This window comes from Motacilla alba, chromosome 8, assembly GCF_015832195.1.
Source record: "Motacilla alba alba isolate MOTALB_02 chromosome 8, Motacilla_alba_V1.0_pri, whole genome shotgun sequence".
Lineage (NCBI taxonomy): Eukaryota > Metazoa > Chordata > Aves > Passeriformes > Motacillidae > Motacilla > Motacilla alba.
In genome coordinates this window covers 160,805-221,752 of record NC_052023.1, presented here as the reverse complement: position 1 = coordinate 221,752, position 60,948 = coordinate 160,805, and the positions used below count along the sequence as shown (strand labels likewise).

At 47.9% G+C, this 60,948-nt stretch overlaps 3 protein-coding genes across 13 annotated transcripts; 1 reads left to right on the top strand and 2 right to left on the bottom strand.

Moving 5' to 3' along the window:
- Positions 1-487: 487 nt before the first annotated feature.
- Positions 488-23,274, bottom strand: ERICH3 (glutamate rich 3). Of its 7 annotated transcripts, none has more exons than XM_038144977.1 (16): positions 22,556-23,274; positions 19,261-19,354; positions 18,534-18,659; positions 17,849-17,920; positions 15,963-16,082; positions 15,263-15,340; positions 14,649-14,798; positions 13,987-14,205; positions 13,208-13,382; positions 12,253-12,448; positions 9,981-10,315; positions 7,997-8,221; positions 6,186-6,650; positions 5,769-5,909; positions 3,057-5,014; positions 488-2,653 (listed from the first exon to the last, which is right to left on the bottom strand). In XM_038144977.1, the coding sequence occupies exons 1-16, from the start codon at positions 22,681-22,683 to the stop codon at positions 2,588-2,590; spliced, it is 4,548 nt and encodes a 1,515-aa protein (XP_038000905.1). In that variant the 5' UTR covers positions 22,684-23,274; the 3' UTR covers positions 488-2,587. The 7 variants fall into 7 exon arrangements, with proteins under 7 accessions (XP_038000905.1, XP_038000906.1, XP_038000907.1 ...); XM_038144978.1 differs by having other exon boundaries at positions 18,549-18,659; XM_038144979.1 differs by having other exon boundaries at positions 22,756-23,274.
- An 894-nt stretch (positions 23,275-24,168) lies between these two features.
- On the bottom strand, positions 24,169-32,136 carry CRYZ (crystallin zeta). 4 transcript variants are annotated; one of them, XM_038144737.1, is made up of 9 exons: positions 31,827-32,136; positions 30,472-30,599; positions 29,983-30,135; positions 29,636-29,799; positions 28,963-29,014; positions 27,613-27,762; positions 27,118-27,219; positions 26,906-27,001; positions 24,169-26,648 (listed from the first exon to the last, which is right to left on the bottom strand). In XM_038144737.1, exons 2-9 carry the CDS (start codon positions 30,580-30,582, stop codon positions 26,487-26,489), a joined length of 990 nt encoding a protein of 329 aa, XP_038000665.1. In that variant the 5' UTR covers positions 30,583-30,599; positions 31,827-32,136; the 3' UTR covers positions 24,169-26,486. The 4 variants fall into 4 exon arrangements, with proteins under 4 accessions (XP_038000665.1, XP_038000663.1, XP_038000666.1 ...); XM_038144735.1 differs by having other exon boundaries at positions 30,472-30,596; positions 31,827-31,922; XM_038144738.1 differs by lacking the exon at positions 31,827-32,136 and adding an exon at positions 31,568-31,787.
- TYW3 (tRNA-yW synthesizing protein 3 homolog) lies at positions 31,908-35,735 on the top strand. Of its 2 annotated transcripts, none has more exons than XM_038144740.1 (6): positions 31,908-32,100; positions 32,925-32,978; positions 33,730-33,828; positions 34,611-34,682; positions 34,947-35,080; positions 35,268-35,735. In XM_038144740.1, exons 1-6 carry the CDS (start codon positions 31,942-31,944, stop codon positions 35,470-35,472), a joined length of 723 nt encoding a protein of 240 aa, XP_038000668.1. In that variant the 5' UTR covers positions 31,908-31,941; the 3' UTR covers positions 35,473-35,735. The 2 variants fall into 2 exon arrangements, with proteins under 2 accessions (XP_038000668.1, XP_038000667.1); XM_038144739.1 differs by having other exon boundaries at positions 32,925-33,011.
- The last annotated feature ends 25,213 nt before the right edge of the window (positions 35,736-60,948 follow it).

The window sequence follows — 60,948 nt, the reverse complement described above, 5'->3', positions numbered from 1 at the left end:
CCCAGGACAGCCAGGACAGCACAGGACAGCCCAGGACAGCCAGCACAGCCCAGCACAGCCAGGACAGCCCAGCACAGCACAGGACAGCCAGGATAGCACAGGACAGCCAGCACAGCCAGGACAGCCCAGGACAGCACAGGACAGACAGGATAGCACAGGACAGACAGGATAGCACAGCACAGACAGGACAGCACAGCCAGGACAGCCAGCACAGCCAGCACAGCACAGGACAGCACAGCCAGGACAGCCAGGATAGCACAGGACAGCCAGCACAGCACAGGACAGCCAGGACAGCCCAGGACAGACAGGACAGCCCAGCACAGCCAGCACAGCCAGGACTGCAGGGCTGGCACAGCACAGAAGGGCTGCCTGAGAGGCTCAGCCCCAATGGGCAAGCAGAGGGGTCAGTCCTGTCCAGTTTGTACAGCTGAGCCCCAAAGCCACTCAGGCAATTCCCAGGCAGGAAACCCACCTTGCAGCCCTCGTTTCAGACAGATGGATGAGCTGCCCATGCTGTCCACACCCAGCATCCTCGGTGGCGTCTGTGAGTCACTGTTCCACATATCTGCCAGCAATGCCAGGGCTTGGTGCCCAGTTCCAGGAGCTAGGCTTTAGACTTTTCCCATCCTGTGTCAGCAGTGCACAGCTGGCACGGTTTTGAACTGATTAAATGCATCTCTTCAGCTGTGGAATGTCACCAGGTTCCAGCTGTTTGAGGCACACCTCAGGCACAACCATCAGAAGCCAATGACAGGCAACTGAAAATACCTGACACTTCAGGGAGTTAAAAAAGCCTTCCTGATGAGCCAAGAATGAGTTTTGCCAGTGGCAACACTGTTGGATAGTTTGCTTTGCTCACATATGCTCACTTTAATAATTAGTCTTTTTTTTTCTTTTTGCTGCACATCTTGCTTTTCCCTAAGTGCAACCTACTTTTCACTTTGAAGTTAATTACTAATTAGCACTATATAGGAAAGCAGAAAGGACCATGGGAAGCTTTTCCAAACCTATGCAATTATCCATTTCCATGGTTTTTGCTTATTACCAAACTTCTGCCTGCTCAAATGACAGGGACACTAATGTTTTGGAAGTCCACATATGTGTTCCTAACCACAGGATTCTTTCCCCCAGCTGTTACAACCACACACATAAGTGTCACTAATAAATGTTTCAAGACTGTTAAATAATGATCCTTCAGCATTCCGGTTCCTTACAGTCACGCTGCTCTGTTCATCAAAACCTTCTCTGATGCTCTGGGTCTCCTGCATCCCTCCCTGTCCCCCTGGAATTGCCACCCAGGTGTGGCCACGCCCGCAGCCCCGGGTGTGAGCTTTAGAGGGGCACCTGCACAGGGCAGCTTTGGTGGCACAAACACTCACCCCAACATCAGTCAGCCCACTGGCAAGCAGAGGCAGACACTGAAGCTTGGGCCCTGCTGCACTGGCAGGGATAATTCCTACAGTTAAACCCCTGGCACAAATTGAAGGAGCTACACAGACTGGTACAGGTATTTAATAGGCCTGAGAGAACATGTAGGCATGGGTATGGACAGAGAAAACACAACCCTCTGAGACATGTGCAGACTGAACACACAAAGGCAACCATCTCTAGTACAGGAACATCTCTAGGAGCAAACACACAGCAAGCACTTGATCAGGTTTGAGTTTCCAGTTCCATGTATATTGATCTGAAGTGACTCACAGCACCAATCCACTCAAAATCCGCTCATTTCGGTGTCTTTTCCCTACTTGAAAATGCAGTTACAGTCCGCACTCTGTGGGGCCGAGTCTGCTGCACCCACCAAGCTCAGAGTGCCTAGAGGCTGCTGCACACCCAGCCCCAGGTGCCTGGCCCAGAAGGGTCCTGGGGGCCCCAGGGCTGCCAGAGGCGCAGCAGAGCTGAGAAGAGCCTTGGGCAGCAGAGAAGGGCAGCCAGCACCAGGCTGAGACAACTCTAAACTGACCACCCTGCTGGCATCCTCACCTGAGGTTCCATGGGCCACTCCTGAGTGACTCCAGCAAAAGCAGAAGGCCAAGCTTTATGCATTTACAAATACTTGTTAGAATTGTTCTGATTTAACACCTTTCAACAACATTTCCACGTGCTGAGAATGCCCTGAAGTGTGGCCAGCAGCAAGCCTGGATGCCCAAGGGGAGGGAGGCCCCCACACGCTCCTGGCACAGGGGACACTGTGGGTGCAGGAGGGCTCCCCTCCCCTAGCATGGGCTCGGGAAGATGCCAGCATGAAAGCCCTCCCTGCCTGCAGGAGCAAGCGGTGCCTAGGGGAGGAGGGGAAGCTCAGTCAGTCCAGTATTTCTCTGGTTTTCAAGAAAAACAAGGCAGACAGCTGTGGAACAATCCTTGTGATTACTGTCTTCATCCTTCCAGAGGAGTGCTGATTCCCGGTCTGGCAAACACAAGCTTGTTGCAGTTGTCTGCCACACGCTGAGGAGCTGCTCCAGTGAAACGTGACAGGTGGCTGTGGTGCTCACAGAGTGAAGAGAGGAGTGACATCCCAGCCGGCACAAACCCATGGCCAGCTGAGTGCAAGTGGCAGGACACAACACTGGGGAGCTGCAGAAAAAGCTCAGAGCAGAGTTTCTTCCCCATCCTCTTCTGAGGACATGATGAGGGGGTCTGGGTTTGTGATATCCTACAAAACAATAACCAAACATCACAGAAAATGTGCTGAACTCGGAGCTACTGAGGTACTGCTGTGACATCTCCTCCAAGGAGAGGCCAGGGAAACAGGGAAGCCGAGTGCTCCCGGGGCTCACCCGATGCCACCAGAACTGCGACATGTTCCCGAAGGGGAGGGGGGACGGAGGGGCTGTGAGCACTGGTGCCGCCGCAAAGGGATTTATTTGCACGGGATTTTGGGAATAGGAAACAATGCAGAAGCCGCCACCCAAAAGGAGTTATCATCCCTTGACCCAGCTACCATCAGCAGAAATTTAAGGAATGGATAAGGAATGGGACGAGGCGGTGCATCCTGTCTCTGACAGGAATCAGCCTGGGGACCGCTGGGGACAGTGGCTGCCCCACGCAGGACTCACCTGACGGGACCTGCGGCTCCCCTGGCCCTCGTCAGCGCCCGCCGGCACACCTGGGCTGCCTCCGACGGCTCCGTCCTTCCGCGGCTCCCCGGCTGCAGCAGCGGCCCCGGCCCGCGCCGCGACATCCGCCAGCTCGCCCTCGGCCGAGCTTCCACAGGGCCGGGGCTGCTCGCCCTGGGCTCTGGCTGCTGCCCGCTCCATGCCCTGCTCCTGCCGCCCGTCCCTGCCCCGCGCCGCGCCCGCGGCTGGCGCTGCCGGCGGCGGGGCGCCCGGGCACAGCCCCTCGCCTCCCGGGGGCCCTCCCGTCCCGCCCGGGGCCACTCCCCCGTGCCCGGGGACAGGGCTGCTCGGGTTGGGCTCTGCCGTGGGCCGTTCCCGCAGCCCCCTCGCTCCGAGCCCCGCTGGCTGCCCCGGGGGCCCCGCTCCCGGCTCCCGGCCCTCGGCTGGCGCCGCTGCCCGTGCCTCGCAGCCCGCCGCTGCCTCCCGCTTCACCGCCCTTCCCGCGGCTGAGCGCTCCTCTGCCCCTGCCCCGCTCTGCGCCCCCAGCTCCGCTCCTGTCACCCCCTCCTGTGCCATCGCCCCGCCGCCCACCCCGCCAGCCCCGGCCCCCGCCGGGCCCCCGGGCAGGGCTCCTGGGCCGGGCTGGCCGCCCAGCACTGCGATGGCCACCAGCCCCTCCCCGGGAGACCTGCCCTTCCCTTTCACTTGCCCGCGCCTCAGCCACCCCTCTGTCCCAGCTGCCGGCTCCTCTGAAGCTGCTGCTCCATCTGTGGCCTGCTCTTCATCCCCCGAGCCCGCTCCGGCCGCCCCTGCAGACCCTGCCACCGCCTCTCCTTCGGGTTTTGCTTCCACTGCCCTGTCTGTCTCTGCTTTGCTGCCCTCAGATCGGTTTCCACTCCGAAGTGCCTCTGCTGCACCCTCCTCCACCTGTGATGACCCTTCAGTGACAGGATCCCCCCGAGCACCCCCCAGTGCCCCTAACCCAGGTGCCACTTCCAGTACAGGACCCTTGTCAGGCTCCACAGGCTCTTCCATTGTGTCCTCCACTCTCTGGAGAGCCTGAGCACTCTCAAGTGTTGCTGCAGCTCCTGGGACAGCTTTCCCCATCTCCATCTGCTCTACCTCTGACACTTTCAGCTGGGAAAACTGACTTGGCTTTACAAACCCTTCCCCTCCAGACACTGCTTCTCCTGTTTCCATATCCCCTAGTGCTTCCCAGAGAACCCTAGGCTTCCCCATAGCCTCCTCCCCTTCAGAAAAGTCTTCTTCAACAGCCTTTTCTCCTTCTGGGCCCACAGCTCTGGCACTCCCACCTGCTGCCACATCAGCATCCTCCCCAGGCTCCTCTCCCTCTGACACAGCACCCACCATCGTGTCCTTCCCTGCAGACCCTCCCTGCCCCAGGGACTCCCCCGCCTCGCACGCTGCCTCGCCCACCTCCTCCTCCTCTGCTGGCAGCCCTACTGCTCCTCTGAGGCCTTCCTCTGCAGCCTCCTCCTCACCGGTGCCCCCAGCCCCCTCCTGCCCCCGGGGCACGGCTCTGTGTGCCTCCCACCCTGGCAGTGCCCCAGCCGGCCCCTCTCCCCCAGCTGCTGGCTTTCCCAGCGCCACCTCTCTCTCCGTGCCCTCCACCAGCACCTCCTGCTCCCCAGGTGACACCGCTGTGCCCAGCTTCACTGCCGCCCCTGTTCCCTTTCCTTTGGGATGCTCCTCTGCCACGGCGCCTTCCTCAGGCGCGGATTCCTCCAGCACAGCCCCCGTGCCTGCCGGGGGCAGTGAATCCCCCAGCCCTGCCGCTTTTCCTGCGGCCTCTCCGCTGCCAGCATCTCCCTCAGCAGCAGCGTCCTGCTCCAGGACTGGTCCCGGCCCCGTGGGCTCCCCTGCTCCCACCGCCTGTCCTGCTGCCTCCTGCACACCACGGCTTCTCCTCCCTTCTGCCAGGAAGGTTCCATCTGGTGCTGTTGGGAGATAATCAAACATTGGTTCACTCAGCACCCTGTCAGCGTTCCATGCTTCTCGGGGTTACTGCTAAAGGTGCCATTTGTGCCCAGCAGTGAGGGACAGCAGCCTGGGCACCCCAAGAGAACTTGCTGTGCTGCTTCTCATCACATCCCTGCGCTCTGGCCATGTCTTTAGTACTGCTGTTCTGGCATCTGGCATAAAGAACTTAACTAAAAATGTTGACGCAAGGCCAGTCATGCTTGTCCTGCCTGCTCTGCCTTCCTCCCTACCTGCAGGGAGCTCGTGTGTGTGTGCAGCACCTGTAAGCTCAACAGTGACACTCAAAGTCAGAAATAGCTGACCATGTGAAATATGCACAGAAAGGACAAAGAACATTCAGCTTCCTGTGGATTCTGTAATCACCAGGGAAATATACAGGGTTAATTCCTGCCCCTGGGAACCAAGGCATGTCCCAGGGAGGCTGCACACTACCAGGAAGCACACGGTACCTCACTACATTCCTGCTTTCCACAGCTATTTCCTGACTCAGTTTTTTTGTGGCCTGGATTCTTCTCCTAGAACCATTTTGCGGCCAAAAAAGCATTAATTATACATGACTACAGATGCCAGCTAGTCATCACCTGATTTTTTACAAGTTAGGAAAGAAAAAAAGCATAAGGAGACTTTGATAGCCAAAGGAAAGGGAAAGGGCAAACACTTCCATTAAAAGACTTCAGGTAATCCTTGACTCTGACTGACAGCCAATCTTACCTCCACTGGCACCACGCTCTGTATTTGCTGTGTTCTTTTCCTCCTCATTGGCACACAAATCACCAGGCTCAGGATTCACAGGATGATCATTTCCAGTTGCTTTTGCTATTTCCTCCTGGACTGGTTTGCAGTCTTCAAAGACTATCACAAAGAAAACAGAAAGCAAGAAAGAAACCATTAAAGAGCAAAAGGGGAGTAGAAGCCAATCAGCCATCTCAGCTTTAAAATGGTTTAAAATTCATTTTTGGACAACTCCTTGCACTTGAAACACTAGCAGAGAAACACTGAGGCAGTGTTAATGTTCTGAGTGGAAATGGAGCTCACAGCAGCTCCAGCAGCTCCCCGTGCTGAACCACGAATGAGTGCAAGGCAACAGCAGCAGCACAGGCACGCAGAGCTGTGCAGAGCTGTACTCACCTCCTTCCTCACACCAGGGAGACTCTTCGTTGCCATCCTCCATGCCCAATACCCTGCTTTCCCAAGGCACTGGAGGACATTTCTCCTCCTCATTCATGTTACTTTCTCCTGACCCAGTCTGTTTGAATTCCCCATTAACCTCAGGATTTTGATGCTGCATTCCCATTATGTTTTCATGAAAAATTCTAGTATCTTCCCTTGCTGTAAGGTCTTCTGGTTTTGTCTTTTCGGCTTCATCTATTCCTTTCTTTTCCAGTGCAGAATTCTCCTGATTTTCCTCCACTCTGAGCAGTTTCTTCTCCCCATTCTCCTTTCCATAGTGTTCGTGTGCTACACTATCAGGTGTACTTTTGATATTGCAGTCCTCTTTGCAGCTCACGGGGTCTGCCTTCATTTCAGCTTGAGAGCCAGTCTCAGTGCTGTGCTGAGTGCTCATGGATGAGAGAGAGTCTGCAGGCCTCCTCTCTGAAAACAGCAAGTTTTAATTTAGTATGTGTCCCTAAACCTGTGCATTCACTGGGCACTCACAAAGGGACACAATCCCACCCAATAGCATTCTCTGAATTATACCATCTGAGGATACTGTGACAAAATCCCAGTAAGTGTAAATAGAAGAACATTGCCCACATGTATGAAGTATTAAAATTAAAGCCATTTAACGTGGAGGTTTTTTATCTGATAATAGAAAAAATAGAAATTAATCAAAGATTTATAGAATAGTTCTATCAATCACACAGAAATACACCTCCAAATGCACCTCTAAATATGGCTCAGAAAGGGTTTAGCACAGACTCTTGGGCTTCATTTGATAAAAGACTTCAACCACAGCAACAATCCCTCAGTGCCCTTCTGTTAACTCATTGAATATTAGAAAGATCTCCAAAACCATGTGTAAACCCTTCAGGCTGAACTGGAGATGAAGTTCGCTGTCTCCTCTAAAAAAACATAGGGCATCATCATATTAAATTCATAAATGGGAAATTTGAGGGGAAAAAAAGGCCATAATCCTTCATTTAACAGTGAGCTGAACAGCAGAGCTGGCTGCTGCACAGCCTTGCTGCTGTCCACAATCTACATGGGCCCAAGAAGAGATTGGTCTAACTCAAGACCCAAAAATCTAGTCAGGCAAAGAAAATAAAAGCGTCAGAACTATAATCCATGCAGAAGTGCATGTTCTGAAAAACATGTTGCACCAAGAGGCCTTACAGCCCCAGTTTAGAGATCCCCACTCAGAGTACTGCTCCTCCATCACGGGAAAACCAAGCAGGTTCCTCTACAGAGATCCACAGAATCACAGAAGAAGCTGAGTTGAAGGGGCCCCACAAGAACCATGAAGTCCAAATCCCAGCCCTGCACAGCACCATCACCTTTCCCTTCAGACGATCTATTTCCAGATCTCTGGCACAGCCAAATAAATTAGAGCCATATTCAGGGCCATTAAAGACAGCAGTTTTATAACCCAGGGTGGCCTGTCAGGTGTCCTGGGGCCCCTCAGAAGGTGTCAGGGGTCACAGATTCCCACGTGTGAGTGCCTGCTGACATGGAGGGTTGTCCTGCCAAGGTTCTGGGAGCCTGCCTGCTCCAGCTCCATCTCAGCCCCTGAACACTCAGCCCAGGCCCAGCTCTCCCTGCCAGGGGGCTGCCTGCACGCCATGGCACTATTAATAGCAGATAAAACAGCTTTCTTTTAGCATTTCAGTAGGAAGGGCATAGGTTTTCCTATGCAGACTCAACATACCTACTGGACACATGCAAACTGTAAAACATGCATCAGGTCAGCTTCTCCAAGCCTCATTATGGACAAAACTAACCTGGCAGATCATCTTCAGAGTCCCTGCCATCAGGATATCCACCACTTTCATCTTTCTCACTGTCAGGGGCCTGCAGTGCCTTCTGAGATGAGGTTTCACTCTCCTGTCCATGGTCTAAATTGTGGTTTTTATCATCTGAGGATGACTCTGACATTCCATTCATTTGATCACCAGTCTGTCCCTCTTCATTAACTTCTTCATCAGCTTCAAAATCTTCATCATATTCTAAAATAGAAGAATTGTACTGTAAGACAGGAAACAGAATTCACAATTTAAAAAGTTCTTTTTAAGCAGATAGAAACACTGGGCCAATGTTAACGTTCTGAGTTGATATTAATTAACATCATTAATCTCCTTTTGCCCTTGAATTTGCACAGTCTTTTTAAAGGCATGAGAGAATCTAAGACCACAGATAGGAATTGTAAGAGTATATTATCATTAAAAAGCATTGTGTTCTTCATAGAGTAGCAAAAATGTAGCAAAACTCAGGTATGAGTAATACATTAAAACAAAAATAAACAAAATTACCAGCCATGGAAAGTACTAGAAAAATTCAGAGCTGGGAAAACTCAGAAATTAAATGCAAGAATCTATTATAACAGGAGAAAAACTGGTTGTGATGAAAAAAATTACAAGCAATTGAGCAAGCTGGAGAAAGGTAATATATTATAGAGCAAAGTACAATAAATGTATATTGACATGGCTAAATAGCAAAGAAGTGTCTTATAAGCTCAGTGAATTTAATGAACTCCAGCCAAAGGGCACTGCAGAGGCACTCTGCTATCACTCTGCTCTAACGTGCTCCTCCAGGGCCCAGGGAAAGCCCAGCACAAACAAAGCCTGCACAGAACTACCACTCTTACATCCACATTCTGGAATTCAGCCAGGCACTCGGCTGACAAGCTTGACATCTGACAGGTCACAGAGAAAGCTGAGCTGGAAGGGATCCACACGGATCCAGCTCCCAGCCCTTCGCAGCACTTTGCTTGGCTCTGGAGGTGAAACCCTCTTCATGCAGACGCATTAGAGAAGCTCCCCTCGCCCCCAAAGCTGTGCTGTGCCCATCCCAGGCACCAGCACAGGGATGTCGGGGATTCCCACCTAAAATCCAGACCCGCCCTGCTGCCGCGGGCTCCCTGCGCTCGGGAACACACCTGCACCGTGCAGGCCAGCTGCACTGCTGCCACCAGCTGTCCCTTGCAGCCACCATCCCTCACTTTGCAGATTGTATTGCTGCCCTCCTTTCCTTCCATCAGGGCTTTTAACACACTGAAGTGACAGAACACCAAGGACAGAAATGAAGAGTTCCTGATGCAGAACCAGTTAGGCAAACAAACAATTACCAAGACAATGAGGACTAAGGGAATAAGGAGATTTATTTTTCTGTATTAAAAATCAATTGAGGTTCCAATTGCAGTGTTGGCAGTGAGGTCTCTGTCAGAAGGGCAGTTCCTCCTGAAGGAAAAAGGCTTCATTAATCCCAAACACACATCTGGAGGGACTAACGAGTGTCAGATGACCAGCAACACTGCAGAACTGTGAAAGCAAAAATAGGAATAGGAAGTAGGAATTAAAATCTTTCTGTGAATGTGATTGCTTCCAAAGAAGATTATGATAAGGAGAAAGTAAAGGCAGAGACTGAGCTTGTCGCCTCTTCCATTGCTGAGTGCACCTTCCACTATCCCAGGCTGCTCCAAGCCCCTTCTAACTTGGACTTGAATGCTTCCATGGATGGGGCAGGCACAGCTGCTCTGAGGAACCTGTGTCATTGCCTCAGCACCCTTCCTTACTCGCTTCCTTGGCTCTTGCAAACCACCTCATCCTGTTGCATGGCTGAAAGGAGCCCCTCCAGTTCTGTGGCCCAGATACAGACATCACCACATTCTCATGCCCCAGTCAAAGCTGGCGGTCCACAATCCCAGGCCTTCTCCAGAACCATCCCCTCCCCCTTCTCATCCCCTGCTCATGTTTGGGAATACTATACCACTTTCACTGGTGTTTTCCTGAGTGGTGTCTTCGGTCTCCCCATAAGATTGGTCTTCCATTTCTGCTTCTTCTTCTTCTTCGTCTTCTTCTTCGTCTTCTTCGCTGGACTCCTCGTCAGAGTCCAGTGTTTCGTCAATGGTTTCCACAGTTTCTTCGTGGCTGGGAATGGTGAGGGACACTGAGCCCTCAATGGATTTCTGCAGCACGCTGTTCTCGCAGGGCTCGCTGTGCGCGCAGAACGGAGAGCAGGAGCACATGTGCGGCACCGTGTAGAACTTCAGCTTCCTCTTGGGGGGGAACAGCTTTTTGTCCAGACCCATGGCAAGAAAGCACCTAGAAAATAACACAGGTTGGGAAGTATCACATTTTTCTTCCTTTGAACAACGGAGGGCAGCACAGACAATGAGTTCAGCTTGTTATCAGCAGGGAAACCAGGCACCCATCTGCCTCTGCACCGCCACAGCGACGCACAAGGAGAAGCACCTGCAATCCCTGGGAGCTCCCTAACACAGATGCAGCTCTGCCTTGAAGGACAGTAATGCTGCCTACACTCACAGGCGACAATGACATTCAAACAGAACCAAAATTATTACAAGTGCCCATTAATTTGAAGCTGCACCAAGCATTGGCTGTGAAGACAGAACCACTGAGAAAGGCAGACAAGCTCTGACGTGTTCTGGATCCAGATCCTGCTGTAACTCCCAGTAGTGTGATAACTGAGGGTTTGTGGATAAGACTGGGGGTTTCTGAACTTATCTGCTGGGTCTAAGAACTGTGGGGGAAGAAGGCTGAAAGTTAGTAATTTTCTTTTTCTGTTCTGTTTACCTACTTAAAGGAAACCCAAACAAAGCAAATGGAAAACAAAGCATTTTGAATGAGTTGTTGAGACTGCCCCTCCTGTATAAAATGGAGTGATAGGCTCCCTATCTCTCTCTCACAGTCAGGAGCTGTACAGAAACGCTGGACCTTGGCCAGCAGACAGCGCTCAGACCAAGGCTTGCAGCATGGTGCAGAAATCACTGCAGCATCACCTCGTGGTGAGCCAAAGCCTTGAGCCACCAGGGAGAATCAACTGGGGCTTTTACTGGGAGTGGGCATTCAACATATGTCATGGAGCAGAAAACAAACCCAAGTGCACTTGGCCTGAAGGGGTGTGAAAATAGCTGTCATTTATGGGGAAAATCGGGTTAATGGAGATGACTTTTAGTCATCAGATAAGGTCGGCTGGATTGATAAGAGGCAGGAAAAGAGAGACATCACTAAGAGTAAAAGGGAAGGGGACAGAAAGGGGGAGTAACTTAGGAATTAATTAATCCAGTTTTTTGATACGATATTAAATTCTGAAAATTCTCCTCAAATCTTTATAGAAATCACAAAAAGCTGAGATTGGGACATTTCCTAAAATCTATAGCCACTATAGCCATTCTGAATTCAGATGCTTCTCACTCCTTTGAACATGCAATGAACATGCAATGAACATAAATCATGTTCACTGTTAGACTGGAGCAAAAGCTATGGTACAATAAACTAGCATTTTTTTCTCAGAATTCAGGCCTTATCTGAAGGAACAGAGTACACCTCTGTGAAGAGTCTCTTGTTCCAACTGCTAGCTGCTCTTTTAACAATTATTTATTAAAATAACACAAAAGATTTTAAATTATCCACATGTCCATAAGTTTATGTATGGCCTGAATTAACAATTACAGAAAAGGAAGATTTTATGAAAATGAAAGCCTCTTGGCAGAATCACAGCTGTCGGCCACAGCACTGACATTTGCTCAAGACCTTTCTGCACAGATTTGGTTTCTGAACCATGGCAAATATTCAGTGCTGCCTTATTCTGAAGCTGGGACTATTGCAACAGAATCTCACTTCAGAGGCAGAGCTGCTTAAAATCAATTATCACCAAAAAAAAAAAAAGCCTCTGGAAGCCACAGCTAACTGAGCAGCCTGCTCAGTATTTATTCCACAGCCACTGTGGCCACAGCCACACGGGTGGCACACGTACCCCACCCCAGAGCCAGCGCCCCGTGCTCCAGCACAAGCACTGTCCCCACCCCGTGCACACACACGGCGAGGTGAGGAGCCAGGGAACCAGCTGTGCTGGCACCCCTGGACGTGAGACCCTGACAGGTGACCTCCATCCTGCGCCTTCCATGGGCCACTGAGAAACAGCTCTCTGCAGAGCTGCGCAGAGAGATGAAAGAGGAGAGGCACGTTAGAAGCTCTCTGTGCCAAGTCCTTGTGAGCAAAGGGCACCTTCTCCCTACCTGTAGCAAGGAGGGGCTCCTGCCACGTGCAGCACCCTGAAGTAGGTGTTCCTGCGGCGCAGCCGGGAGGGCCTCTTGCACTGAAAGCCTCTGTACTCACAGCAGCAGCTCAGCCTGTCAACTTGGAGCCCGTTGAGGTAAAAGGTGAGGCTGAACGGGTAACCGAGGTACCTCTTGGAGATGAACTGGAAGGTATCTGCAATTACAGAAAGAAAGGGTTCAAAGAAAATCATTGTGCTTCACTGTCAGCCTGCAGCAACTGCTGTTTCTTAACTGCACCACCACAGTAGCCAGCCCTCTGTGGACAGGCACTGGGGTTCTCAGGGCAGTTCAGCAGTTGGTTAAACTGCTGCCCCTCCACACACACAGCCCTGGCCCTCGCCAGCCCCAGAATCCTGAGGTGGGACAGCTAGGACAAGTGTCACACTGTCAGTTTGGCCACTCACTGCTACAGCAGGACAAAGGCCAGAGCCTCCCAGCCATTTCCTGGGTCCAGTTTCCCAGAACACAATTCATCTTTTACTGATGTGATAGAATTGCACTCACACAAAAAGAGATGGGAACTGGGCTCCCACTATGTACTTTTCCTTCTGGAATAAGAAGCAACATTCACTGATGTATTTTAGCAACTCAGATAACCCCCTTTTAAGGACAGTTTATTGCTACAACAACTGCTCTATTAACCATATATCTCTAGAGAAAATTAGCATAAGCCACAAGTATTTTTTTAAATCAATTCTCTAAATTCTTCTACCATCATTGCAAAAGTAATTGTAACCTTACTTTCAACCATGGGACAATAGATCCAGGTTTAATGTGGAGGCAGATGGTATAAACATCCTTGGATGCATATATCTTGACCAAGCTGAGCTGTAGTCACTCTGATGTCAAGGCAAAGTTTTAGCAAAAAACGATGTTGCCACAATCAATACGAACTCTCTGACTCCGTCCTTACCTCCTTCCAACAGGTCGCCTTTGTAGACACAAATGTTTTCTGTTCCACAGTATTGCTGATAGACTTTGATTTCATCCTTGTAATCACGGAGGGACACGTGCTTACTCTTTCCTAGGTAGATCATGGTGACCAAGGCGTTGCTGCATAGTGGGGACTTGGGGAACCCATTGGTATTCTGCAGAAACATACAGAAATGCCTTCAGCTCCCAGCTCCAATGAGGGGTGAAAACAAAGCTCACATCTGTGCAGCCCACACTTGAGACCTCTGGGCTTTTATAACAAGTGCTGAGCTGATTAAACGGGGAAATGTTTGTAACATGCAGAGGGTGTGGGATACATTTCCTACTGAAAACCCAATGTGTTGAGTAGCCCCAGATTCCAGGGACCAGGTTAATGACCCAAATCATCCCACTCAGTCCAGGGTTCCTACAACTTTATTTACTGGAGTTAAAACTGGCTGGAGAGAGTGTAACTGATGCAGTGCTCATAGACTCAAGGCATTTCACAAATCCCTGAGACTCTCATGCCAGAGACAGGATCAGACTGACTGAAGTGGCAGGCTTTGAATGACTGTTGATCTAGGTTGCTGTTCAGCACCTTTTTTCTCCCTAACTGATGAAAAACACCAAATGTTTTCTATACAGGGACACGCATAGCAATTTTATATTTTAATAGTTCTACGTTTTCTTTGTGCAAACTAGGTATGCACATCCTTCAGCATAAAGCAACCGCACCAGTGAGGAATGTAATACACCTGCACGTGTACAGAGACTACTCACATTGATCAAGAACTGCTCATTGAATCCAGTGGTGGGATGAAACCATCTCTCCACGGGCAGCCCTCGTCGGATGCCAGGGATGCACCTGTCCCCTACGTGCGGGCGGGGCGGCGGCACCGGCACAGCGCGGCGACGGCGCCTGATGGCAGGGGGCTGATATGGCGACACGCCAGCCATGTACTCCATTGGATTCCTAAACCTTAACTCACGGCTCTCCCCCTGGAAAAACATTTTAGTGAAGTGACACGGCTTTTGCACAACCAGCTCCCGAGCATGTGGAACTGGCCATGACTTCTTGGAACACTGAGCAACAGGCATCCTTCCGGAACAGCTACTGAACTCGGGGCCTGAAATTATGCTCATTAAAATATTTCTGTGCTAAACCCCTTTCTTTTAATTTGCAAGGCAACATTCATATTGCTTGAAAATGTCACCCTCAGAGATACAGACAGCACTGCACACCAAGCCCTGGCTCCAGCACCACCGAGATCTCATCTGAGACAGAACCCTGCAGAGCCCTGCAGCACTGCTGCTCCCCCCAGCTGGAAAGCACATCCCCTGAGCAGCCAGTACACAGTTCTGGGAACCAGAGTACTTAAACAATATTATAAAACTGTCCCTAAAGTGGGACAGTTTCTTTTCAGAATGAAGTACAGCCTCACCCCACAGGCAAACTGCTGATAATGTCCCAGTGCATGGCCCTTCTGTTTGGAAGCCTTTGATACAGACCCTGCTGCAGCCCAGCCAAGAAGGGGCTGGAGGCGAGGGGGCTGCTGTGTATTTCCTGGAGCTCTATTTGGTCGCAAGGAACTCTACAAAAGGAGAAAGAAAACAATGACAAAATCTCAGTGTATAGCTTCCAGTGCAGAGCAGTGCCACAGAGAAAAATAACAGCACTGATGAAGATATCTGGAAGTGGTGAGTGATTTCAGGTACCTACAGGACATGACATTTTCTAGTGTGCCTCCAAAGAGCCAGACCCCTTTAGGCACCTCTAACTGACCATTCAAAACAACTCTTGGCCATAAATACAAGGTTTGCTACTGTCTCATCACCACACAGCCTTGGAGCAAACACAATGAACTCACAGAAACCGCGGCAGTGGGCTATGGACTTCAGCATTTCCCAGGGAGAATGCACAACAAAAACGTACCTATTTTTGTTCAATATTCAGCTTTTCCTGACTGTTTTATTTCATGTTTTCCTTCTATACCCTTCAGAACACCAAGTTAAAATGTTAACACCTAACAGCACTGTTTAGCTGAGGTTAACTCACCACCTTACAGCAGGCAGGCTCCTTGCTTCGGAAATAATAACGCCCATCACCATAATCAACTCCAAGTCTAGGTCCCCTCTATATGAAGAGAAGGTCATTCAGGACTCAAAAGTTTCTCTTGAATCTGCATCAATTGTCATTATTGATATAGAGAACCAGTTGAAACTGACCTAGATGTTTGACCATTGACTTCAGGCTTCAGTACCATTATATTTCAAGTACATTTTCATTATATTAACATTCCTCCTTTGCTGTTAAAGAGCAAAAGTCAGAGCTCCTAGACACAGCCTTCTGAACTGAGCTTCAGTCTGATTTCATTCCTTCAACTCTCTTTTCTAAAAGACCCCCACCATTTTCAGGGCCTTGTCTGTGGCCCGTTTCCACTGACAAAGCTCAACACACTGATACTGGGCTGCCTGAGGTCATGAGGCAGCTAAAAGGGAAAGACTGAAGCAGATTTATCAGACAGCAAAGGTTTTTGGGGTTTTTTCTAGGTTCTGACGTGCCATTCCTGCAACACTAGCTTCTAGAGATTCCTCTGTAACACAACCCAGCAAACAGGAAAGGAGCCTCAAGTGATGAAGGATGAGGCCCTTATCCAGAACGATCCTGGCAGCGAATGCTTTGTGCTAAGGTGCATGGGCACCCTGCAGCTGTCTGTGCTTCCATGATAGCCCGTGGAGGAGCTGGTGAAACTCACCCGTTGTGAGCGGCCGGTTCGTTTTCCAGACACTAAAGGACAGAGGGCATGGTGGTTCCTTGGGGCGATGGGGGGATGAGGGGAATACATGTGGATGACTTCTCCCATTAATGGCTCCATCTGAAAGAAAAGGAATTTACGTCTCTGAGGCACTGAATCCAAAACCAGCGATGTCTGTCTCATTACAGCTGTCTTTCACTGGACAGCTGTGACAATCAGCTGGCCTGCACCCAGTGGAACAGCTGGTTAAGGAAAGAAAGGAAATCATGGGAGAATGTGAGGGACAAGCAAAAAGACTTGTCCCCACCTCTGATTCATTTTCCTGCACTCTGTCCAGCTGCTGACCCACTAGATTCAATTCATGTCTGTTTCTGTGCATCTCACAATTCTTGGTTTGTTTGAAGGTCTCTTTCTTTCTTAAATTTGAGTGCACCTGCTGCTTTCCTGCTGTGACTGCAGCCTCTCCCTACCTTCTCATCTCACCAACCCAGTGCTGGGATGGCTGCCCCACTGGAACCAGACAGCTCTGTCTCTCACCCTCCCTTGCTCAGCCATCTGCCTTTCTCCTTTGCTTTCAGACGAGCGACTCAGATGAATTCACTGAACAGATGAGGTGAGAATTAAATTACACCGCTGGCTCCAGCCAGGCTCCTGCATCCCAGCATGGCAGCACAGCACACACAGATCAGGTGTCTGCAGGTGTCTTTCTCAAGGAAGCAGTTCTGGTTTACGTTCCAAAATTATTCCAGCCCAGGATCCCTTGACAGGGTGCCAGAATCGCCGCTTCCATGGGGTGACTCCCTACCACAGGACTTCCATCAGCAAATGACACCTTTGCAATTTCCATAGTGACCAGTGTCTTCCAGGAAAATCCCCTCCTCTCTTTACCCCATGACTTGCTTATAGATGTATTATCTACAGTTTAACAGACCTGACATTGTTTACCAGCTGCTCAATGAAGCAGCCACCTTCTCAAGGCACTCTTCTCAAACAATTCAGGTTCCTAATACAGAAATAAAATTCTGAGCATGTTTCTGCCAAAACGAGGATGACTTTTCCCATATGAATTCAAGTGATTGCATGGGGAGAAGAACCATTGACTTCTGTGGGATTTCCATGACTAGAACTAGAGAATCAAGTTCAACCCACGTGACACCTAAATGAAGATTCCTAAAACCTCTTTGATTTCTCACATGCCAGTTCTGCCCAAATCCTGTGGAGAAGCAAACAACCAAACACATGAGCTCAGTGCCCATCAGCAGTCAAAAGCAGAGAGGTCTAGAATTACTGGGAGGAGAACGTATCTTGAATTATTCATTCTGTTATGGTTCCCCATTTCAAAACTGAAATAGTAGAAAGAGAAAAGGTAAAAAAATAGCAATGGTAATGAGAAGCCTGGAATAGCTCAGGTAAGAAAAATTCAGACTGAGGACCTTCAGCTTGGAAAACTGAGAAGGGATGTGAAGAATGTATGTAAAACTACAGATGCCTTGGAAAAAGAGAACATTTAATAACTTTTGTCATACTGAGAACAATGGAGCATCGAACAGACATATCAGAGAGCATATGTTTTTATTTCTATGCAGAAATGCAAGGAGGTACCATTTCATGCAATTCATTATTAAATCACCCAACCAAGAACACTGCAGAAGTAGAAGAATAACTAGATTCAGAAGAAATTAAAGGCATAAATGGAAGCTCCTGAACTTCTGGACAAAGGACGAAGGAGATGTAGCTGGGGCAGGATCATCCTCTACTTGCCTGTTTCTTGTACTTTTCCACATCAGAGACAGAGCACTTGTCTCCATGACTCACTGGTCAGGCTCATGGTTACTACTCAAATCAGGCAAAACTGCCAAGTCCCATCAGCAGCGCTGAAGCCTTACCTTGACTGGCTGCATCATCTCTTTCCTCGCAGAATAATTAAGTCTCCTGCTCATCCCCAGCTGATGATGATACTATCAATATAAGAGGAAGAGAAATCCCATTACTGGCCATCATGAGATGGTGTGTGCAAGAACTCTTGCTTCTGTCCTGCTTGTCCCATGCCTTCTCCCTGGCCACTACCCTCATTGAGCCCTGCAATAAAACTGCTGTGAATAGAATCTCTTTGCATTTCACCTGCATATATTCACACAGCCTAGGGAACAACTGAGCACTGGTAAAGTTGAGGAACCAACTCCATTCCTGATATCCCACAGGAGCATGTCCAGATTTTTTACTCAGACAACATAAATATAAATATGTTCAAACTGGGTTTTTTTTAATCAGAATTTTTTTTCAGCAAACTAGCCCTGTGAATACCATCTCATAATCTGAGAGCTGTCAAAAAGCAATAAGGAAGCCAGGACAGTGCCTGCTCTCACAAGAGCATGGTTTGACAATGAGAGGCCCATGGAGGTTTCATGTGGGGACCCTCAAGCACACAGTCTGTCCTTTTTCCCAGCAGGAAAGAGCCTTCCAGGGGAGCACGAGGGCACACATGGAAAACAGTCCAGTACAAGTTAGCAGCCCCTGGCTGTCAGTGAGGAAACACCTGAGAAGGCTCACACATCCTCAGTAGGGGCACACCTCCATGTCAAGGACCTTATGATATATGGCATCAGCCAAGCACTCCTGGACGTGTCTCTGGTGGTTCCTCCTTATGGCATTGAGGCGGTATTCCTTCTCAGGTATTATTCTTCCACTCCTTGAGATCTGCCACACACAAATATCATGTTACTGAAAAGGAGAAGGTGAAATAAAGTATGTTTTGAAACAGTGCAATTTACCAGAAGACCACTTCCTCCTCCTGGTTTGTTTCCACCTCTGCCCCTGCCATGGTGCTGGAACTCACCTTCCAGCACTGTATTATCCTTGAACTCCACTGGCCAAATGGAAGGAGCAGCAGCCACATTTCTAATAGCCTCGGGCTGAGCCTTACCCTTCACAGGCCACTGCCCAAAGGGGTGGAAAGGATTAAACACTTGCTGCCCTACTGCACCTGCCTGTGCAAAAGAGTCACACCTAGGAGGGCAGCAGTTTTTTTAACAAAATGTTCAGCATATTCAACCTTTACCAAATCCTTCAGTTTTCCATTAAACACTTCTGAAAAATAACACTGAAGCTATTTAAACAAGTCAAAGATGCTTACATTTCACAGTGTAAAAACCATGAGTGAACCAATATGATGCTGTATATCTGCAAACTGAAACACTTTGCAGAGGGAAACTAGAATGAGCAAAAGGAAATATGGGGGGGAAAAGCATTAAAATATTTTGAATTTAATGTAGAATTGAGGGAAACTTTTCAGTCTCACCAGTCCTGATTTCTGAAGATGTCGTCTTATCCTGGCATTGCTGAAATATCCAACCAGGTGTTTGTCTGTAAGACTGTTATAGGTTTCAAGAATACTGCAATAAAAAAAATTGAGATGTTCATAATCCCCTTGACTCACAAATTATCACAGTCTACGTTAAACAGAGCTACCCAGCGTTTGCTACACAAAATGCTGCCTTAGAAAATCATCCTGGATTTGGTCAGGTAAATGCCCATCAGATTATGTAAAAGCAGTATCTTGTGTCCTCCTGGAAATCCCTATCAGCAACACGTGGCTTGTACCTGAGGCCAAGAGCTGAGTGTGGAGCAGCGCTGGCACCGCCACGGCACGGGAGCGCCAGGCCAGCCCTGACAGCTCCTGCAGCAGCTCAGGGGGATGAGCCCTGACCATGGGCAGGGCAGTGGTGTGCCTGGAGCTGGAGTCCAGCTGCACACACACAGCTCCCCAGCCACTCTGCCAGGGGCCCTGCTGCTGGCAGGGACACCTTCCACTACCCCAGGCTGCTCCAAGCCCCATCCAGCCTGGCCTGAGCACTTCCAGGGATGGGGCAGCCACAGCTTCTCTGGGCAGCCTGTGCCAGGGCCTCGCTACAATCATCACAGTTACCAAAGATCAAAGTTTCAAAAAACTGAACCTCAGATGTGAAAGTTGAACACAAAAACTGAAGCATTCATAATTAGCAGTTATATTTTTGAACTGTTCTTAGCACAACCGTATCTTACTTCACCCTCTGGGAAACAGGACAAATAGAGAAGTCAGTGACACTAGGATGCAGCTGGTAATACTCAAATCCTTTCACATTTGTACAGTTTGCACACTCAGGTACATGCCACATAATATGTTCAGCCTGACCTCTGGGCTCTCTGGGCTCAAGTTACACAAGAGACTGAACTCTTTTGTTTTCTTTGGCTGTAGATTTAAATGCACCGTGCCTCTATTACATCCCTTTCAGCTGGATAACTCAGTTATGTGTCTATTGCTAGGCTGATCTGCCACACACAAAAGCATATTCAAGGAAAGAAAGGAGAAATGTTTTGAAGTAAAGAGATCATGGATTTACAGGAATTTTACATGGGTTTTCACAATCACCTCAAAGGTAAATGCCAACAATAAATTAAACTTTAAACAAACAATGTAGGTTACCCTTTTATGCCTGTTGCTTAAACACTGGTATGATAGCAACTGTTCTATGTTACCTTTTTAATCCAGAGTTTGCATTTGAAACCACCAGATTCTACCAATTTTGCTAAGTATTCATTTATGGTATCACCTGGCAACTGCACGTTGAGGCAGAGGAGAAACTTTTAATTTACTTCCTTCCACCTAAGACATCACATAACTAGTCAAAGTGCAGCTCCCATCTGAACACAGTGATGTGGCATTTTGTTTCACCAAAGTCTCAGAACATGTATTTTCTCATTTAAATTATGAACAGGCTGGCCCTCAAAAATCTTGAATTCAGTTCAGAGTTCAAAAGGGTATTAGAGGAAATAAGGAAATGTGTTGGGCCTGGACCAACACCCCTTAAATCATTGGAAAGAATGCAAGCGGGCCCACTGGGGCCTGGCTGCGCCGTGCTGCTGGAGCAGCCACAAGTTCCAGCCCTGGAACCCCCTGTGGCCAAAAACGCTGGCATGGACCAGTGCCGGGGATGGCCAGGAACACTCCAGCAAAGCAACCCCTGCTCCCACCCAGCCTGCTCCTGGTATCAACAAAAGGATGAGAGAAGCTCTTGTCTGAGCTGTCTTGTTCAAGGTTCCAGTATTAAAGAACCACACACAAACGCCACCTTTAAAACCTCTGCAACAGGCAGAAGTGCAGAACTGACAAAATCCATGTTAGGAAAAAACACAGCAAAGGGAAAGCACCAGCCTCAGACAGCTCTGTACAGCCTGCGTGTCACAGTAATCACATCCCTTTTCTGGGTATTCCTGGGACTCCTTTATCTCTGCCCATTTATCCTGTCTATTCTTCTCTCTAAAAATGCTGGGGGTTTATTAGAATAGCAGACAATTTTCCTGGCACAGAACCTAAACTGACTGATCTGTAGATTCCTGGAGTATGTCTAAAGCTCTTCCCAGGATGAGTGTCATGTTTGTTTCTCTGGCATCGCAGCCAGTGACAACATGTCACTCTTAGGTCAGTAATTTTCTATTTGAGGTTATTTAGAATTCTGTGATGCTATGATCATCGACACTATTATTTATTAACAGTGTATTTGCTCTCAACTGGCAGCTTACCCAAAGCCCTACGCTCAGAGCCAGAGCTGTGTACCATGGTAAATTTTAAGAGCACTCTCACTCATTTGGAAGGATATCAAGACAAAGCCACAGCAGGCATCCTATATGTTTTGTAAAGCAAACCTTCTCAGTTAATATTTCACAGCGCAATTAAATCAGCGATCACCAAATAAATGATGTGAGAGAGCACCAAAGCTTCAGTTATCAACTGGCAGAGCCACAGGGGATCATGGTGCCTGTGCTCCACCTGGCACCCGTCTGCCATCCCCCCCCGGAGGAAGTCTTAAGCCTCACAACCCCACACGGAACTGGGAGCCAGAGGAGCGTTCTGCTGCTGATTCCTTGTGTGGCCCAGGAGCGAGTTCTACTGCTGCCTGCTTACTCAGATCATCGCCCACTACACCAGGATGTGCCAAATTCTGTCCTAGAGACCTGCAGAGATTCTCTGTTCCTCGCTGTTTGTCTGTGACATCAGCCCGGGCAAGTCCAGAGCCTCTGAACTCAACCCCTGCAGGTCCGCAGGCAGGTAACTAGGCACTCCCCTGCAGCAGCAGCCATTCCCCCGGCCCATCACCCCGCGCAGGGTACGGCCTCACCGCACGGGAGCCCCGGGGTGCCCCGGGGTGCGGGGTACGGCCTCACCGCACGGGAGCCCCGGGGTGCAAGGTACGGCCTCACCGCACGGGAGCCCCGGGTGCGGGGTACGGCCTTACCGCACAGGAGCCCCGGGTGCGGGGTACGGCCTTACCGCACGGGAGCCCCGGGGTGCAGGGTACGGCCTTACCGCACAGGAGCCCCGGGGTGCAGGGTACGGCCTTACCGCACAGGAGCCCCGGGTGCGGGGTACGGCCTTACCGCACGGGAGCCCCGGGGTGCAGGGTACGGCCTTACCGCACGGGAGCCCCGGGGTGCAGGGTACGGCCTTACCGCACGGGAGCCCCGGGTGCGGGGTACGGCCTTACCGCACAGGAGCCCCGGGGTGCGGGGTACGGCCTTACCGCACGGGAGCCCCGGGGTGCGGGGTACGGCCTTACCGCACGGGAGCCCCGGGAGCCGGCAGGTGCCGGGGGTCTCTCCAGGCCGGCCGGGGCACCCCCAGCCCCGCTCTCTGCCCCAGCGCGCTGCAGGGAGGCGCCGCCGGTGGCCCCGAGCCCGTCACCATTCCCGCAGCGCTGAAAGGCCGACACGCACCGGCCCCGGCCCCGGCCCCGGCCCCGGCCCCGGCCGCACTCACCGGGGCTGCGGGGCGCTCATGGCAGCGGCCGCGGGACTCAGCGCTGCCCCGGCACCGGCGCCGCGTCCCCGGCGTCGCCAGGAGACGGAGGGAGGGACGGACGGGAGGAAGGGAGAGACGGGAGAAAGGGAGGGAGAGAAGGACGGGAGGGGGCCGGTGCTCCGCCCGCGGCCCCAGAATCACAGAATTGTTGGGGTTGGAAGGGACCTCTGGAGAGTCCAAGTCCAATCCCCTGCCAAAGCAGGGTCACCTGGAGCAGGTGACACAGGAACGCATACAGGTGGGTCGGAAAGTCTCCAGAGAGGGAAGGTCCACACCCTGTCCAGGCAGCTCTTTCAGAGCTCTGCCACCCTCCAAGGAAAGCTCTTCCTCACGTTCCGGTGGAACTTCTTGTGCTTTAGTTCATGGCCATTGCTCCTCATCGTGTGTATGGGCACCACTGAACAGAGCCTGGCCCCATTCTGTGACACTCCTTGGAAATATTTGTATGGACCAGGGAGATGCCCTCTCAGTTGTCTCTTTTCCACACTAAGCACACCCACCTCGGGCAGTCTCTCAGCGTTAGAGGGATGCTCCAGATGCATACACCTCACCATCTCTGCGACGCTCTGCTGGAGCCTCCCCAGCAGCTTCTTGTCTTTCTGGTACTGAGGAGCCGGGAACTGGCCACAAGCCTCCAGCTGGGTTGGGCTGGTGTGGGGCTGCAGGACACTGGCCCTCAGCAACGCCAGACTGGGAGAGGAGGGGAAGGAAAAAGAAAAAACAGAAAGGAAATAGGGAAAAAGGAAAAGAATAAAGAAAAAGGAAAAAAAAAAGGGGGGGGGCAGGGTGGGAATAGAAGAAGAAAAAGGAAAGAAGGTAAAAATAGAAGTATGGAGAAGGCATTTTCATACAAGACAGATCCAGGAACTTTAAAATATATCATGAGGTGACAGGATGCACTTCCAATATCAATCCTGATTTCCATCTCTCAATCCAGATGACAGGAAGCACTGAAGTGTGCATTGGCAACAGACACGCGATTTACTGAAATAAAGGAGACACGGCCACCCTTCCATGCTCATTTTCCCCTTCTTCCTGCAGTTCTTGCGAGTCCCAGCTGAAGTACAAACTCACAAGGTAATGCTTCCAGGGACCAGAGTGACTGATGTGAGCAGAGATCCCTGCAGTGAGCAATAGCAGGGACAACCATTCCTCCTGATGCATCTGTTCCAATATGTTAGGGCTTCACCATCCTCAGACTTTCTGTGATCCACCCAAACTCAATATTGATCTGCCTTCTGTAAAGGGAGCAATTATTGATATCAATACTCTCTTGATATTTTATCTTCCCAACTGTGTAATTAAAGTCTCAAATGAACCTATTGTATCATACTGCAGCACAGGAAGAAGTCAGGAACAGAGACAGGACAATTACAATAGAGAGGCAATTAGACTTTAATGACTAGAAAATGTAAGCAGCATTTATTTGGGGCACAATGAGATTAACCAAGAGCAGCTGCTTTTCAGAACAATTCCACTCTTTTCTGTTTTAGAAACACATAGAACAGCAGTTTCCAGAGCCTTGCATTGTACACAGCTCCTCACTTTGAACCCCAAACCTCTCCTGCAGATGCCAAATACAAGAGCCTGTTCAACCCTTCCAGCCACCCATGGCAGCACCAAGCAGGCTGCGCTGGGAACCACTGCCTCCAAGATCCCATCCAGTCAAATCAGGAGAAGATTCTCAACAAACTGAGAGAATTATTCCACCAAATTCAATGGTCTGTGGCCTCCACTCTCTTCCTCATCCTTTTCTGCACTGCCAAGGGGCAGCATATCCCAAAAAGAGAGCGACACCAAGGACTCTCCGGGATGACATTTTCTAGATTGGTGGCTTGCTCAAATCAGACATACCTGAGCCCTACCTCATTAGTTCTAGTCACACTACTTCTTCCAAAATTAAAAAAAAATCCTTCAATTTATACAATGCATTGGAAATTGACAGAAGAATAAATGTTATATGATATTCCCAACCAGTCAGTCCCAGTCCTGCTGAGCCGTTCTGCCAGGTCGCCTGGCAGAGATCAGCGACAATGTGGTAACACAGAACTGCTCTGACACCTTCTGGTGACAAACTCCACTACAACCACGGCCCTTGGGACAACAACGATGAGCACACACCAGAGACTTGCTCTGAATTTCTCCTCTAAACATCATCCACGATGCAGTGGCAGCACTAAGCAAGAAAGGAGCCACTCACTGCAAAGCATCAGCCTGTCATTCATGTCACAGACCCCTACTAAATTACAACTGAATTTAAAATAATTTAATATTTGAACACAGAATATAGAGGAAAGGTATATACTTTTATATGCACATCAGCTCCACAATCATATCTGTCATTAACCATTACTTTTAACCTCTGTTGAGTACTTTGACATTAAGAGATGTTTTACTTTCTCTAACAGTTGTCAAGAGGAATAGCAGGCTTCCAGCTGACACCACTGCTCAGGCCACATTCTGCTTGAGGCACCACAACAGACAGCACCTTTCCCCTGGATAGTCAGCTGAGACACTAGCGACACACCTCACTTACACCAGGTGAATCACTTGTTAAAAACACAGCTCCCTGCTCCTGTGGGAAGTGCCACAAACAAGGAAACCAGCTTCATTGCCCTGGGGCAGCCTGGAGGAGGAAGGACCCCACTGCACCTTGGCAGACAGACCCACAGCTGAGCTGGCCTCATCCTTCTCTCCCCAAGCAGCTTTCTGAAACCACTCACTGAAACACTAAATTGAAATCATTAACTCTAGAAACATTCCACCATCTTTCCTGGCAACACCATCTGTTGTGCAGTGGATTTAAGGTTTATGAGAAGAAGGCACAATGAAATGACCCTGGTGTCATGGCAAAGTGACCCCACACAGACACCGGCACACAAGCCCCAGTGCTGAGGCTGTGCCCTGCCCACTCCAGTGGATGGAATTTCAGGAGTTTCACAGGAACTCTCCATGCCACAAAGCCACGCAGCCTCCTCTCTCTGCGCAGCCAGGGATCCAGGAGATTTTAATAAAGCTCATAGGAAAAACTGAAATCTTCACAATCAGCTGCTTCAGTCATGATCATCATTTCCAAAGAGGCAAATCCCAGCATGCAGCTCCAGAGTGACAGTCCCTCTGGATGAGCCAGGATACAGTTACCTCAGCCTTAGAGGCACAGACAAGTAGAACTGCCTCGGCTCCAAACAGTTAATGTTTGAGAGATTCTGCCCATCTTTTGAGCTGCAAAGTAAACTATTTCGTCAGCAAAAGCTTTTATTTCAAGTAAATTACGTGACGGAATTTGAGTACAAATTCTGTAGCTAAAGGAATTTACAGTTCTAATTAACACACATAGTGAGCTATTTATTTTTGTGTATCTATAAAAAGCATCTTCATTCTGTGTTACCTACAGTGGCCTTGCTCTGCCTTCACACAGACCATGATACCAAACCTTACCATTCCCTGCAGCACAAGTACGCCAGCAGAGAAAATGTATTATTTCCACATCAAAAAAGCTACCAAAATTACTTCACAGTAAATGCAACTCTGCTCATTACAAAAAGAAAATGTTAGCTAATTCATCTAAGTGAGCATTTTCTGCTACTGTCGAACATGATCAAAGGTGTGTTTATAACATACATTCAGTGAACCATGTAAGCAAAGGAGCAGTTAGAACAGCTACAAAATAAATGGAAAAGGGTGTTCCTTTAAAGAAGGAGCACCATCTTCCCTCGGGCACCACTGCTACAAATAATGTCTTCATGAGCCTGGGCTACTTTCTCCAGGGGATATTCCAAGCCCACAACTGGTTTCAGCCAGCCAGCTTCTATGCCATCAAGGACTGCTGTGGCACATTCACGCCTTTCCTCCTGTAACAAACATAGTGTTTATGACAAGGTCTTTGCATTTCAGAATAGTACTGGCAATTTATGCAAGAATTAAAGCACATTCCAGAAGCTGAAAATATTTTATGATGTTCTGAGACTGAATCAAAACATAAAGGAATGAACTAACAAGTTTGTTACAGTGAAATTATTCTTTCATTCCCTCAAATAATTTTAACTGTAAATAGAGGGGTGCTGGAACAAGCCAATAAAGCATACCTTAAAATAGAAATGCTTCTCACCTCAGTTGCAAGAAACAGACTCACTCCAATGATGCTGGACTCCTTGCTCATTGTGTCTCTTGGGTTTATCTCAATGCGTCCTCTGCAGCCCACAACCTGCCCAAAGGAGTCCAAAGCATAGAGTCAGAGCTGCTCAGTGTGATGCTGAATGCACAAAATCAGTGACACCAGCACCCATCATCACCTCCCCGCTCAGGGGCACAAACACTCACCATCACCCTCCCTGCACAGGACAGCAGCTGCAAGTCAGCATCCAGGTTGACATTAGAGAGCATTTCTATGATGATATCGACCCCTCCCGGCGCTGTGCATGCCTGTAAGGACACAGGATGTTATTTTAGTGCTTGGGTACCACCAGTTATTTTAAACACTACAGAAAGTATCCACTTTACAGCTCATTGTTCAAATTTTCCATGCAGCCTTTGTACTGCAGCTGATGAATGAGCTGAATTGTAGAACATTCTGCTGTGCTAGCTTGTGATGTGATCCCATACCAGGATTTGCTGAGTGTAAGAAGTTCTAAATGTCACTGCCTATGAGGAAAGCTCAGCTCTTCCAGCCTCAGAAAGTTTTTCCTTGTGTAGAAATGAAAAAGGCAGTACACTATTGATCCTACATAAACCTACTTTAAAGTCTTCTGCAAGGAACTGTTCACATTTTGTTAAGAACAGCACAGCCTGCATTCTTGAGTCCAGACACAGGCCTACCTTAATTCCCTCAATGTAGTTCGGGTCTCTGTGATTAAAGGCTTGGTGAGCACCATTTCTCAGGATCACATTCATGCCCTCCTCAGTTCCTGCTGTGCCCAAAACCTTCAAACCACAAGCTCTGGCAATCTGACATGCTGCTAGTCCCACCTTAGGGGAGAAAAAAAACAAAAGAGAAAATTGTTTTACCTCTTTCTTAGAATTTTAAATATTCTACCAGTGACTTGGAACTTCCCCATTTAAAAAGCTAGTCTGGTAAAGTGTTTTTTAGCCAATAATTTGGATCTTAAAGACAGCCAAATACTCTTTAAAAAAGGAAAGACATTTACCAAGGCATGATAAATTTTTGAGATTTTTTAATAGCCATCAGCATTTGACACACATCGATGTAGAATGCTGAGTATCTGTCAAACCTAAGCCCTATATTTTTGATAGAAATCCAAGGAAATTCTTCTCTTCACAGAATCACCTGCGATTAATAACAGCATTATACATTACAAAGGAAATCTGCAGGCACAAATTTTATTAACACTACTTCTTTAGAAAGTGAATTCTCAGTGTCTCCTACCAGCTTTGCACTCCAGTAAGAAGAACTTAGAAGCACGACATTTAGTTTACAAAAATTTTAAAAAATACTTACGATGCTAAATGCCATTTAGTACCTCAGAATAAGATACGAATTCATCATTTTGTTGTCTAACAAATAATTAAGGAAACTTGGCCTGTTCAGAGCAGCTGTTTGGTGCATCACCAGAAAGTGAGCAAGTGCAGAGTGTGGGAGAGAAACTAAAATATTGAGTCATAGAGATCACAATAAATTTGTCATGAAAACCCAAAGAAAACTAGAAGTGCAATTTCATGTAGTATTCAGTCGCAGGTTTATACATTCCAGTACCCTTCCTTGTGCAGCCTGCTGTTGGTTCATGGGTAAAAACATGAGAGTGCAAGCAGAAATGCACTGTCACCTGCACCAGTGACTTATTCTCAGAGGACTGAGAACAGTTTGTACATACTGGAAAACTAGAGCTTTCTGTGAGAACAATTTGTACATACTGGAAAACTGGAGCTTTCTGCTATCAGCAATAAAACTTCCAGACCAGCTACCCCCTGCAGCAAACATCTGCTCAGTGTGTGACCCTCTGACGGGGAACTCACACCAGCACTCGTGCAGTCTCACAGCTGATGGGAATAGCAGGGTTTTTCTAAGAAAGTGTATCCTAGAGTATCTGAAATAAAACCCTAATCTGCTAATGTATTGATACAAATATGGCCATAACTCATATGCCAGAAGAAGCAGATGCAAGGACAGAGAGCAGTGTTCTCTACCACTTGCCTCCTTGGAATACTTACCCCCCCACTAGCACCGTGAACCAGCACGCTCTCCCCTGCTTTGGCACGGCCTCTAACAGAAGAACACAAGAAACGTTGGCACTGTGATGGCAGCACGTACTGACTGAGCATGTGGCTGCAGATACTGACATCAAATCACATTGTTCACACAGCACTGCTTCCAGTTTATGTTCCAATTATATTCCAATTTATGGGTAAACAGATATCATAAGCCTTTCTGGGAGAACAAGGAGGCAAAATAAATCCTGTGACTGATGACTTGAAGCAACATGCAGCCAGCAGCCAGTGAGAGCCTGGTACTGAGCCTCAGTTCAGGACTTTGGCCTGCCACAGCAAAGCAGTGCTTCTGCTCCACAGCACCTGTCTGCTTACTGAGGAAATCAGAACTATTGCTCTTTTTCTTCCCCAGCCAAAATACCAGTGGGCGCTGAAAGGGAGTCACATATTTTATTCCATTAAGCCTTTCCAGGTAGGTTCTCTCAAGAAAAAAAGACTTAACAGGAAAACACAGTCACAAGCTTCTAGATCACACTTATCTGACAACTCCATCAGTGTAACGTTTTTAAACATTTCCTACTCACCAACCTCCCCCTTTCAAAGGACAGTGAAAATATGAACTTCGGTACTGTAAACACCAAAGGTTAAAGTGCTAAACATGGATTTGGTGCCTTACTTCTGGAAAAGGGCCCGGTAGGCAGTGAAGTAGGGCACTCCGATCGCTGCTCCCTGCCTGAAGTCCAGTTTGTCTGGCAAAGGAAAGACTCTGTTGGCTGCAGCAACTGCATACTCTGCATATCCTCCAGAAACTGTTTCAAGGGTGAAAACTCTGTCACCTTTCTAGAATGGAGGGAGAGAACACAGAGAAATCAGTAATTTCCCTTACTTTTTCCTTCACCAGTGCATGAAGGGCTTGCCCCCCTTGAAGAGATTTCATCATGATAAGCGACAAAAAGATACAGCAGCACAGCAATGAAAGAGGACCCATGAAACAATGGGAATTACACCCCAGCGTGTGAGTACCTTGAATGCAGTCACGCGCTCCCCAACACTTTCAATCACCCCAGCCACATCTGAGCCAGGAGTGTAGGGCAAAGCTGGTTTCCTGGCATAAGTCCCAGAACGAATATATGTCTCAACAGGATTTACCCCACAGGCATGGACTTTAATCAATACCTAAAAAAAAAGACACTTCGTAAGCAATAACTATAAAGATTTAACCCTTGAATGCACAGCATGGTGTTGTAGCATTTTTACTGAGTTCTCAAACAGCCTCTGTAACAACCCAGTGCCAAAGTGAAGCGAATTTCAGGGAAATCTTAATGTGGAATATTTATCCCACAGCAGAGCAAAGAGCCCACATTTGCTAAGCATGATATCTCAAGCAGTACGAACACATTGACCACAACTCATACTCCAGGTGTAGGGTTCTGGGTTGTGCCTCTCATTCTGTCCTGCAGGCACTTGTTCACATTCACTATCACTATTTTCGTTCACAGAGCTCACATATACCTGGTTTTCTTTCGGAACAGGAACTAACACATCTGACTGGAGTTTAAGCACTTCAGGGCCACCAAATTCAAACACTCGGACTGCTCTCATCACGCTCCTGGTGGCTGCCATGGCGACCAGAGGATCTGCTGAAAGACACAGTGAGAGCCTGGTAGCTGTTGAGGCCACGGGCGGCCGGGGTCACCAGGAGATGCCCTGCGGACGCCGCCTGGAACGCGGCACCCCGCGGGGTGAACACGAACCCACCCGGAGGGAGGGCAGGCAGCGGGGCAAGGGCAGGCCCGAGCTGCTCTGGGCCTCCCCGCTGGCAGCCCCAGCCGGATCCTGGGCACGAGGAGCACGGGGAGCACGGCCGGGGCCAGCGGAGTACCGCCGGGGGAGCGGGGTCAGGGCCGTGCCCGGGACCACCTGGCCCCACACGACGGGCCTCGATCGGAGGCGCCCCGTGACACACTCTCACCGCCAGGCCCCGCCGCAAACACACCTGCGGCCCAGGCCCCGCCCACAAACACACCTGTGCCGTCAGGGCCCGCCCACAAATACACCTGTGCCGTCAGGGCCCGCCCACAAACACACCTGTGCCGTCGGGCCCCGCCCACAAATACACCTGCGGCCCAGGACCCGCCCACAAACACACCTGTGCCATCGGGCCCCGCCCACAAATACACCTGTGCCATCAGGCCACGCCCAAAAACACACCTGTGCCGTCAGGCCCCGCCCACAAATACACCTGCGGCCCAGGCCCTGCCACAAACACACCTGCGGCCCAGGCCCTGCCACAAACACACCTGTACCGTCGGGCCCCGCCCACAAACACACCTGCGGCCCAGGCCCCGCCCACAAACACACCTGTGCCGTCAGGCCCCGCCCACAAACACACCTGTACCGCCAGGCCCCGCCCACAAACACACCTGCGGCCCAGGCCCCGCACACAATCACACCTGCGGCCCAGGCCCCGCACACAAACACACCTGTGCCGTCAGGCCCCGCCCACAAACACACCTGTACCGTCAGGCCCCGCCCACAAACACACCTGTACCGCCAGGCCCCGCCCACAAACACACCTGCGGCCCAGGCCCCGCACACAAACACACGTTGCCGCCAGACCCCGCCCACAAGCACGCCTCCGTCGCCAGGCCCCGCCCCTTGAGCCGCCTGGCGGTCGGGCCGTGCCCCGGAAGCGCTCCTTGTGCTCGGGCTCCGCCCCTTCGAGCCGCCTCGTACGGCCGTTGTCCCCCGTGTAGCCCGGCCGCGTCCCCCTGGCCGTGGAGCCTGGCACGGGTGGCGCAGAGCCGCTGCCTTCTCGTCCCGTCCCCCTGGGCGAGCGCCGGGCAGCCCCCGCGCCCGCCGCCTACCTGCGGAGCGCCGCTGCCGCTTGGCGGAGCGCGGAGGAGAGCGGGGCCGTACCGCTGCCGGCCCCGCCCCGCCGCGCGCCGAGGTTTGTCCGCCGCGGGACGCCGTCCCCCCGCCATGGCGGCGTTCGCGCGGCGCAAAGCGCAGCGGCTCGCGCGGCCCGACCCCAGCCGGAAGCGCGCGCTGGACGCGCGGGCCGCGGAGCTCGCGCGGCTGCTGAACGCGCGCGAGCGCTTCTGCACCACCAGCTCGTGCGACGGCAGGGTGACCGTGACGGTGCGTGAGGGACGGGAGCGGCAGGGTGACCGTGACGGTGCGTGAGGGACGGGAGCGGCAGGGTGACCGTGACGGTGCGTGAGGGAGCGGCAGGGTGACCGTGACGGTGCGTGAGGGAGCGGCGGGGTGACCGTGACGGTGCGTGAGGGACGGGAGCGGCGGGGTGACCGTGACGGTGCGTGAGGGAGCGGCGGGGTGACCGTGACGGTGCGTGAGGGACGGGAGCGGCAGGGAGACCGTGACGGTGCGTGAGGGACGGGAGCGGCAGGGTGACCGTGACGGTGCGTGAGGGAGCGGCAGGGTGACCGTGACGGTGCGTGAGGGAGCGGCGGGGTGACCGTGACGGTGCGTGAGGGAGCGGCGGGGTGACCGTGACGGTGCGTGAGGGAGCGGCGGGGTGACCGTGACGGTGCGTGAGGGACGGGAGCGGCGGGGTGACCGTGACGGTGCGTGAGGGAGCGGCGGGGTGACCGTGACGGTGCGTGAGGGACGGGAGCGGCAGGGTGACCGTGACGGTGCGTGAGGGACGGGAGCGGCAGGGTGACCGTGACGGTGCGTGAGGGAGCGGCACGGTGACCGTGACGGTGCGTGAGGGAGCGGCGGGGTGACCGTGACGGTGCGTGAGGGAGCGGGAGCGGCGGGGTGACCGTGACGGTGCGTGAGGGAGCGGCGGGGTGACGGTGGCCGTGGGTCTGGTCGCGGTGTGAATGGGCTCTTGTTTCAAGGGGATGCGTCTTTAAATTCCAAGGAGCGTTTTTGTAGCAGCATGCGGTTGAACCTCACCGAGCTGGCGAGCCATTTTAATGGTTTCTGTCCATCGCTAGGACACAGATCCAGAAGTCGCGGGGATCCAGAAGAAGAACTGCACGTGGCTCCTGGTAACGCATGACCCGTGTGTCAAAGACGATGTGGTGAGGGCACAGTGAGATACAGCCTTTATATTTATTCATGGAAATGCTCCAGGTGTCAGAGAAAACACATTGTGTCAAAGGATTTTTATTCCTGCTACTGAGAACTGCTACTCTCAAAATTAACTTTTCCTTAGATGTGTTGCCTAATAAATTCTTCAGACCTATTTTAAGAGAATGCTTTTAAACTCAGTATCAAATTTTTTGCATAATTATTAATGCAGCTGATATTTCAGAAATGTATATAATTTCTTGCTGTCTGGAGTCATATTTAAAACTTGACTTAAAACAGTCTCTTGAGCCCAGCTTGCTGTGCTAGCAGACAGACACCTGGAAGTGGTGTGACAGGGAATCTGTTATATTGCATTGTAAATTTAGTATCATTAAATACCCTGAAATTAAAAACATCTATAGTGCGGGGTTTTTCATTTTTAGTCCACTTTCAAAATAATCTACTCTTTGCATATATTGCTTTGTCCCACAAATGAGGCAGTTGCGAGATCAGCATTTTCTCACTCAGTTCGTAGTTCACTTTACCATACATACACATTCTCACACATACACAGAAGTGTCCTCTACAAAATTTGTTTTCATTAGCATTTGTTCCAGCAAAGCAAAGTTTGCTAAAATTTCAGGCCAAGGAGCATGCAGCAGGGTGTTATTAATTCTTACGAGAGGAAGTACTCTGATTTTTATATAAATATTTTGGTGCATTTTCCAGATGACAGCACTCAAGAAAGCCACTGGTGATGTTGTGTTCAAGTTTGAGCCGTTTGTTCTCCACGTGCTGTGTCGGGAGCTGCAGGATGCACAGCTGCTGGTAAAGCCACGTCAAGTACAATGTGGCATTGTTCTGTTACATTCTTGCCTGCAAAAATAAAATACTGGCTCCTGGGTAAGCAGTTGCATGTAGAAACAGTCCCAGGTGTGCTGTGTGTTTAATAATTGGGGTAGTAAAGTCAGCTGATGAAAAAACACAGCTTTAAACTTGGTGAGGGTTTTACTTACTTAGAAAGAAAAAGGACTCACCTGCAATTCAGCCTTGGAGCTGAAGCAGCCTGCTGCCTGAGGCGCTCCCTGGGGGCCTGGGCCGCTCTCACTGGCTGAAGGGGCTGGATTTTAGGTGGTGCTCTGCTACCCGCCAGGCCCTTTGGCTCCATTTCAGTGCATTGAATGGTGCCTTTGCCTTCTGCTGTTCAATATGACTGCAGAGAGCAGCGTGTGCCGCGCTGGGCTTGTTTTGGCCTCAGTGCAGAAGAGCTGAGGGGCTCACGTAGAGTGCAGCTGCCCTCGTCGTTGTCAGCGGGTCTGTGAAGTTCCAGCTCATTGGCATAAAATAGTTCAGTGCCTGGAGAGACCTGACATCCCTTCTGCACTGATGGATTCAGTCAGGATGCACCGTGGGCCTCTGGAAACCACCCGCCGTTTGTGGGTTTGATCTTAAAAACTATTTTAATGTAACTATTTTTTAATAAGTCTGGGTAGATGATTTGAATGTGTTTTTTGCAAAATTGAAATTGTGCGTTGCATTGCAACGTGTCCATAAATATTTTTTGCTGTGAAAGCGTACAAGACTTGTTTAAGTATTTATTTTTTCTGCAGCATTCAGTGGCTATTGACTCTGGGTTCAGGAACTCTGGGATTACAGTTAGCAGAGGAGGAAAAATTACAATGGTAAGGACTCTGCTGCTGTAAGGGATGTAATGAAGTCGCGTTGTTACGTTAACCTTGATTTTTGTACAAGCCAAGACCTGACTGGTGCTTAAGTGCTGTCACAGGGCATGCTATAGCAAAGAAATAGCTTGCTGGTTTAGGTGACAGCAACCTAAATAATCATGGATAAGCAGCGATTTTACTATAAAGAACTCCCTGCATTATTTAAATAACCTTCATAAACTAAAAAACTTTATTCCAGGTAAATCGTGTGTGTGTTTTCAGGCTGTGCGGAGCACTCACTGCTTAGAAGTTCCATTGAGCCACAAAGGGAGATTGATGGTCTCCGAAGAATATATTGAATTTCTGGTACATGTAGCCAATCAGAAAATGGAGGAGAACATAAGGAGGATTGACAGGTTTGTAAGAATACACCACTTCTGTTCATGATCTCTAATTTTTCTTCAGTATTAAGTAAAATGTTAGTAACCACTTTACTCCCCTTGCATGTTTTGATTACATTCTAAAAGCATTAGTTTCTCAGAGTAATTTGCAGATCCTGAGCAAATCTATAAAAACAGTAACTACAGCATTGTTTCTGTCTAGATTCCACAAGGGCTTGGAGCTGGCTCTGGAAGCTGCTGTCCCTGCAGACACCTTGTTTCCCGAGGGGCCAGAGAAGAGCCACTCTGTGTACGTGCATAGAAGAAAGAGACGGACTGCTCAGGAGCAGGCTGATCCCAGCAGAGAGCTGGAACCCCAGGATGATACTGAAAGCAGTCTTGGTCTCCTTGCTGAAATCATGATATAGACTAAGACACTTGAAAGCAGATGGTGAACTGAAAAAGTTATTGTAGTGCTCTTTTTAAGAGATTTGTATATTCCTGTGCTCCAAGTGGTAATACTCTCATGGACATTGACCAGAAAAAAAGGTAATTAACAGAATAGTGATGAGGTGTAGCTACAGGACACAGAGAGCAAAGCTGTAGAATGTTTTGGGAGTTTTTAAAGTGTACTGTTGAATTAACAAAGTGGTTCTCCATCAGTTATCCCAGAAATAACTGGTTTGCTGCAGCTTTTCACTGTGTTCTCTGTGGCAGCATTTCACTTCCAACTTCCTGGGTTTTGCAGAGCCAGCTGGCTCTGCCGGTTTCTCCTTCAGGAAGGGGAAGACGAGCATTGAAGACTGAAGGCCAGCCAATGCATGCGGTGGAAATTCCACAGAAACCTTCCAAAGCAGTGCTGTGTGCACCGGTCTCAGACCTCTTGTGCGTTTGGGCAGACTGGTTAAAGTATGACTCAACCCAGGGGCATAATTTCTAACAGTGCAGAGCTGCTGGCCAGGAGCTGTGTGAACAAAACTGGAGTCCCACAGCTCATGGGGCAGCAGGTGGGTGGTGGGAGCAGCCCACAGCAGGGCAAAGCACAGCAGCTCCTCGGGTGTGGGGACATGGCTTCTGCCGCAGGTGTTGCTGCAGCCTTGTTGGGATGTGGGATTGTGTCAGACCTTTGCAGTCACCATTTTCCACAGACCTTCCTCTCCACTCTGAGGGTCAACTGCCTGTCTGGGCTGAGCTGAAACTCCAGGGCTTCCATCGACAAAAAGCAGCATCTGCCTCCATGCAGAGGGTCCTCCCCAAGCTGCTGCCTTAGCAAAGCCCTGTTGCCATCCCCACTGCTGGGAGTCCCACTATTCCTGTAGATCCCTCTTCACCACCTGGGGGGCTTGTCTTGCACACAGAGGAGGTAGTTGTTGCTTGTGGATTTTAGGGAGTTTGTTCAGCATAGTCTGAACCCTCCTCTGCATTTGACATTTCTTACAATGTCTGGCACTGGTCTGTTGGACGTGGCTCAAGGGACTGACGACACCAACACCAGCCACAAGCAGTGCCCACAGACCCTGTAACAGCCCAAACCCTCACCCTGTGTAACAGCACTACAGTATTTACATTCTGAGACATACAGTTTGTCAGCAACTTATCCCACATTCCTCAAACGATAAAAAATTCAGGAAGACTTTTTGGCATCTTAACACAAAAATGTTACCCTGTTTGCATCTTGTTACTTTATTCCCGTCATAGCCAATGATTGAAGACTGTTGGGGATCTCATACTAAAGCTAAACGAGACCCTACAAGAAGACAAATACACAGAGAAGGATCAGGGAAACATGTTACTTCAGTATGTAGAACAGTTTTTGCAACATTTTTCTGATTTTTTTTTTTCACCCCATCCAAGGTTGCAGAAGATGATGCTGAGGAGGTTTCACCGCCCTGACACTGTTCTGGGACCAACAACACCTTCCTCCATGCACCACGGCCCTTACACCTTGCCCCACGCTCACCCAAGTTCCACTAGCTCCTTTCAAGGTTAATTTTGTCAAGCTGTGTTTTATTTCCAGCTGCTGTATGGGATTCTGTTGGGCTGTCAACGTGCAGGGCACAGGCAGCAATTGGGAAGAGCATCCAGAGGCAGCACCTTTGAAAAGGGGATTCTGGGGATTACGGCTGCAGGGAAATTCACCAATAAGCAACAAGACTCCTAAAACTGTCAAATCTTTATCATTTGTAAATGTGCTTAGCCACTTAATTAATCTAAAAGGTATTTTTATACTTGCTCTCACTGTGTTAAATTTTTTTAAATTACAGTTTCACTCCCTGTGCACTCAGTTGTTTCAGGGGAGGCAGATGGGTTCATTCACTCCAGGAACTGATTGTCATTTCTCACCCCATGGCATTTCACATCCACACCAGGAAACTACTCAAATCAGCACCGCAGCATTCCCTGTGGCTGTGCCACAGGTTCCGAGCCAGTTGTGTTCCCCAGCGCATCCATGCTCTTGGGCACAAAGTCACTTGACCCATTGCTGGGATAATTCTGAACCTGCAAATCACAGATGGCAGGAGCACAAGAGTTCGCTTGAAACAGCTTCCTCTGAAATTCAGAGACTTAAAATGGTTCACAAGAGCATGGCAGTAACAGCTGCAGAGCGCAGTGAAATCAGTGTTTTCACATGGGGTTAAACATCTCCAGACCAGGGTGGCTTTGCACTCGCAGCTTCCACTCCTGCCAGGGCTTCGCTTGAATTTAACCAAGTCTCAATTTAATTTAATCAGTCTCAAGTTTTTTGAATTTACCATATTAAATGTATCATGCACTGGAGACTTAGCAGCTCTTCAGTACTTTTGGTTACTGAAAATACACAATTAATTTGTAATATCTTGTGAATTTGATTTTACATAGTGAGATATTATGGGAAATGTTCCACTTCTGATCTACCCATTGTTGAAAGTACCCCAGGGGAACATGCTGGGTGTTTTGTGAGAGAACCTTTGAAAAGGTGTGTCTTTAAAAATTTTGTGCCTTTAAAAATTATATAAATACCTAAATTTCCTGAGCTGCTCCCTTCATTTCTTCACACCAGGAGAAAATAAAGCTGGTAAGAATTGCTGTCAAACATGCTGTGCTGGCAGTGGTGTGACCGCAGGCAGCTACCTGGGATCAAGGTCAGAGAATTCTCAGCTTTTTTTTTTTCTTTCTTAAATCAGAGAATGACACCCAAATTCCATATAGAGATTACACGAAAGATCTTATTCTGCTTTCAGGATGCAGTTTATTTATGGTACCTGAGCAGATAGGCTATTTTGGTCAATTTTATACTGGAGGGAAAAAGCTTGTTTTCATTTTCTGCAGGATCCTGGGGAAAGAGAAATATTTTTCTCAAAATCAGGTTTTATAGTTGTAATTGTGATTTTTGCAGAGTAGTTCTGACAGCTCAGAGCCTGGTTGTTGGGTGCTTGGCCCAGCTGGCAGAGGACACCCACTCTGCCCCATCTCGCACCGCCCGGCTCTGTCCCGGCTGGCACCACCCGGCTCTGCCCCGTCCATCCCGCACCGCCCGGCTCCGCTCCATTCCGACCCTCCCGGCTCCGCTCCATCCCGCACCGCCCGGCTCTCACCGCCCGGCTCAGCTCCATTCCGAACCTCCCGGCTCTGCTCCGGCCCGAACCGACCGGCTCTGCCCCGGCCCGCACCGCCCGGCTCTGCCCCGGTCCGCACCGCCCGGCTCCGCTCCATCCCGCACCGCCCGGCTCTCACCGCCCGGCTCTGCCCCATCCCGCACCGCCCGGCTCCGCTCCATTCCGAACCTCCCGGCTCTGCCCCGTCCCGCACCGCCCGGCTCTGCCCCGGCCCGCACCGCCCGGCTCCCCTCCATTCCGAAGCTCCCGACTCCGCTCCATCCCGCACCGCCCGGCTCTGCCCCGGCCCGCACCGCCCGGCTCCCCTCCATTCCGAAGCTCCCGACTCCGCTCCATCCCGCACCGCCCGGCTCCGCTCCATCCCGCACCGCCCGGCTCCGCCCCATCCCGCACCGGGCGGTGAGCGCGATGCTGCGCGGGCAGAGTCCGATGCTCGGCGCGTCCCCTCGGTGCTCAGCTGACACCCTCCTCTGTCTCCGGGATTCGGGCAGAGGTGGAAGGTGCCGGCACGACCAGCACTAACGGCGGGTGAGAATTCATTGATACAGGCACTGGAGTTCCTCCGTGTGAACAGAACAGGATTTTTCGTTTCTCTAAATCAGGACCTAGTAAGTTCTTTTTGTCGTACTTTAGCGCTGCGCAGGGAGCGTAGCTCTCCGCGCCTGCCCTGGTCCGCCAGTCGCTCCTTGGCTTCATGTGCCGGTGGGTGCCTGGCGGCGGCGGCGGCGCCGAGGGGAGTCAGGAGCCGGCGCGGGGTCGAGGCCCAGCGTGGGCTCCGAACGAGCGCTGAGCCCCCGCAGCCGCCGGTCCCGCTCCCCGCTCCCCGCGCCGGGTGAGCTCGGGGCCGGTGAGCTCGCCAGGGCGCCCGGGAAAAATCAGCCCTTGTGCCTCTCGCCCCTCACGCTCCGGCTGATAGCAGAAGCCGTTTAGACTCCCGAAATACCGAACAGCTGGCAGGGGAAAACCTGTTTTCCTTGGGATGATCAGCAGTTCTCCTCTAATGGAGATATAAATGGTCCCATCACCTCCCAGCTGCTCGTCCCCGATAGATTCGGCATCCATGTTACACGGGCAGCACTGCTCTTTCATAATCTGTTCATTTTAATATTTTTGCATAATATTGCTAGCAAAAATCAAGAAATATTTACAAGGGAAATGCATCCACAGTTTATACATATAATCCTCTTTTTTCTGTTATTTTGCATCCCTTGATGCCTTTTTTTTTCACAGTTTTCTTCAATCGCGCTTAGCCTGAGACTTGTTTTGTTTTCTCTGACTTGAAACACCTTGAAAATACTGCAGAGAGAATGATGGGAAAGCTAAATCTGTCAGGATTTTGCTTAGAGCTCTGTGCAGGGTCTACTTGTTTTTCCTGTAACATATTCACCTTGTAGTGACATGCAGCATCCAGGGACACACCAGTTTTGGAAAATGCTCAGGAGTGCTGTGGGTAGTTCTATATGAAACCAGAATTTGTCCCAAAATGTATAATATTAAAAATGACCATTTTCCCTTCATTCCTATTACCTAGATATGAAAGTTCCAATTCAAGAATGTGTTTTCACATCCACAGCACTCTGGGGTAGTATTAAATGAACTCTGTTTAATAAAACACATTCCAAGTTGCTATTTTGATTGAAGCATTATACTTCTTGTCTTGCTATAAGTAGTTCAGATTTCACTGGGTCATTGAAAATTTTTGAATCAGTCTCTTTTCAAATCATATTTAAAATGCAGACATAAATAACTGTGACACAGATCCCTTCACAGTACAAACCAGGAGTAAGGGACTCAGTGCTGCACAGCCAGTGCTGCAGTTACCTCCCAAGATAGGAAGGAAATTTTGTCATTCTCCAAACACACTGATCGTACCTTTCACAAAACATCTCACATTCATCCAGGGAGACAATAGCATCCCATTTTGTCCTTGAATCATTGAAATAAGAGGTATTTTGATCACAAATGTCTGCTATTATCAAAACATCATCATGATTTCCACAGAATTAGAATAGATAACCCAGGTGAAGCTGAGCACAGGTCTCCCCCAGCAAAGGTCCCTCCTGATTCTTTTTTTTCTGCATCAAGTTTTATCTGTTTTTAAACGCTCTGTCACTGGCAACAGCAGCACCAGGCAAAGTCCTTAGTTCTGTCCAGGGCAGCTGTGGCCCTCACAGGTGATGGCCAGAAGAAGCATTGTCCAAGCCCTCTGTTTTGATGTTTTCTCCCTAGAAAACCCTAGAATCACAGAATTGCTTTGGTTGGAATAACCTCTAAGATCAACTCTTAGGTGCATGTGAAAATCACAATAGACTTGCAGAAGATGGAAAAAAATATTCACATAAATACTGAAATATTTACAGATGCAGTTCTCCCTGCTTGAAGCAGGAAATAAATGCAATAAATGCAGTTCAGGGTTCCAGACTTGGCACTTCCCATCAGGATAAGCTATGGGTCAAATGGTTCATGTCTCTTTGCCTACTCCAGACAGTCCAGGCAGGATTGGGACAGCAAAGCACCAGCTCCGTCCAACTGGGGGGCCCCTGACCAGGGGAGGCCAAAGGCCAGGGCGGCTCCATTGAGGGGTCAGGTGGGCAACAGGCTCCTGCTGCACCAGCACCCAGCACCACCCATCCGCCTGCACGGCTGGTACTCATCCTTTCCTTTGGGAAGCTCCTGGAGCAGAAGGTTTCCCACTCTAGAGAGCTCACTCAGGAGCCCCTGGGCTGGGAACAATGCCCAGTGCACCACTGATCCCTGCATGAATCTCTGGGCACTGTACAAAGGGAAGAGCCATTGCACCTTTCTGTGCTTCATGCCAGCTTCTACATGTCAGAGTGCCACGGTCAGAGGATCCCTCCATACCTTTCTTTCTTACATATTGCCCCTGTACATTACTTCCCTTCCAGTATGAGATAAAGGAGAAAAGGAGTGGTGGAAGTAGGAGAGCAGTAGCAGGAAAAAAATATCTGACAAACAGCAACAGCTCCCCAACACCCCTTTAAAGTAATGACGATTTACCAAATGGTTGGGAAGTTGTTATAATTCCTTTTCCAAATTATTACTCACCCTTTAGATTAGAAATGAGGCCAGGGTTAGCAATCAGCCATAAATGGTAGGATTTCTGAAGTAGAAGCACTTGTCTGATTGTGAAGTGGAGGCCATTATTGCCTTGATTGAGTCTTTTTTTTTCCAGGTTTTTTTTTTTTTTTTTTAAGCTTGCTTGATTTGTGGCTGAGAGCACACATTCACCACAGTACTGGGAGCAATCAGAGTCTTCCCTGCTCTTTTTTGCTCAGCGATTTAGGGTCCACTACTTTGGCACAGCTGCCACCTTTTAGCCTCCATCAAGCAGAGATATTTTTAAGTGAACTGCATTTTGTGTTTGTCTTTTATCCTCCCATTGCCTTCCTCATGCTTTTTTGCTTCTTTTTTTTTTTTTTTTCTTTTTTTTTTTTTTTCCCTGAGGGGGGATGGGGGGGATGGATGTCTCTGAAAATATTGTGTGAACTTTAGTTCCAAGTATGAAGTTGAAAGAAGGGAGATGAAGCTGGCTGGTCATCTAGCTCTACGTACCTATCATATCTGCAGTCACATGAAAAATAGGGTTGAAGTAATTTGCTCAAGGACTGAAGTAACCCAGAAGCACTGATGGGCGTTTGGGTGCTGGAGTTGAGTTTAGTTTGCCTGAAACCCAGAGTTTAGCCAAGAATTTGTATTTATACCATTTATTTCCAGAAGTTACCTGTTTTGCTAGCAAACTGTATTTCAGAGCCCCTCCCGAGCTATCTCTGGAGGCGTGAAGCACAGCTGAGGGGGCTGGTGCCTGGCAGACCCCAGGGCTCCCCTGGCCCCCCAGCCTGGTGGCAGCCAGTGACGCCTGTGCAGAAAAGGCAGCAGAGCAGCACCAGGGCCACCCTGCTCTGGTCCAGCCACAGAGCCTGCCAGCACTTTGGAGTCAGGAGCACATCAGCACATCTGCAGGAAGCCACAGGCACAGACCTCTTTCCTTTAATTGCTACTGCTCTGAAATAGCTGGGTTTGCCCCATAGTCCATTTGCAGGCAGGAACTATGTCAGCCAACCCAGTAAAACACACTTCCATGGGCCTCTGGCACACCCCTACAACCATGGTGAATGGAAATGCACCAAATGCCCAGGTACAGTGGTGTGATAGGCCCTGGGAACACAGGGGCCAGGCTGTGCCACGTCATGCCATGTTAACTGATGTAACATTCACCATGTGATGCAATGTTGTGTGATGTGATGTGATGTGATGTGATGATGTGATGCTGCATTAGAAGGCTAGTCCTGTTGACTGTGTGCAAAAACAGGCAGTGGAAAAATAACAGAGCTAATATTTCCTGGTGCTGGAAACTGCAAATGCAGCAGAGCATTTGGTGCATGTCTGTAACTCACCTATTCCTTAGACATGTTTTTCAGAATGTCAGTTTGGAGGGTCTAGTGCATCACTAACATCAGCCACCAGCCACCAGGTCATCTGGGTGGGACACAGAAGAAGCTGCTCCAACAGGCTGTGTCTCTTTCTAGGAACAGCCCATTTGGAGCCAGACAGGGGATGGGTGCCAAAACCATCCCCGAGGGGAAACTGGGGGCAGAGAGCAGCAGTGGTCACAGAGCCAGCTTGCCTCTGTCTTTGCAACATTCCCCCAGGGTGTATCTGCTTATCTGTCAAGAACCTTCCATCAACTGAAAAAATGTTGTATTTTGAACAATCCTTAGTTAAAGTTTCAGCCCAGCTGAAATCTTAGGGTAGATGCTGTGGTTTTTTGCGTGGAACAACTATCTAGTATTTTTCCAGGGATTTTTTTTTTTTTCTAAATACATATTTCAGGAGAGGTTCTGTTAAAAGCAAACATTGAAGAAGGCTGTTACCCATCAGCCCACTCAGAGATCTCTCCAGTTGTATTTTGTCAGCTCCCAGGAGTTTACCACTGGGGTGACTTGTCAGATCCACAGTCTCGTGTGCTGGCCAGTTTTATGAACTGAAGGGTGTTGCTCTGCAAGGACTATGGGAGCAAAAGAAAATGGTCCATTTTTCACATGTACCCCTTTTCCAAGGCTACACCCTCCTTTCCTTACCTCAAGCTGCTGCTGTTCCAGTCACCACAGTGGGCTGGCCGGCGCAGGACAGGCAAAATTCCCTTGGTCAGCCACGAGGTCCAGCACCAGGAGGGAAAGTGCGTCTCACTTCCTCCCTGCAGCCTGAAGCTGGGCACGTTCGGAGTGCAGTGGTTCAGAGCTGTCACTAATCATTATCAGCTACATCTCCTGTGCTCCCGGCAGCCCCCGCAGCACAGCCTGCCCTGCAGGGTGGTAGCCTGTCACCGGGGCTTTGAGGGAGAGGGATAACCATCTTGGTACAAACTTGACATCTATAAATTGATTACATAAGTGGGCAGTGGTGGTCCTTTCAAGTATGTTCCTTTTGTTTCAGCTTTACAGTAAAATTACCAGCAGCAGTTTACAATTAAGGGAAATAATAATAACTGCATATGCTTTCATCTGCACATACAATTACAATAAACTGCTTGCTTTAATAGGATTGTGAAAAATCTATGTTTGACCCCTACAAAAAAGTAAACATTCTTGTTCTGGATACTATATCATTATCACAACAAAGGCAAACTCCTGAAATCCGATGATTTAAACATCTGGAGAATGTTAATCACTTCAAAATGACGGATGTTTTTTATTTCAGCTTTTGACAGACACACTCCTTTCATAGATAGATGATTATTTACATAAATTACATCACCAATGTGAAAAAAAAAGTCCAAAATAACTTCAAAGGATAAAGAGCTTAATTAGAAGGAGGCCTTTGCATTTCTTTTGTTGTAGAACACAGAAGAAATAGAAGAATTTGCAAAGAGAAAATGTAACGCCACCATTTTAAATGTTTTGGAATTTGGCTGTTGGCTTTTCCCCTCTGTGCTTGGGCTATGGGAGTGCACTTTGGAGGGGGCTGAGGTGCAGTAACAGCACCTGCAAGGGGGGCTCACACTGCCCCTGCCCCAGGGAACGTTGCCAGGGCAGGTTTTGAGGTGGGCAGGGGGCCGAGGGGCAGCTCACCTTCTCAAGCATTTTCTGCAAAGGCTCTGCAAAGGTTTTGGCTCCACTCTGGCCAATACCTGCAGCTTCCACCGCTCTCTTACAACCAATTCCATACAATATAAAGCCACTGACTTCAGCAGAACTGTTCCTCATAACTCAGATTTGTTTGGCTTCACATGTACAAGTAAAATAAATAATGTTAAATATATAACAAATGCATAATATGTTCTGTATAACAACATGCTCTATTTAACATAATGTGGTCTCTTATAACATACAGATCTACAAAAAGCAGCACCGAGGCACTCATCAAGAGTGGGATTATGGGATCTGCATCCAATCCTTCAGCCCTGTGCCTCAGTGTTACTCATCAGGAAGCAAATCCTGCACCCTCCCCCCTGCCGTTGTGGATGATGAGAACAGGCTCAGCTGCAAGCTTTCAGCCCCCAGCTCCTTGTAAGACAACAATTTCAAAGAAGGTTGCAGGAACGAGCGAGAGGAACATGCAGGAAAATCTCACAGTGTGACATCTGCAGAGACCCTCGAGTGCTTGGGCACAGCCGGGTGACGCTGCGTTGAGCACAAGCAGTCTGAAAGGCAGCTGCACGCTCGGTGTAGATCCAAAAGGATCCCTGTGCTGATCTAATTCACAGTCACCGCTCCAGCTGAGCTCTGTCTGCTCCAGAAAGGCTGGAATTGGCCGCACTGCAGCACCACCCTGCTGGAGAGCCCTGGGCCGTGGGGCCGAGCCACGCTGCCACCAGCCAGACCCATCACAATCTGGCTGATCCGCCACAATTTCCTCCTGCACACTGAGCTGATCCGCGCGCTGACCTTAGCCAATTTGTCTTCTTTCTGGCAGAAATGTCATCCAAAAGGAAGTTATTAAGTCAAGGAGGTAATTCTGCAAGAGCAGTCCACTGTATAAACAGAACTTGACCCAGGGTAATTTGTTTCTAATCCTGCACAAAGGTATGATCAATACATTTCAGGATCTAAATGTGCCAGTGAAGGCCAAAACACAAGAATTTTAAACAATATTTGTGAGGAGTTTTCTCTAGAAACTGAGAAAGTAGTGTAAAACAGCCTTTAGAATCTAAAGATATTTGGTATCTGTATTTAGGAGAATAAACGTCTGCAGACAGTAGAGCTTGGCCTAGAGTTTTGCCAATCAACTTTTATATAATTCCCTCCCTAGTGTGTTAAACTATATTGATGTCCCCCCACTTAATAACATTACAAAGGGACCATTTACTGTCTTTTTTCTTTACCAACTTGATAGACTGCTTAAAAATAATTTTTTAAAGGAGGCAAAGAGTGAAAAAATACTAATTCCTGCTCTCCAATGTAGGAAAAGAAATTTGGAATGCAGTTGGAGGCTGTCTTCCTTACTAATATTATATTAAATACAAAATTAAATGTTTTGCTTAGCCTAAAGCAATTTCCTTGCCCAAGTCCAGTTCTCAACACATCCATGAACAAAACCATCAGGCTTTTCTTACACTGGGTGCACACAGAGACACCCAGCAGCAGGTGGGAATCTGCTGCTCCCAGCCCCTGCAGGGGCCAGTCCTGCCCAGGCACAGCCCCCTGGCTCCCGGCCAGGACCCCTCCATCCTGGGCAGGAGGCAGCCACAGCTCCCCTCTGACATGCCGTGGTCTGGGCTCCCTTCTAGGCTGGCTCTAGGAAAGAGGCCAGGAGTGTGAAGACTGGAAAATCACCAAGCTGAGTCAGCAAAGAGCAGCTGGGAACAGCCCCCGACTCGGGGCTGGAGGTGTGAGGGCTGTTTTGCAGGCAGAAGTTCATATCTAGTTTTTGGCAAAACTGCAGGCAATGCTGTCACAGTTTCAAGTATCAACAGAGTGCAGAGGGCTAATGTCACAGTTCCTACATCGTCAAACCTTTTCCTGGTGTGCAAAGGCATGAAATAGTTAATTGAATTTATGTTGAGAATGCACATGACTTCCCAAGCTGAGAAAAGCAGCTCCCTTTCTTGCCTGGTATTTACACTTATATTAAATAACTCACTTTCTAGAAATACCAGCATTTGAAGTTTAAGGAACTTCACAGTGTCAAATGTTTCCTTGATGGCTGCACCTGGACCCGGATGAGCTCATTGTATACAGCTACAGCCCCACTCAAATGCTCTGCCTGCTCTGTTTGTTTTCACCAGTGAAACATGACGTATGTCTCCAACAAACACAGAATCTGCTTTTTGTTCTTGCTCTTGTCACCGAAAAGGGATTTCACAACATATTTTACTTGGTTATCACATAAAGTCATGGTATTTTCAGTGAGTTTCACATCAGACATGCCTCAGATTCTTCCTACAGCTCATAGTACCCATCAGTTCTTCATACTATTATCATAATAATTGTTTGGAATTGTCATTACTGTTATGTATGCAGAGAATTGGGAATTAAAGTAGCACACAAATCAAATGGAAAAATGCATTTTAAAAGGCCAGAATTCAAATCTAAAATGACAGGCACAACAACACTACCTCTCTCTGGAAAAGATGTGGATCTTCACAGCTATGGATGAGGCACTCCAGAAGATTGTTCATCAGTTTGCATTTTAATACAGCCTTAAAATATTAAAATTAGAGCTGGGTGAAAAGTGCTCAGCCAAATAATTTCAGTTCTATCTGTTTCAGAACACAAGCCTCTCTGTGTCCTTCCTGCTACCTCACTGTCATCCCCAGACAAGGTGACAATGGTGTCACCCAGCCCAAGGCGTCCCAGGGAGTTTCACATCCTTCTCCAGCTGCACCACAGCCAGAGAACCCTCCACTGCAGCACAGCTTGTGAGGGGGCCCGGGATCTCCTGGCATCAGCTGGTACCAACCCTGGACCTAGGTCAGAAAAATGATTAAGGGCAAAACCAAAGGAGGAAATTTCACAAACAAGTATTTCTTTCTGTTCCAAACCCTAGTGATCTTTTGTTTGACAATAACAAGGACAGTTTGGAATCCTTCTGCTGCATCAGCAGCTTAAATACATGTGCCAGAAACAACCAGCACACAAACGTGACACACCTGTCCAAGTTACCAAGCTACAGTCTTAAATCTGGAGCAAGATATGCTTCCAAAGAATCAGAGTCTGGAACTGATGTCAAAACACTCCTGCTTAGGCCAGTCTTTGAGCAAATTGAGGATAGAGGGTGGTTTCCAGTGGGATACCAAGGTTTAGTAATTTGATGGAGAATGTACAATTGCACGAAGCAAAAGTAAACTGCAAGAAGAGTTTCCTGGGTATATAAATAAACACACATACAAACACGAGCAGTTTTACCATGGCAAGTGTGGCAGGCAATGAGCCATTGCGCTGCCTCATTCCTGCCATAGGGAGCACTGAGACCTCTAGGAATTTAACTAAACAAGCTCCTAATGAAAGTGCAAGTAAAATAGAGTAAAACAGGTTTGTAATTGTGGTTGAGGCCCCCAGCTTGAGACAATTGATCTCTGTCTTTTGCTTTCCAGTAGATTCTCTGTAGACTTACTTAAATATATGCCCCATTTTACCCGTCTTTCCATAAACAAATAACAGTTTCCCTTTTAACACGAGATTTAGCCTCAGACTGTGGCAGTAGCATGCCCAAAGGTAAAGCACCTGCTGATAACTCACAGCACCGAACACCTTTGCCTCACTCGTTTCTCTTGCACTGCCCAACGGTCTGCGGAGGCACACCCAGAGCAGAGCCTCAGGCAGCTCTCTGCAAGCATCAGCCGCTGAAATTTGTCAAGGGGGTCTTTGAGGCAGGGCAAGCTGTTGCAAAGCCTGCCCAAGTAGCAGCCTTGTTTGAGGGTGGCTCAGCCTGTGCTGTGGGTCCCTGGTGCCAGCCGTGTGATGGAGCCCCGGGGTGAAGCTGTGCCCCTGGAAACAGACCTGAGCACCTGTGTGCAGAAACCCCCAGACAGACACACAAATGCTGGGTTTGAGCTGCAAAGGAGCTGATACTCAAACCAAGCACTGCAATCCCTTATTACTCACTGCAATCCCCTATTACTCACTGCAGATGGAAACAGTGTAAGCCTACACTTTTCACACCACATTTTGATTCAATACCAGCCAAAGACCAGAGCCAAAAATCTGTCAAGACTCTGTTCTTTTCAGTTTTCATTCCTTGAGAAAGAATCTGAGGGAACAACATGGCTAGGACACCTTTAACCTAATTAGAAACTTATGCCCTCTTACAAATGAATAGAAGAGATACAGACAGTGAAAGGAAATGTCATCAAAATCCCAGGATTCCAGCAGTCACAGAGATGTGAGCAACCCCCTGGTAACCCTATAGCTGCATCAAAAGCAGCCAGCGAGCCCCGGGCAGTATTGCCAAGATGATTACTCAGTTCCTCTTGGAAGTTTGCATCCAGCTTCATATCTTACGTGCCCCACACTCCACATTCTGCAACAGGTAAAAGGAAACTAAGCCATATGTTCCTGTTTTAATTACAAATCCAATCCTTTCAACTCATTCCTGGATGACTTAATCATGCTGGGAGACTGAGCAAAGCTGACAGGTGAATGTGAGTATAAGGAATACACAGTTGTTAATCCAAACCTTTCCTCTGCACTGGGGGACCACGGACTCCCACCACGACTGGTGGGAGTGAAACACTCAAGGACTCCAGGGAAGACTGGTGTGGTTGCAAGGCTCAGGGAGAATCTGCACAGTTCCCCATCTCTGGTACATTTTCCTTTGTAAAACCCCTAAGAAATCCAGTTGTGAGCCATTTTGCAGAAAATGAATGGGGGCATACCAAGGGACTGGGTGATTTACCCAAGGGGGCACAGATGTCATGCCACAGCAGGGGACTGACATTTAATGCCCAGAGTCTTTGGCTCCTCTGCCAAACACAAGTGTGCTCTCCACACCCAATCCGTGCCCAAAGGCACGTGCCATCCAGCAAGAACCAACAGAATAGCAGAGGCACGGGGTGTTCAAAGTCACCTTCTAGCTGTAAGCACACATGGTTCAGCTTGGACTGCCCTCGTGCCCAGCATGGCATCATGGTTAGTGAACAGAACTCCCTCTGAAGCAGGACTACGGCAAGAAAAGCAAAGGAGGTTTGACCCCATTCGGGATTTTCCTTCCAACATCCATTACCACATACACCATAACACTCAGAATCAGATTGAGATCTCCTAGCAGACTGATGATGGAACATTCCAGGCCCTTCTCAGCCCCCAGGATGATAGCAGATGGCTCTGTACTTCACCATTCAGATGAAAGCCCATGGGTTCAGAGGTATTTCATCTCTCTGTGGCATGTCTCAGCTTTTTCTTTACCAATGATGATTATTCAATAAAAGTTTGTAACTTCGACTTCATATCCACAATATAAATCAGTTTTAACTGCACAGTCTAAATATGTGAGTGTTCTGGCAACCAATTGAAAACAGATAGGTTCCTGCTCACAGCTCCATGGCAGTGAAAACCATGACAAGCTGAGGAAGGTATGCTCAGAAAGGAAAATCTCACACCAGTGCTCATATGGAAATGATTTTTTCAAAACACTGTGGTATTACAAACCCAGCCCAATAAACAGCAAGGTCACAGTAGCATTGTTCATCATGGCATCTCCTGTAAAATTCAACTTATTCAGCATTTTAGGCAGTCAGGACCTATTTGCTCTGTTAAAAGTTAACAGCTGAACAAAAGAGTCATCCTCACCACTACTAATAATTTCTAAAGGTTCTCAAACTCAGGAATTGGGACATACACTCCTGAGCACTGAACCTTACCTGTAATATGGTTGCCTATGTACCAACATAAAACATTGCATACTTGCTACTTATAGTAACAAAAAAATAACAACGTCATTAGTTAGCCCCAAACCTGTCGGTGCTTAAGAACTCTTTGAGAAAGCTCTCTGATACACGGTTTAACTTTCCAGTCGCTCTGTGCGGAGTCGGGATCTGGACTCAAGGGTTCTCACGGGCCGGTTTCAGCTCAGGATATTCCATAATTCTATGCACGTTGTTGGGCCAAGACCAAAGTACCCATGACAATATGTTCAAAAGTCATGTAAATGTGTCAGTCTACAGAGGTCTCCTTGAGAGCCCGTGTGGGCTGCACTGGGTATGTCTGTGGCTGGAGAGAACGCCGTGATCAAACACACAGATTTAACGTAAGACGCAGAAACAATTACACAAAAAATTCTTGATGAAGGCTAAATTTGGTCCACTTGGAGATTTCATAAATACAATGTAGTGGTGATCAAAATTACCAAAAAATAAGATGTCTCTACCCAGTCACCCGGCTCTGAGCAAGGGCTGACCACCTTTGAGTGGCTGGGAGGATCCAGATGCTGGCTGGGCTTCCTGGCACTCATCAGATGGACAGACAAGGGGGGAGAAGCATTCTTCTGCTCGGGGTACTCCAGCTGCTTGCACCAGGGAAATCTTCCAGCTGTTGCGGTGCCAACCATTCTTTTGGCTTCTATACCCTTATACAAGACACTTTATCTGTTTTCAGTGGTTCCTAAACCAGGAGAAGAATCAAACATGTGCTTACACACACACTGAAGTCCCATGGAAGCAAAGAGAGAAGCTGAGGAATCAGTGCCAAAGCAAGGAGAATTATTTCAGCGGTTTGGGAAACAAAGTTGTGGTTTTGCTCTTCCCTCCCTTGCTCCGAGCTGTCTGTTCTCATCCCATCACCTGGCCACCCCCTGAGCTAGCAAGGCTATGTACTGCTGCCAGAAGAACGTGGCACCAAAACCCACCTTGCACCTCGCAGTCCTTCACCAGCAGCACCACGGGTGCCACCTCAGTGCTCCACTGTGCTTTTCTCACAAACTCCATCAGCCCAGGAAGCCTTGAGTGATGCTCAAAGTGCTCAGGGGCAAGGACCACATACTGCTTGAAGACTGGGGCCATATTATTCCCAGTGAATCTAACTGGCAAGAGCCATTGACAGGATGAGAGGAGATGACCCCAAGTTGCACCACGAGGATTTTCATTAGATATTAGGGAAAAAGTCTTCATGGAAAGGGTTGTAAAGCCCTGGCACAGCTGCCCAGGGCAATGGTGGAGTCACCATTCCTGTAAATGCTCTAAAAAGCATGTGGCTGTATTACTTAAGGACAAGGTTTGATGGTGAACATGAGGTTGATGCTGGGTTGACAGCTGGACTTGATGATCTTAGAGGTTTTTTCCAGCCTTAACAATTCTATAATTCTGTGGTTGGAGTTTCTTCTCTGTTATTTGGAAAAAATATGTTTTTACTGTATTTTTCACTCAGGCAGCTCCTTACAGATTGTCATGATGGTGTCACACAGGGAGGGGCAAAAGGCAGTTCCAGGAGGAAGAGCTGGCTGTGTCTGCTGAGATGGAGACAATCAGCTCCGTCTGTAGAAGAAAGAGGTAAAGTATTGCTGCTACCAAAAAAATCACAGGTAAGACTGAGCAGCAGGTTCTGGGAGAGGTCTGAGCAGCCACAGGTCTGGCTACAGTAACAGCCAGCCTTTCACAGAGGTGCTTGCACATCACAGACACAGCCAGCAGAATTCAGCTCATTACTGCCCTGCTGCTTCTGGATACACATTTTTTTCCTGAAATGTACCTCTCCCATCAAATAATTAGCCTAAATTTGGGCTTTGAGAGGTTGCAGCTTTTTGGGGTGAATGAGAGTTTCTAACAGCTCGTTCCTGTCCTCTCACTGACATGCATAATGAAACATGGGCGAAGAAAGGGAATAAGCCAGGGACCTACAGCGCTGGGGTGGGCCAGGGCTGAGCACCCTCCAGAGACAAACCCCCACACTGCTGTGGACACGCAGGGATCAATCAGTTCTTCCCCATATGTTGTGGCAAACACTTACATATCCCACAAAGGGGCTGTGTTCACTGATAAATACCAGATTGCCTCAACATGGCTGTTCTGGGACTTAAGTTTCTTGAAAAATGCAGCTTTTATTAAAGATAATTAAGCATTGTTTTTTTTTGGTGTGAGTCACTGAACTGCATCATGTTCTGCCTTTGCATTTTGGATGATCAGTATGATGATACTGGGAAAATATAATAATTTTGATTACCACAGCAAGAGCAAGGGCAACAAGTTCTGATCTTAAATTTCACAATGCACATCTATTACTACTCCCATATTAACAAAGCAGAGCCCTGAACATGTTCATTTTTTACCCATGCTCCTTGGGAATATTGCAATAGTTATTGTTCCATCCCAGTTCTTAGATACTACAGCTCTGCAGTTTACCAGCTCAAGCCAAATTCATACTGACTTCAGGAAACTATTAGAATATTTCAGCCAATTTTCCTCTAGCACGAAGTAACCACTTGGGAACAGAAAGGATTAAACTCCATCTTCAATGGGGTCTAAGCAGTTTTTTAGGCACTCTCTCAAGAACACCACTTTGGAGAAGCCAAGATTCATAGTCAGTCTTGTATAAGATTTTGCATCACCAGTAAAAGCCTTTGGAAGTGAACCAAGACTTTGCTGTCATTCAGTGAAGGGAGCCAAATCTCCATCACCTGCGCAGTAGTGGGGCAGGATTTGCCTCTGGCCACTCGGGGGGATCAGACACTGTGATTTTAGGGCACATCCACCTCGTACACAAAGGCAGGGCTCCAGGGTTCTAGCTCACATCAGAAATTATTCTGCCACGGTGATGTAGAGGCGTTATGCCAAAGATGTTGCATAAATTACTTGTCTCTCTTTTCTGTTACGACTGCTGGTTAATTCCCTGGCAAAGGTGAGCAGGTGACTGTAGATCCCCTAGAGTTCACCTCCCTCCCCTCAAGAGCTGCCCGAAAGTCAAATTTTACTTGGTGGAATTTCTATTAGTTTCAAGGTCTTGTGCCTATTGCAAAGATACAACTCTGCCTATTAAGAATAAAAAAGTGTTAGGCATCAGAAATTATCAAGCAGACTTTCAGAGCCTCAGAGGCTGTGCTGAAGCATTTTCTGGTGATCTGTTAACAAATGTTGCATTCCCTGAGAAGAAGGACTCTCCCTTTGGTTGCTAAATATAGCTCAGACCTATAAAACCTGTACAAAATGCACTAAACCCAAAATAATAAAGCAGCAGCTTTGATTCCACTTCCATCCAGATTTTTGGAAATTTCTGTGGTCTGATCTCCAGCTGATAAGAGGAGCATGACCATCAGTGTGAGAAGAATCTACTCCATGATGGGAAAATCAGCTGTAGCTGAGACAGGCATGACTCTCAGGACCATTTTTCTGTTTTGCAGCACAGGTAACAGCTTGCAGCTTACAGCAGTACAAGACTTGTGAACATCTCTGCTCCCAGCTGAGGCAGCTGTCAGAGGATTGGGAAGCTTCAATCTTAGTCCCTTTGTCTTGCATGTTTAAATTTCAGAAGGTTTCAGGGCTTAACAAGTCCTTGAAACACTTGGCCAATTGTTTTATTTCTTTCATGTAGTTAGAAAATGGAGACTGAAATGGGGAAGAATCTTCCAGAAAAAAAAATACAATTATAGTTGTTCTTAATTATTATAAAAATATGAAGATATATAGAAGAGTTAGATTTCATATGGAAAATTCTAATCTCTAATTAGAATTCTCTCTAAAACTTGATGCCCTACAAAACACATCTCTGTGACAAAGCTTTCCAAAGGAGTCCAATTAGTTTCTGCAAGATAAAATCACAAGAATTTCTCAAGGGGTTGGTTTCTAAACCATTTTTATTCTGAACTAATTTTTATTCCTAATACCTGTAATAAGTTATTTTTACCACATTCTGAGTTACAGGATGCCACAAAATTACCAAGCCACACTACTGGAATAAAACACTTTAAAGCTTACCATTCTTATGAAATATTTTGATTACGTTATTCAATTGAACTTAAAGATTTAAAAAAATATATATATGAGGGAAATTCTTTTGTGGTTCAAAGCCATATTCACCTGGTTTGAGCTTCTGTTTTTGTCTTGAGTTAAAGCTATACTCATTAACTTGGAACAATACACTCAAACTTTGAACCTATGTGAGTTGAATTTGACTCAATGTCCCGGCAGCATTCCTGGGAAGGTGTTACACCAGGACCTTATTTTGCTTTCACAGATGTACAACAACTTAGAGCTCCATGAGTGATGCTGGTGCCTCTGAAACAGTCCAGATATATTTAAATTTACATTAAAACACAAACACTAGGCTGCCACAGCTTTACAAGGGGTGCCCATAGTGCCAGCGTTTACACTGAAAACCCCGAGTAAACGTTGGGATGCTCTTCTGTGATGAAGGAAGGAGCAAAAAGAAAAGATAAATGAGTCATCAGTTACTAAATAAGATGTTGGATTTTCTTGAAGGTGCGTGACTGCAAAGGTCATTTGTCAGTAGGAGGGACTTTGCAAAAGCACCTTTCTTACCACCATGTAGATTGCGTATGAGCTTTGAAGGTCTACAGGGTATGGTGCACAGACTCTGCCAGGGGAGAAGATGAATCCTCACAGTGTGACCGGATGGTCTGGACACCCCTCTGCCTCTCCAATCCCTAAACCACAAGCCAGGATTGCATTCCTGGCTCAGTGTTAGCTTGGTCACACACAGGTCTCTGTCACAGAAGTGCTTACTAATGCCAGTGTCCAAAACAGTCCCACAATCCCTTGAATTTAAAGCACATGGTGATTTTTGAGGCGTTGAGACATCTCACAAAAGCAACTAATTGTTGTCAGCATTGGATATTCTATTGTATTCTCCAAACCTTGAGAAGCCCTGCAATAGTTTCAGAGAAAATTCCCTGAAGAACACATGTGATGGCAGAGAAATGTGGTTTAAGCACTGTTAACTGATCACACATCATTTGTGAGAATTTTAAGTGATAGGTCACTCCTCGCTAAAGGAAAGCCAACTTCTGCCAATTGCCATAAAGTATGATTGTGAACTTGTTTAGTGCAGATCCCAGTAGCTGAAAGAGAAAAAGCAGCAAGGATCCCCCAGGCTCCCCTTGCGGGCAGCAGCGCCTCAGGCTCCGGGGGCTCTGCTCTCCGGCCAGCGCTCCCGATGCCCTGCGCCATTCCACAGCAGCAGGCAGCACACCGCCCCGCTGAGCCAGCGCCGAGCCGGGGCACAGCCCCAGCAGCTGACCCTGCACACACCGCCCCACGCCAAAATGCTCATTTCAGGTTCTGTTGAGATGGCCAAAAACCACAATAAAACACGACACACTGAGGAAGTCAAAGGATGTATCTACAGAAAAGATTCGCAAGGTAATTTTCACTCCTGGCAAAACTGAAGAAAATCCCAACTCCCTCAATACACATACCAGGTTCAGAAATAAATTTCTATCTCTGTGCACATGCTGTCTATACTTATATTGCTTGCCAAGTGGTTTTAGAGAAACGTTTATATAAAAAAATGTGCTGATTCATCAACAGTAATTTTGTATGTAGGGAAAAAGGTCAGTTATGACAAACTGACAGTTTCAATATCCAATCCAAAATCCAATTTTGGAAGTCTAAATTAACAGTTCCAAGTTTTTATTGGAAGTCACTCTTTTACTATGAAAAACTAATAATTTTTTTCACAAATTTTAACAATATAATATGGAAAAAAAAAGAAATGGAGACCATAATATTTTAAAATATTCTAAGCAAGCAGTTGTAACTGACTCCCTTAATTTTTGTATTTCAGTTCTTCCTCACATCTTAATGGTACACGCAGTAATATCAATTGTGGTCTTAAGTCCTTTCTCATTATTTTTTTCCTTCAGCATCCCTCTAAGTGGTATCCATAGATGCCAGGGCTTCCCATCAGCATGATTGAGACTGATGCAGAGGGCTCACTTTGCAGGGAGTCAAGCCCAACACACTGTGGCAGCTGCAGCCCCACGAGTTACAAGTCTGAGGACCTGCTCTGACAAACATTTCTCATTACAGAGTTCCTCACTCGCCCTCTGCTAATGCTCCATCACAGCCTGGCATGCTGGGGCAGCCCTCTGAAACCACCTTTGGCTCTGAAATTCATTTAGGAGCCTATTTTACTTACCCAAGTACTCATTTTGTTCATTTAGTTACAGCCGCATGCCCACGGTGATTAAGGAATTCTGCCTCCTTTCCTGCTTTCCTCTACCACCTCTCTCCTTCTGCAGGGAACACGGGGGCCAGGCAGGCTCCCAGGAAGCCTCTCGGTCCCGGGGTGGCCGCTGAGAGCCGGCGGCAGGGCTGGAAGAGGCTCCCGGGACGAGGGCAGCCAGCCCCGGTGAGCCTCCCCACCAGCACAGCCTTTTGCTGCCCTTCGGGGCTGGCTGGCAGGGACACAGGCACCTCTGGGACCTTCAGAGCTGATCACACAAAGTAATCTATAGCTCTGTAAAATTACACCGAGCTATTAAACACTGCGTGGTGCGCGCTGCCCTGACCCACCAGCAGCAGCAGCAACCCAATGACAGAAGCCTGGACTAGACTACAATTTGCTTCTACATTTTAACCAAGAATTAACTCCTAATCAGCCTTTCCTGTAAGTCCCAATTAAAACAACACCATGGAGGGTCTAGCAGCATTCTCCAAAGTTTCTTTCTAGAATTTTTATTTTAAACAAAACAAAACAAAAAATGAAAGTTGCATGGGATATGTGTTGCAGGTCTCGGTTTTCAAGGCAATTAAATCCTTCTGGTTTAAAATCCCCAGGTTTTTTACTCAGCAGAGTAAAATTTCTCTGTTCATGGGGAAAGTGACAACTGGGATTTACTTATTTGCTCTCATTGTGAGGCACCCCACTGCCAAAGCACTCCTCCCAGCCTGACCACGCACCTGGAAAGGGCTCTCCCACGCTCCACGTAGGGAAATGTGCCCTTGGCTTCCCACAACCATCAGTACCAAATGTCAGAAAAAAACACGTGAAGGAATTAAATTAAACAAAGGTGGTACTATAGAAAGAGTCCCTAACACACAAGATAAGCTCTCACACTTTAGCAAACATTTTACTTCCAAAGGACAGCAATCTGGGTAGCCCAGAACGTTATGTAAGGGACATTGACAACAGAAGAATCATAAAGTTTAAAAGTCTCCCTTAATCAATGACAAATTTAGTACTTGTTGCTACAATTACAAAGATAATAGTTCCTTTATGTCAGTGCCTTTGGTTTTGCAGCTGTAAAATAGCTTTGAATTCAGCATTTCAAGTAACAGAAATTAATAGGAGGTCATTCCTACCAGAGAAATTTTAGGGGCCCATCCTCTCTAATCATCATTAAAAACTAAATCCACAGGAGAAGAGGCACTTTACTGATTGTCAAGTGGAAGCTATTATTCATTTGATGAAGCTCTTGGCACTGTGCCATTTATTCTGCTGTAGAGCCTGCTGGTTGCTCTACTTCATCTCATGCAATCAAGGTTGTTTCTGCCTGCCAAGAGTTATTTATAGAGTAGGAGAAAAAAATAGCAATATGTTCTCTTGCTTCAAAAACAAGTTTCAAACTTTCTAAGTGAACAACTGCCTCCCTTCTCCCTAGTGATATTCTTCTTTTTGACCTGCACTTGCACAAAAACAAAAGCACTTTCCGAGATTTCATCTTTCTTGAAACATGAAAACAATTCCCATGCCAGGGGCATTTTCATAGAGCAATCATCTGATTTTCTCCAGTTATTCTGCATAGCCACACAGCTATGGCAGCAGGCAGCCAGCTTCCCCGTGTGCCACCCCTGTCAGCCAGTGCCAAAGGGGACGTGCAGAAAGGACCTTCTGGTGCAGCTCACCTGTACCTACAGAGGAGGGAAATTTTGTTGGTGATGGGGACACTTTTCCTGTCTTCACTAAGCTGCCAGGTTGAGGAGCTAGCCATGGCATTGCAGATGATGAACTTCTATCCCAAAGCTTGGTTCTCCAGGTCCAGACTGTGTACAATCCTTAGACCCAGGTGGAGTGGGCTGCTGTGCTGTGGGAGGCCTTTATATCCAGTTTGATGTGCAAATGACCATAAATTCCTAAACAAAAGCTTGAAGTCTGTTTTTTTACCTCAAGGCCAGTTTAAATAAGGAACCCTGACATTCTTGAACTGAAATATATAAAATCAGAAACAGTCTTTAAAGTGAATGTAGTAAAACACCACTAGTGTTGAGCATAAAACTAGAACCAACCCTTTACAGTTCATGTAGTTTTTAAGAGCAGCCCCAAATAAAGCTCAAACTAAACATCTGAAAAGGGGAGAAAGTTGATTTCCTGCATGGTAAGACTAGAAGTCTCACAAATGTTTGTGAAGAAAAACTATCTAAGTGCAATTGAGTAATATTCAATTCTGATTTATTCATCTCAAGCCATTGTCATCTCCACTCCAAGATATATTGTTAACCCTCAATTTCCAGAGCTATTAACCAGTTAATTTAAACAGATATGTTTATTTCAAGTTTACTCATTGCAGTTCTGATGCCTTTGCTCACACAAAGAAGCCCCCTATTCCATGGGTGTTTTCCCTGACGTCACACAATTCTTTCCTGAATTATCTATCACTGCTATTCTATCCCACCTTAGGACTTCAAACATAATAAACAAAGCACAATCCCTGCACCAGGCTCCTTCACCCCTGGACCAAACTAACAATTCCCTGACAAAGTCCATAATAAAGTCTCCCTGGTGTCAGATTTAGGGATGTCTGGGCAACAGCAAAGGCAGGGGCAGGCGTGTGCCAACAGCAAGGGATGCATGCAGGAGCTCTGCAGGTAATCACAGAATCATTTGGGTTGGAAAAGCTCACCAAGACCACTGAGTCCAAGTGTTCCCAAGCACTGCCAAGGCCACTAACCCATGTCCCCAAATGCCACATCCTCATGGCTTTTAAATTCCTCTGGGAATGGGGACTCCAAAGCTGCCCATGGCAGACAAATTACTTGTTTGGTTTGCAAACTTTGTCTGGAGACTGACGAAGACAATTAAACCAGCCTTGTTTCTAAGCTTTTATTATTTTTATCATCTTTTTATTAATCTCATAGACAAAAAAAGCAGAAATTTAATTTCAGATCATAATTTCCTAAATAAAGTACCAACCAAGAGCAGAAATGTTAATTTCTGATGCGTTCTATTCCCTTCCTTCTGACCAAAATAAATTTTGCTGTAGTTTTGTGGATCATTAGTCAAAGAGAATTCATAAGACATACAAAGGGCCACTTATATACAACTGCTATAGAGAGACTACCAGGAACTCCCTCCAGTAAAGAAAATGTTGAGCATTTGTTGGCCAGTTTCCTAGGGATTTTATACATAATAAGCAAAGTACATTAGGAGCCCTTGATTTAACAAAAAACCCCTGAATTATACATTTGTGTAAGGACAAGTATTGTAGGCAACAATTCACAAGTATGCAAATTTTATGCAAAATATTGTTTGCATAGGTGTAATACCCATCCCCCAAGTAAAACACTGTATAATTTCAAGGAAGAATTTTCAGCACAGTGAGCTTGATCAAGAAAACACAGTTTTCTGAAACAACCAGCAAACCTATTGTTAAAACTGAGATGTGAAAAAAAGATGCATCAATCACTGGAAAATCATGTGTGCTTTGAGGATTATGTCTTGGAGCTGGTTTTCCCATTGGATGACATGCCAAACCCCAGACACCAAAATGGGTTATGCTGAAAAGCAAATACCAGTCATTAACTTTCCTGTGGTTTAATAATTACACCTCTTCCTGGGGATGTGATTAAACCACACACAGCATTAGAAAACAGAGGGAATTAAGTCAATATGCCTCAGAGCTGATGAGTAAGTGAATGTGTGGAGTCAAGAAAAAGCTGGATCAGATGGCTGGCTGTATGTTTCCAAGGTCTGTACAGCAGTGCAACACACGAATGCAATAAGAATAACATCATTGCCAGATGTAGTTGTGTTTCCCCCTCCGCGAGGAAAATGCAGCATTGCATTACAGATCAGCACGAGGAGCACCTTGGTCAGCAGAGACCTGGCCCCCCACCATGAGCCCGGGCTCTCCCAACAGAAGGATGACTCCTTGACAAAACATTTTGGTCCACCATTTATTTCATCACCAATGCTGTGGGTTTACATTCCTTCGTGGAATACAGGGAAAAGCACCTGAAATGCCTGACAGGGAACTGAAGCCCCTTAAATCCTAAATACAATCAAACTGAAGCCCGTAGAAAGAAGCATTCAGCTCAAAGACAAACACTCCCATTCCATACACGCCTAGCCAAGGACAAACTGAGAGTCCAGACATTTGTGCTCTCTTCCCCTTCGCCATGACTAGCCCTGCAGTGTTGGAAACATTCCCAACCAACACAGTACTACAGCATTGTGCCATGATCCA

What these genes read in the sequence shown, in the direction of transcription:
- TYW3 (XM_038144739.1), top strand. Translation starts at nt 31,942, where the DNA reads ATGGCGGCGTTCGCGCGGCGCAAAGCGCAGCGGCTCGCGCGGCCCGAC. An exon ending in ACGGCAGGGTGACCGTGACG is followed by an intron (nt 32,101 to 32,924) that starts GTGCGTGAGGGA and finishes GTCCATCGCTAG; the next exon opens with GACACAGATCCAGAAGTCGC. An exon ending in CGTGTGTCAAAGACGATGTG is followed by an intron (nt 33,012 to 33,729) that starts GTGAGGGCACAG and finishes TGCATTTTCCAG; the next exon opens with ATGACAGCACTCAAGAAAGC.
- ERICH3 (XM_038144977.1), bottom strand. Translation starts at nt 22,683, where the DNA reads ATGGTGACGGGCTCGGGGCCACCGGCGGCGCCTCCCTGCAGCGCGCTG. An exon ending in GCTCCCGGGGCTCCCGTGCG is followed by an intron (nt 19,355 to 22,555) that starts GTAAGGCCGTAC and finishes TTTTTATTGCAG; the next exon opens with TATTCTTGAAACCTATAACA. An exon ending in ATGAGCAGTTCTTGATCAAT is followed by an intron (nt 13,383 to 13,986) that starts GTGAGTAGTCTC and finishes ATGTTTCTGCAG; the next exon opens with AATACCAATGGGTTCCCCAA.
- CRYZ (XM_038144737.1), bottom strand. Translation starts at nt 30,582, where the DNA reads ATGGCAGCCACCAGGAGCGTGATGAGAGCAGTCCGAGTGTTTGAATTT. An exon ending in AGCGCGTGACTGCATTCAAG is followed by an intron (nt 29,800 to 29,982) that starts GTACTCACACGC and finishes CCTCCATTCTAG; the next exon opens with AAAGGTGACAGAGTTTTCAC. An exon ending in ACTACATTGAGGGAATTAAG is followed by an intron (nt 27,220 to 27,612) that starts GTAGGCCTGTGT and finishes GTGTCCTTACAG; the next exon opens with GCATGCACAGCGCCGGGAGG.